At 34.1% G+C, this 72089-nt stretch overlaps 4 protein-coding genes and 1 pseudogene across 7 annotated transcripts; 1 reads left to right on the forward strand and 4 right to left on the reverse strand.

Moving 5' to 3' along the window:
- Nucleotides 1-10571: 10571 nt before the first annotated feature.
- Nucleotides 10572-14295, reverse strand: LOC150038725 (uncharacterized). The gene is made up of 6 exons (XM_090314255.1): nucleotides 14205-14295; nucleotides 13885-14132; nucleotides 13595-13810; nucleotides 13321-13512; nucleotides 13056-13235; nucleotides 10572-10649 (listed from the first exon to the last, which is right to left on the reverse strand). Exons 1-6 carry the CDS (start codon nucleotides 14293-14295, stop codon nucleotides 10572-10574), a joined length of 1005 nt encoding a protein of 334 aa, XP_090170381.1.
- Nucleotides 14296-14415: 120 nt separating this feature from the next.
- On the reverse strand, nucleotides 14416-16270 carry LOC150038726 (uncharacterized; annotated as a pseudogene).
- Nucleotides 16271-28514: 12244 nt separating this feature from the next.
- LOC120083584 (RING-H2 finger protein ATL3-like) lies at nucleotides 28515-29535 on the forward strand. The gene has a single exon (XM_039039408.2). It carries the CDS (start codon nucleotides 28515-28517, stop codon nucleotides 29361-29363), a length of 849 nt encoding a protein of 282 aa, XP_038895336.1. The 3' UTR covers nucleotides 29364-29535.
- A 124-nt stretch (nucleotides 29536-29659) lies between these two features.
- On the reverse strand, nucleotides 29660-30997 carry LOC120083617 (uncharacterized). Its single transcript, XM_039039449.2, has 2 exons — nucleotides 30247-30997; nucleotides 29660-30179 (listed from the first exon to the last, which is right to left on the reverse strand). The coding sequence occupies exons 1-2, from the start codon at nucleotides 30421-30423 to the stop codon at nucleotides 29778-29780; spliced, it is 579 nt and encodes a 192-aa protein (XP_038895377.1). The 5' UTR covers nucleotides 30424-30997; the 3' UTR covers nucleotides 29660-29777.
- An 865-nt stretch (nucleotides 30998-31862) lies between these two features.
- Nucleotides 31863-36507, reverse strand: LOC120083594 (ubiquitin-conjugating enzyme E2 34-like). Of its 4 annotated transcripts, XM_039039423.2 has the most exons (12): nucleotides 36232-36505; nucleotides 35993-36125; nucleotides 35493-35609; nucleotides 35100-35220; nucleotides 34759-34813; nucleotides 33681-33719; nucleotides 33419-33482; nucleotides 33228-33289; nucleotides 33112-33151; nucleotides 32915-32942; nucleotides 32722-32813; nucleotides 31863-32378 (listed from the first exon to the last, which is right to left on the reverse strand). In XM_039039423.2, exons 4-12 carry the CDS (start codon nucleotides 35154-35156, stop codon nucleotides 32102-32104), a joined length of 714 nt encoding a protein of 237 aa, XP_038895351.1. In that variant the 5' UTR covers nucleotides 35157-35220; nucleotides 35493-35609; nucleotides 35993-36125; nucleotides 36232-36505; the 3' UTR covers nucleotides 31863-32101. The 4 variants fall into 4 exon arrangements, with proteins under 4 accessions (XP_038895351.1, XP_038895365.1, XP_038895357.1 ...); XM_039039437.2 differs by lacking the exon at nucleotides 35493-35609 and having other exon boundaries at nucleotides 36232-36507; XM_039039429.2 differs by lacking the exon at nucleotides 35993-36125 and having other exon boundaries at nucleotides 36232-36475.
- Nucleotides 36508-72089: the final 35582 nt, after the last annotated feature.

A 72089-nucleotide genomic window follows, 5' to 3' on the forward strand; every position in this document is an offset into this window, starting at 1 on the left:
CCTCAAACTACAGTCCTCAAGTAAAATAGTTATGTATACGTTTATCCATAATGTATTCCTAAATTATTAGTCTTACATACCGTGAGTTTCTAACTAAATACTTTCTTTGTTGTTTTGTAGCCCAAACTAAAAACACCGCCATTAGTTTGAGGTTCGAGTATTGCGTATGTTTTTCCTAATTTTAAATGTTGTATATTTGGGTTATTAGTTTGTGGTTTTTTCATATTCTTTGTAATTTGTGGTTTTTTCATACACTGCCCATTGGACATGGACATTTGACAGCTGACTCATAAATTATAATTTTTTTTGTGTGTTTGATAATTATGACGTATGAATATTTATAAGTGCTACAACTCATAACAATTTTGTATTAATCATTATGGTTACCATCTTTTGCATTTAAATAGTTATAAATGAAGCATATAATTATGAAAGTGGAAAAATATTTTAGAAAAGTAGAATTGATACACCTTATTCAATTAAGGTACAATTTAATGAATGAAAATATTAGCGGAAAAATGTTTTAGAAAAGTGGAAAAATGGTAAAACTTCTTAATATAGTACAATTGATACACCTTATTCAATTTAGTATTAAAAAGTGGAAAAATGGTTTAGAAAAAAAGTTGGCACGTATTATTCAATTTAGTATTAAAAAGTTGGTAGTTCGTTGACTATTTACGATTAATCTTAAATTTTGACTGAGTTTTTTTTAAACAACAATAATAAAGAATTATTTAAAAGACGTTTTGAAGAAAGGATAATAATCAAAATAATCTTAAGTAATAATTCTAATATAAATTTCAATTTCAATTAAAGCCCAATCCCTGATAAAACTATTTTAGTAAGAATTAATTTGTTGACTATTTACAATTAATCTTTAATTTCAATTAAGGCTCAATCCCTGATAAAAGTATTTTTCCTTTTGTATCCTAGGGTTTTAGGTTTCTATCCCAAAATATAGAAAATGAAGAAGCCTTTACTATCCTTTCAATCATCACCACATTCCAACGATAACTATTCCAAACATTGGCTCTATTACTAAATGACCATCGTAGAATAGAGAACCAACCCTCCTACATTGGACATCGAATTAGACAACTAAACTTCTTTCGACTTATTTATGAGATTGACGTATGTTGTCGCGAGAGCACGCAAATGGATAGACGAACTTTTTTCATCCTCTATAACATGCTTAGGACGACCGGTCATCTGACACCTACTCAATACATTGACGTCCAAAAGATGGTAGCTATTTTTCTCCACATTTTAACGCACGACATTAAGAACCGAGTAGTTGGACGAAAGTTCACACGGTCTGGTGAAATTGTTTCGAGGCATTTTAGGTTTGTTTTTACTACAGTACTAAAACTCATGGGTTACTGCTGAAAAACCCGGAGCCTATCACGAGCGACTGCACTAACAGTAGGTGGAAATGCTTTAAGGTATTACAACAATTTAAATTCCACTCCCAGTTAAATATTAAATTCTAGATTTTTAGGAAACTAGGAAATGTTTATCCCTTTGTCAATGTATGATCCCATACAGAGCTATTTGGGTGCATTGGATGCCACATACATAAAGGTCGCTATCGTACCTGAAAATGTGAGATAGCCACGAATGTGCTTGCCGTCTGTTCACCAACTGGTGAGTTCATATTTGTGTTGTCAGGGTGGGAAGGGTCTGTAGCCGATTCCATTGTCTGGATTCAAGACAAAATAGTTTGCCAACTAATTTTCTGTATACTATGCCTAAGTTATTATTATCTATGTGACGTTGGATATCCCAATGCTGAGGGATTCTTGGCACCATATAGGAGAGAGTGGTGTCATCTTTCAGAATAGCGTGGTGCTAGAAATGCATCGACTAATCCATGAGAATTTTTCAATATGAAACATTCATCCGCTAGAAACTGCATAGAAAGAGCATTTGGCGTACTCAAAGGTCGTTGGGCAATCCTATGTGGGAAGTCCTACTATCCAGTTAAGATCCAATGTAGAAAAATAACGGCATAACAACTCACATAACACTGACATAACAACTCTATACACCCAAACAATGACATATGAACTCAGACATAACAACTCTGCACCCAAACACAAACATTTCCATAACAACTCTGTATACCCAAACATAGACATCAGAACTCCCCACATCCTATAAGCCCCAAACAGCCCCTTATATCCATGGTATATTCGTGTAAAATCAACCCAACCGAAAATTGATTATTTATTTATTTTTATTTTTTTTTTAAAAAAAAGGAATGTTGTGTATTTTCTTATCCTTCTCTAACAGATTTTAAAAAAATATAGCAGAGAGTTTCATTCCCATTTATATGCAAGTATATCTGTATATTTACGATCAAATAGACCCAACTGAAAGTTGATATATATTTTTTTTAGAAAAAGAATGAATATATGTTTTGTGCGTATTTTTTCACCCATCCTCATTTTTCTTGTTTTTTTAATCAAGTTAAGTTTTCGTATGCTCTCGCACTTGCCGTCTTTTACCTTTTATATACATCATATTAAAGGTAAAAGAGGGGGAAAATCGTGGTTCTCATTCTTCTTGAATGAAAAATTACAAATGGTTGATTATTGTTAAATCTTTCTAGTTGTGACTGATTACTCTTAAGATTCTCAAAATGGTTGTACACCAAAAGGTTGAACCATTATATATCTTTATATTCTTTAGTTTCTTGCTTTGATTTATTCTACTTGTCATAGCATTCTATTTAAGGAAATTTAGAGTTCGATTTATTTGCAAGTGAAACAGAGCTCCATTTGATCAAAAGAGAAAAGTGTGTGATTGTATACCTTTTATATATTCTTTATGTCAGGTTACTTTGTGAGATATGTTCGTTGTTGGCACATTTTGAGGTTGCTAAATTTGATGGTAAGGGTGATTTTGGTTCATGGAAGAAAAAGATTAAAGCTCTTTTACTACAACAAAAGTAGCAAAAATCTTATATGGCAAAAAAAGACCTTCCAACTACATCCCCAGAAGTTGAGAAAAAGGATATGGATCAACTTGCCTATTCACAATTATTCTCTATCTTTCAAATGGGGTGCTTAAGGTAGTAGATGAGTTACTACCACTATGGAGTTATGAAAAAAATTAAAGAGTCCGTATTTGATTAAGTCCTTACCAAATAAATTATATATATATATATAGATGAACCATAGTAAAAGTCTGGAAGATAACTTGAATGAATTCCAAAAGATTATTGTTGATCTCAATAACTTCGATGAGAAGATGCCAAATGAAAATCAAGTGGTTATTCTTTTGAATTCGTTGCCAATTACGTTTCGAGAAGTTATGAAAAGTATTCTCTATACATAGATATTGTGTTGGATGCCTTGAAAATCAAGAATCTCAAAATTAAAAAGTAAAGCAAAAATGGAGAGTTATTTATGGTAGGGGTGGAAACGGTTCGGTTTCAAATTCAATTTTGGTATTTTTAAAAAGTCTATATTATATTTTTTAAATTAAAAAATAGTTCAATTCGGTTCGATTTTAAATTCAGTTTTGTTCTTTAAATTAAAACAGGTCGGTTTTAAATTCGGTTTTACTTTTTTTAAAAAAATATATAAATAAATGAATAAATATATATATTAGTTAAAAACGGTTCGGTTCGGTTTTCGAAATTGAAACTGAACATAACTGAATTAATTCGGTTTCAAAATTTCTTCAAATCAGACCGAATCACATTTTTCGATTTCACTGTGTTTTCTATTCGATTCGATTCAATTTTTAGAAACAATTCGATTTTTATGATTTGAACGACCATCTCTAATTTATGTCACTAAATATGCTACTTATCGAACGTTATAGATGGGTATGTTTTTGTGGAGTTCTTCATAGTATCCAAAGAGGGATATTCAATATGCCATGTGGATTCAAACTGGGCTGAATGTCAAAATTTCTAAAGAATATAAAGTCAACAATATAAAATTTACCATCAACCTCGTACTAGTGAACTGCATGATGGAATTTGTACTTTATACTTTTTGTGCATTTATGATTTATGAGTGAGTGGAATAGAAAATATATCCAAAAAAAAATCATCGTTTTTACCATATGAAACGAGATTGAGATATGTGTCAATATTTCAATACATTTTTCAATATATCTATAGTGTGTTTGGAGTAAAAATTATCTTAAAACTATGATAATCACATCTTATTACAGTAAATATTATTTTGTATTTCTCAATTAGCTAGAGTCAGCATTATTTCAAAACTTTCATTTGCTACAATATTTACTATTTAGTATAGTTTTTACTAGGGATGTTCAAATGACCTAACAACCCGAACAATCCGAATTACCAAATCCAAAATGTAAGAGTTGGATTGGGTTGGGTTAAACCTTTTCCATTTTTATTGGGTTGGGTTAGATGTGACTTAGCTAAAAAAATTGGGTTGATCCTATCCGATCTAAATTATATATATGTTAGTAAAAAAAAAAAAAAAAAGTATTTCTCTTTATTTGAAGCTTGATTACTTTGTATTGATTAACTTGTGAAGTTTTAATATTTTTCTTTTAAAATTGTTATGGTATTTATTTTTGTTTAAAGTATATAATAAATATCATAGATATTTGGTATTTAACATTTGAATTTTATGAGATTTTAGTTATTAGGCATGTTGTGGATAAATTTACATATTTTTAATTAAAAATAAAAAAATTGTAACCCGACAACCCAACCCAACCCGAATTTTAAGGATTGAGTTGGGTTGGGTTGGAGACTTTATTTGAGTATTTTGGGTTGCCAACTCAATTAATAATTTTCGAGTTGGTTCAAAAAATACCCTCACCACAACCCAACCCAACCCATGTACATCCCTAGTTTTTACTATTTTACATTCATCATTTTTTTATTCTTTGCTATAATATTTACTTTCCTTCTCAAACTAAAATAGTTTACACCTCAAACACATACTATTATAACCCAAACTAACATAATCTAACACAAAATATTATAACCCAACTACAATAACCTATGATTATAATGACCAACTCCTTCCCAAAATGCCTCCTAAAAATTTTGGCGATGGATATCAATATCTTTTATAAATATCTATAAAACATAAGGAATATCATCTAGAAATTTAGTATATGAAGATATGCATTAATAATAAGATTTATAACTAAGTTTGAGTTTGGAAGTAAAAGTAAAAATAACTTCAATTTTACAAAATAATTTAGTTACAGAAATATCATTCAATATCGTCAATATCTATAAAATTGAAATGTTGACATCAACATCGATATTTTAATCTCGTTTCGAACTTAATTTTCAATTTTATGAAATTGGGGTTTGTGTAGTTATTTGTTGTAAGAAAAATTATGTGCTGGAAATTACAAATTTAGGCCAATGGGGTTTGTGTAGTTATTTGTTGTAGGTTACAAATTTAGGTCTCATAACCGTTTGGTTTTAGTTTTTTGTTTTGAAAAGTAAGCCTATAAACACTATTTTCAGGTCTAAGTTTCTTTCTTTGTTATCTACCTTTTGCTTATATTTTAAAAAACCAAGTCAAAATTTGAAAACTAAAAAAAAAAAGTAGCTTTTAATTTTTTTTTAAAAAAAAAAATTGGTTAAATTTTCGATCATTGTACTTAAAAATATGCAAATAGGACGAAATAGACTTAAATCTTAAAAACCAAAAACCAAAGATAAAATGGTTATTGAATGTGTGTTTATTTGGTCCATAAATTTTAAAATTTCAAATTTAGGTCTTGAGCTTCTAAAATTTATAGATGCTAGTCATGAAAGTTTAGGTTCTATAATACACAAAATTCAAGGTATAACTAATAAGTCAATCAATTTTTTAAGAATTTTAAATTTGTCAATGACCTGTTAAACACAAAAGTGAAAGATCAAAAGTCTATTAAATACAAATGTGAAAGTTTAAGAATCTATTAGACGGTTTTTAAAGTTTAGAGACCAAATCTATACTATCTAAAATGGGCTATGGAAAATAAACATTTGATTTCCTCTTTTACTCCCATTAATAAATGGTCATGAGGATATATGGGGTAATTTCACCTTAAATCTTTTAACTGATCCAATTATTTTTAAGTCAAATGCATAACAATTTTTTTTTTTTTTTTTAAAAAAAAGGAAAAAAAGAAAGAAAGAAAGAAAGAAAATCTCATTTTCTAAAAGAAAAAACCATTCCCGTAAAGTGACATTTAAAAAACTCTCATTTCGTATAAAAATGTATATCTATCTATATCTATTTAAATTCCTTTGAAAAAAATATATATTTAAATTATAATGATCAAACAATTTATTATTTCAAAATAGTATGTATATTTTGTCCATAATCACGTTAAAAATAATTTGATTTCAATTTTGATTTGTTTCCTCAATTTTGATGATGAATAATCACATTTTATTTATAAAATCTCAAATTCATATCCAATAAAAGAAAAATAAAATAAAACCACAAATTATCTATAAAATCTCAAATACACATTAAAATAAAGATTTTTTAAATACATTTTATTTCTAATAATCTATCTATATCTCATGCTATCTCATTAATCTAATTTGATTGAAAATAAAATCAAATTAAGATTTGAAATCTAAATTTTCTTTATAAATAGTTAAATTTAACCTCTCATTATCATCGGTTATCTCTTATCTCTTTTTTTTGTTTGTTTTTTCAGTAAATTTTGTTAACCTACTCTCCTAACATTTTTGCTTTCATTTAGAATTTTTGTTATAGCATCAATAGTAACATCTTTTTCAATGTTTATTATTTTCCTTCTTCTTTTGCAAGATTGTAATTATTCTGCTTAAGGTATCTCTTCTAGGTCTAGAAGAAATATAACTTCTCTCTCTTTAAAGTATGACCTCTCTTTCAATTTTTTCACTTTTTAATTTTGTTAAATTATTAAATCATATAGAATGATTTTATGTCTTCTTTTTTTTTTACATTATTTTGTACTTTTTTATACACGCAGATTCATTTTCAAATATTGAAGTGGGGGAGAAGAAGACTTTACTTTTGAGCTTCAACAAAGTTTAAGCGATTTAGAAGTCGACAAAGTGATAGAGAAAAGAGTGATAGATTAGTTTTATGTTTACGTACTTTTTTTTTTTCTCATTTCATAAAATTTTGAAATAAAGTTTAAAATCAAGAAGAAATCTTTACAAATAAAAAGAGGTTTAAGATTTTAGGTGTTTAAATTAATATTTCAATAATTAAAGTTAGGAAGATGATCAGATAATCTTTTTTCAACTACAATACAAAATTATTACGAAATTTTATACGAAAATATAAAAAAGTAATATAGATAAGATTGAAATTAAAAGGATAATCACATCTCTAAATCAATTTTTAAAAAAAATTAATATAGGATTATCACCAAACAAAAGCAATACTTTAGTTTAGATTGTAATTTAAAATTAAGAAAATAATCAAAATATCTGATCCAAAATAAATAACAGAATAGAAAAATATTTTTATTTAAGTTAAAGTTTAGAATGAAGAGGCTAATCAAATCATTCAATAAAAAAGTTCTTTAAAAATAAAAATAAACTTTTTAAAAAAATACTTGGTTTAAATCAAAGTTTGATTTTCTTTTTTTTTAAAAAAAAAATAAAATCAAAGTTTGAAATTAACTAGATAATCAAATGATGAAAATCAAAATAAAAAAAATAACTAGGAAACAATTATCATGAAATTTAAATAAAATATTTTTATTTAATTCAAAGTTAGAGTGGGAAGGTAATCAAATCATCCAATAAAAGGTTTTTTTTAAATAAAAAAAAAAAAAGAAAAGAAAGAAAACAAATCTTAAACCAAAATTTAAAAGGATTATAAAATCATAAAAATAAAAAATAATAATAATAACTAAGAGATAATTATCACAAAAATAACAAACTTTAAAAATTAAAAGTTATCCATTATTTTGGTTTTCCTTTGGCTCCTTTTAGTTGATGATAATAAAGTTATCTTAGATAATTTGACATTTAAAATTGATTAGGTTTTATTTTAAATTTTTTTGATAAAAGTGATTAGATTTTATTGTAAAATTTTACGAGTTACATTTTATTTTCAACTTATGAAACATGTGCAATGCAGGATTAAACTTGCAACTTAGTTAAAATTATATTATTCAAATCAACTTCTACAACAATATAGGGCCAGTTGCACCAATGCAAAAAAGAAAATAGAAATTACAAGTGTGTCTCCAACCTTTTTCCTTTTGCAATTCTAGCAACATGATACCAACTGAAAAATTAAAAAGCTAGAAGTATACAATACCCTTCTATTATTGATATACCTCACATTAGGTGATCATCTTAATGATATACTATCAATGCACTAATATTATATTTGAAATTTTATTTTTAATGAGTAATTTGAAGAAAAATAATGAAGGTGTGTCTTCTCCAGAATATTCTAGAGTTATTGGTAGTTTAATGTACCTGATATTGCCTATTCAGTAGGAAGGTTAGCAAGATACTTTAGCAATCTTTGGCATGATCATTGGAATGCGTTAATCAGAGTTCTAAGGTACTTGAAGTACACTCTAGACTATGGATTGCATTATACAAGGTATCCACATTATTGGGTTTTATGTGGTTTTATGTCCTAAAACTCGTAGTTTGTAAACTATAGAACTTACTCTGAAAATTCAATAAGGTGTTATTCAATGGATGTTTTGCTTGATAGAAATCCAATAAACCTAAAAGTCCCTTGACTATTGGATGAGTACTTGAACTTTATGTGGAGACATAAAGGTGGATCAGGTTCGAGTAAATAATCAAAATGATTTATAGTATATGAATAAGGTTGGGTACCTTATTCTGGTAACACTATTGGGTGCGGCTTGCTCTGTAGTTGTTACAAAGAGTTGTAAAGTGCTACAAACGAAGTGATCCTAATTCGTTCATATTGAAACAAGTGGAGTATGAGTATCCTTATGCAAAAGGGTTTGTACAAGATCGGACCACGAAATCAGTCACTCTTACTTTATAATGATGTTTATTGTTTAAGGCTGACTATTTCAAAGCGATGACCTAGGTAACTTGACCTTAATCCTGAGCTAATTATGAACTCCTGTTTATTTAGAATTATCCTTAGATTTGCATAGGTGAGGGTTAGCTCAACAGCGGCTCCATTTCAAGGGTAAGACTGGATAGATAGCTGGGGACATAGGGTGCAAGATGAAATTCACTCTTACCCGCTTTTATGGATCTCTTACCCGCTTTTATGGATAGTAGAGAGGTTGTTCCTAAGTGTTGATTTTGGGTCTTGAACAAGGAGCCCTGCCCTCTCACTAGCCCGAGAGGGACTCAATTTTGTTAATTGGATCACAAAAAAATTGTTCATTAAGGGATCAGTGGGGACTTAAGGAACAAGAGGTAATTTCGGGGGTAAAACAGAGATTTGATCCAGCCGTTATTAAGAACAACCTGTGAATGGTTGACTTACTAATCATGGTTATATCGAGTTGACATAATATATCTATAATGGGGAAAATTCAACTATGGCTTTAGTGGAGTGACCCATTAGTTAACGAATGGGGTTAGATCGGTCTAATGAGTTTAGCCAATTAATCTCGGATCGTTGGAACCCATGATTTGTAGGTCCACGAGGTCCCCTTACTAGCACAAAAATGGATTTGCTCTAGAGTAGCGTGATAACTTAATTTGAAACGTTCGAATTAGAATCAAATGAAATTGGAGAGTATATATATATATATTAAATATGATCTAAATATATGAAGATGGATTTGTGTAAAATTAATTTAATATTGGATATTAAATTAATTAGAATTATTTAAATTGTTAAAATAATTATTTATTAATTTTATTAGAAAATTAATTTATGAAATTAATAAATTTTGATTTTAGAAATAAAATATGATTTTAAAATAAAAATTAGATTTTAGAAATAGAAAATACACAAAAGGAAAAATTGGATTTTTTCAACTTCATCTTCAAAGTAACTCACAACAACCTATTATCTTCAAGCTTCAATAACTCTAAGCATGAGCTGCATCCCATGCAACAAATCTCTTTGCATGATAGTCTGCAATATATTAAAGAGATTGGAGTGATTTTGGAGCAAGGCAACCGAAAGAATTTTAGCTGAAAATTCATGTGAAGAAGGTGTTCTTCCTTTGGGTTGCAGTTATGAGCATTCTCCAAGTTTCCTTTGATTCCAACTTATTTTGAGTCTCACAACTCAATCTAGAGCATCAAGAGAATAGTAGGGAAGATCTTGTGGTGGTCTGCACAAAGATTTGGAGAAATTGTAGCTGGAAATCAAATTTCAAAGGTATGACTTGAAACCCATTAAATTCTGCTTGTGCATGTTTTCATTTCTGCCAAAATTAATCAACTAGAGTGCTTATCGATCCTCGTCGCTTCCGCTGCATGCTGCTACCATCCAACACACATGTACTGGAAGGATTTAGTGATGCTAATTAGATTTTTGAAAGCATGGAGACTAAATCAACCAGTGGGTATATTTTTACCTTAGGTGGAGCAGTTGTATCATGGAAATCTTCAAAACAAACGTGTATAGCACGTTCTACTATGGAATCAAAGTTTATAGCTCTTGATAAAGCAGGGGAATAAGCCGAATAGCTCCGAAATTTTCTTGAAGATATTCCACTGTGGCTAAAGCCTATAAATGCAATATGTACTTATTGTAACAATTTAGCGGCTTCTATGAGAGCCAAGAATAATGTCTATAATGGCAAGTCACGATATATTAGACACAAACATAATTCAATAAGGCAATTGCTATATAATGGAATAATTTCCATTGATTATGTGAAGTTGAAAGAAAATATTGCAGATCTTTTAATGAAAGAATTGTCCAGAGAGCAAGTCACATATACATCAAGGGATATGGGGCTAAAGCCTGTGAAATAAGTTATCTGGTGGTAACCTAACCTCATTGACTGGAGATCCCAAGATCTAGGTTCAATAGGCAAACTAGTTAGATAATTCATAATTGACACACTAAGAAACTTATAGTTTCTTCCCATTTTTATGATGTTCTAGAGTGTGTGATATGTTGATGTTAAGGTTATATTGATATCTTGTTTTACAAGAGGGGCAGTGAGAGGATGTTCTTAATCAATATTAACTATATATGAGAGTAGAAATGGGGTTGCTTCTATGAGAACTTTTCAAATGGCTTATGTTCTCTAAAGCTATCGTGGATTCAGGATTTTGTCCATGACCAAAATGGACATAAACGTATATAACTCAAAGTACAACGAGTTGTGTGTGATATTCGTTGTCTCAATTCACTAATGAGAAGGATAATTCTAGAGCTTAGTCTCACTATTTCTTTGGTAGATTCGATGGATATTCACTAAGGAAGGTTCAAGTCCAGAAGACACCTCTCTTTATGATAACTTGTTTGTTTGCTCTTAATGGTTTTATTTGATTTTTCTCACTTTCTTTCATGTGGGGGATTGTTGGATATATATAGCGACAGAAAGTGAAAGTTTGGCCAAGAGTTCTCTCTTGTCTGTCTTTCTTTATTTTGTTCTTGAGTAGTGTTGAGAGCAACTATCTAGGAGGGTATTTCGTTCACCAACATGAGTTGAGTTGAGTTGGTATAATATATCAACTCATTGTTTGGCCCACCAACTTTAAATGTTGGTGGAGTTAAGTTGGTATATTTTACCAACTCACTCTAACTCTCCCTTCTTCCCATGTTTTCAGTGACTCCACCCCTCGGCCACTATCACACTCCAAGAACTAACTCTGGACTCCGAAAACCACCTCTAATAAAAATCCGACGACCAACTCTAAACTCCGACAACCACCTCCGGTGGCAACTTCGACGACCAACTTCAGGCTCCGACAACCACCTCTGATGAAAATTCCAACGACGAAATTCAGACTCCGACAACCACCTCCTGTGACCCAACTCCGATGACCACCTTCGCGCTACCAACTCTGACGACTAATTGGCTTTGACAACAAACTCTAATGACTAATTCTGACAACCATCTTCGTAGGCTCCGACAACCACCTTTGACTACAAACTCCGATGAAAATCACCTTCGATGATCACCTTTGAGCGAGTAACTCTAAAAACCAACTCAAGGCTTCAATAACCACCTTCGATGACAAAATCTGACAACCAACTCTAATACCACCTTCATGTGACTAACTTTGGGCTCCTATAGTCACCTCCGACTACAATCTCCAGCGAAAATCATATTTGATGATCAAATTCAACGACCACTTTCGCCCGCCCAATTTCAGGATTCGAAAACCATCTCCGATGACAAACTTCGACAACCAACTCCAATACACCATCATGTGACCAACTTCATGCTCAAACAACCACCTCCGGCTACAAATTCCATGTTGGGGTTGATGCCCTAAATCTCATAGGGTTCTATAGTTTGTAAACTTTGTATGAACAAACTCTTATGCGATTAATGATATATGATATTTTTATTCACTTTGTCTATAAAATATGTGATATTTTAGTTGCATTAACCACGAACCAATAAACTAATATCCAAGGTTATTGTTGTAATTTAAACATGTATGTGGAGACATACAGGTGGATCATATTTAAGTGATAACCTAAATGGTATGTAGTATATGAATAAGGTTGGGTACCCTATTCTGGTGACACTATGAGTATGGCCCGCTTTGTAGGTGTTACAATTGTTGTAAAGTGCTACAAATGATCTGATCCTGATCATTCATGTATTAGACATGTGAGCGGGGATATTCTATACAAAGAAGTTTGTATAAGACCGGACCATGAAATGTTTAGTCTCATTATATAACGCCGTTCATAATAGAGACTTTCATTTCACCAGGATGACCATAGGTAACATGACCTTAATCCTAAGTGAGTTGTGAACTCCTGCCTATGAGGGCGGTCCTTTGATTTGTATGGGTGAGACACTACAGGAAATCTGACTTCTCCCGACGTCACATTTCGTCGAAAAAGTGTGAAAAATTCGTCGGGAGAGGATCTTCCGACGCATAAACGGTCGTCGAGAGTTTGGTCGGGAGAAACCCGTCGAGAGAGGATCTCCCGACGCACTTTTAAACGACGTCGGGAGTTATGGGGGAACTCCCGATGCATTGACTTAGGCTTAGGGCCCCAACCTAGACCTTTTGAATATCCGGGTCGTCTACCAAAAACCGTCTCACAGATTTCATCCCCGGTTAGTGGTTGAAAACCTTCTAGAGTGGGGCTGGATTTTAATTCCAACATTTGATGCTAGACATAATAATTAAATGGGTAAGAACGAGCGACTAAAGTTAAAAGTGAAAAAAAATCACGACAGTAAAACAAAAAATGTTACATGTGCATTTTCAGCTGCCTCGTTCACAAACTTGCCACCTTTAAAGTGTGTTTCCCTAAATAGGTCAACACCTCCTATTTCTCGACCCTTCTTTGCCTGCAACTCTGCTTGAATTTGCAGGAATGACTTCGATCCACCTACGTGGTCGAATGGTAATTTCTCTCTATTCTTCCTGTTCGTCACAGACATTTCCTACATTTGAAGGAAAAAAAATATGTCAATTGTGTGATATATTAGTAAATGCAGCAAATGATACACACCATAAATATTGTACTTGAAACGCTTCACTCTCGAAGCAGTCACACAAAAAGTACCAATCTTCTTGCCTATTTTTAAGCCAACTAGGCAAACTGGCACGTGCTTGCTGAGGATCTCCACATTTTCTGTAATGTCTATGCAAATCTGCTCTAAATTCTTTGAAGGAGTTTTGCATTTGATGTTCTATAAAACGGTTAAGTCGTTGACTGGATAGATCAAGTTTGAAATGAGCCTACAAAAGAGGGATGGAAGAATTAGCATAGATGATGTTCATAACTGTAAAAGAATAAACGTATAATTACTTACCAATAATTGACTTTTAGCCAATTCTATGAACTTGTTTGGAACCTCAGCAAAAGTACGACAACGTACTGGAAATGCAGATCTCACGGCGACGCTGATCGCATTACTAAATAGTACCGAATATTGAGATATCGATTTTGTCTCCCCCTCATTTATCACAATTGTAATTCTCCCATGTTTTTTGAAGTATCTTTCCAACTCGATGTTCCGTGAATGCTCTCGTTTCTTCCGATTGGATGATGAGCTACTATCTGAAGAATAAAAAATTTAAAACAGTTTATGATGTATTTCAGTTAACAGAATATATTTCAAAATATACTAACCTGAAGTATCACCCACAGAAGATACCGTGTTGCCCAGATATAACTCCTGGAATTCTTCATCAGCCTCCCGTTGCCTATTAGGGGTTGACATCGTATCTATACAAACACAAAAAAGAGAAAACAATATTAAATTAACAATAAATAAGTGTAAGCTAGAGAAAAAGAGAATTGAGTAGATACATCATTACTCATCATCGTAATCTAATTCAAATTATTTATCAGCACTTGAAGTATTATTGGGAGATAATTGTTCTTCATCATCATCGTTTATGAAGTCATGATCGCCATGTACAATAATTGGTATTTCCACAACTGTAGGATCAACGTCAACTCTGCATAAAGTAACCTCCTCAATGGTTTCATCCACTCGGATGCCACTAACAATTTCTAGTAAATCTAGTTGTGCGTTCTCAACATCATCCACTTCTGGTACATCCCATATTCGTTTATTTTGGACTACTTGAATAACTTTCTAATTGCTACCATGTTTGATGTCATCAATGTAAAAGACTTGTTGTGCTTGGATAGCAAAGATGAAAGGCTCGTCGATATACCAAAAGTGTGATGTATTGATCGATTTGTATCCTAAATCCATATGTGTCCTATTACTTTTGTTGTTATCTGTGTCAAACCATCTACATTTCAACAAGAAAACGCGTCTTCTGTTCACATATTGGAAATCTAATACTTCGTCTATAACACCGTAGAAATTATTATCCACACTTGTGTTCTCACTGATCTCCCCAGCCACTAGGACTCCACTGTTTTGTGTAGCTCGATGATTATCACGCTCTACAGTGTGAAACCGTACCCCATTAACAATGCATCCATTGTAAGAGCATACCTCAGACGAAGGTCTCATTGCAAGTGAAAAGAAATCATCGGAGATATCTTCTCTCTCGCGCCATTGTAGAACCTGATAATTACTTATACATTAAAAATAAATATGAAAAATGAATCATCCCTCAACTGTTGCCTACAAAATGACTATGTATACCTGAGATTTGAACCAATCGAAAAATTTGCATTGATGTTTTATATATAAATCAGAGGCGCTTTGAGTTTCACGACGAATTAACCTCAAATGTTGCCTACAAAATTGATCATTTAAATGTTATATCAAAGGAGATACCCTAGAATTTAGAAAAAGAAAAAGTTTGAAACGTACTTGCGATAGTCTGTTATTTCTTTACAATTGTTGAGAATGTACCAATGTGCAATACTCTTTTCCTCCGCTGATAGCGTCCGTAAAGTTGACGCTCCTAATGGTCGTACCCTCTGCCTAAATAATTCAAATTCACCAAATATCTCATGATCGAAAATGTTATCATCATTTCGTTCATCTCTATTGAATCTCGTTTCAATCCCACTTAGATATCGCGAGCAGAAGTTCCATGATTCATTCATTGCATATGCTTCCGCTATAGACCCTTCGGGACGTTCTTTGTTCTGTACAAATTTTTTAATGTTCATAGACTTCTTTCAATAGGATACATCCAACTGTAACTAACTGGACCCACCACTTTGGTTTCATATGGTAGATGAACTGCAAGGTGTACCATTACATCGAAAAAGGCAGGTGGGAATATTCTCTCCAATTTACAAAGTATGACTATGATGTCTGCTTGTAATCTGTTCAAATCACTTACACATATTGTCTTTGCACATAAGTCGCGAAAGAATGTACACAACTCAACAATAGCAATGGATACGTTCTTCGGTAGGTATGCTCGAATACCAATAGGGAGTAGCCTGTGAAGCAACACATGACAGTCGTGTGTTTTCAGCCCAAATATTTTTCCATCTTTGTCATTGACACATCGTGATATGTTAGATACGAATCCATCAGGGAATTTCACTAATTTCAAATACTTACAAAACGAAATCCGTTCACCATTTGTTAATGTGTATGTTGCGTGTGGTTTTACAAATCTGTTATTGACCTGTATCAAGTGTAGGTCCTTTCTTATCTTCAAATCTTGTAAGTCTAATCGAGCGTTCGTTGTATTCTTTGTCTTTCCTTCAATATTTAACAATGTGCCCACCAAATTGTCGCATATATTTTTTTTCAATATGCATTATATCCAATTTATGTCGTAACAATAGTCTGGACCAATATGGAAGTTGGAAAAAAATATTTTTTTTTAGTCCAGTTTAGAATTCGCTTTCTTTTTTTTATCTTGCTTCGATGGATGTTTGCTAAGCACAGAAAAGTTTAGCGTATTTATTTGTTGTAATATCTCTTCTCCATTCATTACGACTGGTGGAGGTCTACGTTCAACTTTTCCATCATATTGTCTACTTCGACACCAACTATGATTCTCTAGAAGATAACGTCGATGTCTCATAAATGATATTTTCCCTCTTATCCCGAAGGACAAGTTATCTTCTTTGCATATTGGACATGCTTGATAACCTTTTGTACTCCACCCAGATAAGTCACCGTATGCAAGGAAGTCATTAATCGTCCATAATAAGGTAGCATATAGTTGAAAAAACTCACCAGCAACAGAATCATAAGTTCGCACACCAATTGTCCACTACTCTTTCAACTCTTCAATCAACGGTTGCAAGTAAACATCAATTTCCTTTCTAGGAGATTTTGGACCAAGTATGAGCAAAGACATGAAGAAGTTTGTTTCCTTTATGCATTTCCAAGGGGGAAAATTATAAGGAATTATCACCACAGGCCACATACTATAAGAAGTGCTCATATTTCCAAACGAATTGAAGCCATATAGAGCTAATCCCAAATGAACATTTCGAGGATCTAAAGCAAAACGAGGGAATTCACAATCAAAATGTTTCCAAATGAATAAGTTTGTTTCCTTCATGCATTTCCAAGGGGGTAAATTATAAGGAATTATCACCACAGGAAACATACTATAAGAAATGCTCATATTTCCAAACGAATTGAAGCCATTTGAAGCTAATTCCAAATGAATATTTCGAGGATCTAAAGCGAAATGAGAGAATTCACGATCAAAATGGTTCCACCCCTCTGCATCAGTTGGATATCGCAATACATCCTCCATTTCAACTCGCTTATCTTTATGCCATCTTATGTCATAAGCACCTTCTTTTGATGCAAACAATCGTTTTAATCTCGGTATCAATGGAAAATGACGCAATACCTTATGTGGTATTTTTTTACCCTTGCCATCATTAACTTTGTATCGAGACTCACCACAAATAGGGCATTGTTGCAAATCTACAAACTCTTTTCAATACAATACACAATCATATTTGCACGCATGAATAGACTCATAACCTAGACCTAAATCACGCAATTTTCACTTGGCTTCATAAAAGGAAGTAGGTATAGAGGTGCCAGCGGAAATGTTGCTTTTAACAATTCTAGCAATATGTCAAACGATTTGTTACTCCAGCCGTTCAGAACTTTGATATGCATCAACTTCACTAAAAAGTTTAAGGACGAAAATTGCGAACACCCAGGGTATAATTCATTACGTGCTTCGGTCATTAAATCCTCGAATAAGTTCGTGGTATCTCTTTCTTGACCATTAAAGGACATTTCATTATTCTCAATCCTTCCTTCATTTGCATTTTCGTTTTCAATTGGAACTTGTAAATCGTTTATAAGATTCAACATCTCATTTTCTTCAACAGCATTACTCTCTATACTATCTACTTCAACATCCTGTATTGAATGGCTTGTATGACTTCTAGATAAGTTTACTGGCTCTCCATGATATACCCATTCACAATATGAGGGAGATATTCCATATGTTAATAGATGTCGTTCCACAATATCTATCTTTTCCTAAATTGAATTCATACAATTCTTGCATGGACATCTTATTCGTTTGGAATCATTAATATAAAACTTGCCATATCTAAGAACTGTGATACTCCTTCTCTATACTCCACTGATAACTTATTCCTTAGTTTAATCCATTCTTTATTCATTCTTAAAAATAAATATTTTCTGACCAACTTGTAATCCAAAACAATAACCAGTACAAAGTATTAGAGGACAAAGTACAAAGTATTATTAAGCATTGAGTTTCATAATTTTCATTTCTTAAGGCAAAATAAACACATAGGTCCCTATACTGCTTAAATTATCTTAACAACTTTCAAATGTTTTATTTAGTACGTCTCCAAGCTTTCAATTTTGTGTCTAATATAGGCCTTTTATCTATTCAACATCTTCTAAAATTTACAAGCCTATTGGACACAAAATTTAAAGTTCAATTTTCTATTAGACACAAAATTTAGTTTTATGTCTAGTAGATTCTTTAAACTTTTTTAAAATATTAAATGTGTTAAGTACCAAATTGGAGGTTTAAAGATTTATTTTATATTTTTTAGATTAATATAGGCCTTTCATTCAACATCTTCGAAATGTTAAATCATGCATGCTTAGGCTCCAAATAATCAACATCATATAATATGTTCGTTATAAAATTACTCTCAACAATTTCAGAGAATTGTAAAATAAATATATTATGCAAAATTGATAGATATTAATGGGCATGATTTTAATGGACATGATTTGTAAAAAAAAAAAATTCAGATAAGATTTTAATGGGCATAATATTGATGGGCATGATTTGTACAACAATTTCAGAAAATTAACGAAAGCGAATACAATATTTAACACATTTTAATGGGCATTTCACATATGATTTAAATAAATATACAAGATAAAATAAAATGAGAAAATTACCGGCGAGGAGACGATGGCGGCAGGCAGTTGATTGCAGCGACGGTGGGGACAGCAAAAATTGATGGAAGAAAAGGGAGAAATGGAAGAAAAATTTTATGGGAAAAATGGAACGTGTAAAAGGATGGAAGAAAAGGGTTAGGGTTTTTTTAGAGGGAGAGGAAAAAAATGGGGGAGTGGGGAAGAAGAAGGGGTCTGGTTTCCCGACGCCGCCCGACGGTCAACACGCGGCGTCGGGAGTTCCCTGGGGAACTCCCGATGGTCCTTTACTTCGTCGGGAGAGGCCGTCTCTCTTGACGACCTAACTCCTGACGCTCTATTTAGGTGTCGGGAGAACTCCTTTTTCTTGTAGTGAGAGTGGCCAGATCGTTGACTCAACAAGCCTACCCTTTTGGGGATTTGTCTGATTGGGGAGTTGGGAACACAGCTACACAAGATGGAATTCATTTCTTCCCCGAAGCACGAGTAAGTAGATAAATTGTTCCCTTAAGGGTTGATTCCAGGTCTTGAACAATGTGGCCCCACACCCTCTCCTGGCCCGAGAGAGGTTTAGTCATAGTAGGACTATGATCTATTGTTCATTAGAGGGATCAATGATACTTAAGGAGTTAGATTTAACTACAGGAGCAAAATGGTAATTTGGCCCAGTTGTACTTACGAGCAATTTTTGAAGGGTCATCATACTGTTGATTGGTTATATCCAATGGACACAGAAATATATTTGTAGTGCGAATAGTGCAATTGTCGTTCTTTAGTTGAGTGCCTGGCAGTTAACGGATGGTGGATAATGTAATTAAAGAGTTTAATTAATTATTCACATATCGTTGGAGCTTCAAGCTACAGGTCCATAAGGTCCCATTGGTAGTTCAAAAGGATTTAGTTGAGAATCAGTTTTTTGGTTAATTTGAATTGTTCAAATTAATAAGAGAAAATTTAATTATATATAATATAATTAAATTGATTCAATTATATATGATATAATTGTTGTAATGTATTTGATACATTATAGTTTAATTGGAGTAAATAAATATTTGAATGGGATTCAAATATATTTTCTATGAATGTGATTCATAGTTGTTAAATTTAATATAAATATGATTTATATTAAATGCCATAAAATAGAGAAAATGAACTATAGTTTATATTGTATATGATACAATATTAAAATTATAGGTTATGTATTATATTTGATATAACATAATTTAATATAAATAAAATATGATAGGTTAGTTATCATATTTATTTACATTATTTTATTTTATTTTTTTAATAATAACTATTTCTATTTTCTCTCAACCACCTTAATGAGTGGTTAATTGGTTTTATAGCACAAAGAAATAAAAGAAAATAAGTTTTCTTGTTCTTCCTACAATACTTTAAAAGATCTACACGATACAAGAGACTAAAGAATTGAAGGTTATTGCTATACGATAAAGAGTTTTCACAGAAACATTATGTGTCTTCTTCAATCTTCTTCCTCCTTCAAACTCAAACAAACCCTCCAAACCAAAATAGTCAGAGTACACCGCTCCTGGGTTCTCACCCTAAGAATACCAAAGGTTCACTATGGTAGTGTCTTCGTTTGGTTCGTGAAGTTCTTGAAGAAATTCTTCAAGGGTTGCTGTGTTCGAGTTCGTGACTGTTCGAGGGATTTACATGAAGAAAAGTTCTTCAAAGGTGATATATCTTGAACCCTTTTTCCTCGTAAAAAGCATGATGTAATTTGTTTATGAATCCATATCTTGTATGTTTACTGTAAATTTAGTTTTCAATAAAAATGGAATTTGGACGATCCACTTCCACTCAAGGATCTCTGTAAAATGAGTTCCTTCATTCCAGCAAAAATCATCTTCGATAATCAACTTCGATAACCACTTCCGATTACTATAAGACTGATGACTATTAAAGTATGTTGTAGGGTTGTTGATTATATAAAAAATATTATTTTGCACTACAAGAAATCTGACTTCTCCCGACGTCACAATTCGTTGGAAAAGTGTGGAAAATGCATCGGGAGAGTCTCTCACAACAAATAAAGGGTCGTCGAGAGTTTGATCGGGAGAAATCCATCAGGAGAGGAACTCCCGACACACTTTAAAACGGCGTCGGGAGTTAGTCGGGGAATTCCCGACACCCTATATATGCGTTGGGAGTTCTCCGACTAACTCCCGACGCCGTTTTAAAGTACGTCGGGAGTTCCCGAACTCCCGACAGTTGTTCTATGCATCTGTAGTTTTAGAACTCCCCACGATTTTATTTCATGCAGAGTTACAAGAACTCCTGACGTAGATGCGTGGGGAGTTCATTCATTAGTTGAAAATTGTCTATCAAATATTTTTAATCTATCGTTTGTAATTTTTTAAAATTTGATATGAATAACCTGTAAAACATAATAAACCAAATAAAGATTCACATAATTAAACAACGAAAATGAAGCCCATATTATAACAAATAAATAAAAAAAATTACAATATCCAAACGAAGTCGATACTAGAAGTTCATAAACATTCATATCATAAATACATAAAAGAAATAAAATGAAAACAACATCTAGAACATGTCTGGAACACAGCATCTTCAACAATTGTCCCAGCTCATCTCCGAACAACATTCTACAATAAAACAAAAATATTCAAATGTCATATCGGTAAGCATCCACAACACGTTCAAACTTCAATACGGGTGTAATGAAACTCTACCCACCCCATGACAAACATGGAACCTCCCGAACATAAAAAACACACAAAACGAGTAAACAAGGACCAACACACATAAAACTCAAACTTTGTCCCCAAAATGGTTTAACCCAATCTCAACCCACCCCCCAACAATACATTAGAACTTTGCAAACATTCATAAACACACAAAAACTCCAAGTTCAAGGACAAGACGGGTGTAATGAAACTCTATCAACCCCCCCACGACAAACATGTAACCTCCCGAACATCAAAAACACACAAAATGAGTACACAATGACCAACACACATAAAACTCAAACTTTGTCCCCAAAATGGTTTAACCCAATCTCAACCCACCCCCCAACAATACATCAGAACTTTGCAAACATTCATAAACACACAAAAATTCCAAGTTCAAGGACAAGACGGGTGTAATGAAACTCTATCAACCCCCCCACGACAAACATGTAACCTCCCGAACATCAAAAACACACAAAACGAGTACACAATGACCAACACACATAAAACTCAAACTTTGTCCCCAAAATGGTTTAACCCAATCTCAACCCTTCTCCCCCACCACAACACATTAAACTTCGTAAACATTCATAAACACACAAGAACTCCGAGTTCAAGAACAAGACGGGTGTAATGAAACTCTACCCACCCCTCACGACAAACATGGAACCTCCCAAACATCAAAAACACACAAAACGAGTAAACAATGACAAACACACATAAAACTCAAACTAATTTATAATACGTGATTTGACTTTTTTTCCCCTAATGTTATTGATGTTTTTTCCCTAAACTAAGTCCAAAATTAAGTAAGTTGAAACATCCACAATCCATGACTTATATAAAAAACAATGCTAATTAAAAACAATAAACAATAACATTCATACTCCAAAAAATTGCATAAATTGAAACATCCACAATCCACAATAACAACTCAATCCATAATAACATGCTATAAATTAATCCACAATCTACAAAAAATTGCATAAATTGAAACATCTACAATCAACAATAACAACTCAATCCATAAATTAATTCACATTCAACAACAATAACAACTCAATCCATAAATTGAAACATCCACGATCCATGGAAATCTTGTTTTGGTTTAATTTTTGGAGCTTTTGAAAATGGTATTTGGAAAGTCAAATTAATTCACATTTAATAAAAAATGGGAATCAATCAATAATGATTAATTAAAACATATACAATGATTAATTGAAATATCTACAATAACACAATAACAATTTGCATAAATTATTTAAATCATGATTTTTCAATTAATCAACCAATAATGAATAAATTAATATACAAGAGAAAATAATGATTTAAATAAATATTTAAGAGAAAATAAAATGAGAAGATTGTCGGCGACGGCGGCGGCTGGTTGAAGGTGGCGGCTGAACGAGACGAGGAGACTACGGTGGCGGCGAGCAGTTGATTGTAGCTGTTGACCGAAGGGAGGAACGACAGTAGTGAAAAAAGAGGGGAAAAATGGGAGAGGGAGGGAGAGGAGTGGGGGGAGGGCGAACGGGGCGGTGGCGACGGGGAAAGAGGGGAAAATGGGAGAGGGAATGAGAGGAGTGGGGCGGCAGCGAAGAGGCGGTGTCGGCGGCGGTAAAAGAGGGGAAAAATGGGAGAGGGAGGGAGAAGAGTGGGGGGAGGGTGAACGTGCAGCGGCGGCGGCGGCGGGGTGGGGGGGGGGGAATGGAGAGAGAGGGAGAGGAAAGGTGCGGGCAGGCTCGGTCGGCGAGGGGGAGGTCGCGATGGTGAAGGTTAAGGTTAAGTGAGAGGGAAGAAATGGAGAAAATGAAGAAGAAGGGATTTGGTTTAAACTAGATCCCATCTCCCGACGCCGCCCGACGGACGTCGGGAGAGCCATCGGGAGTTCTAAGGGAACTCCCAACGGCTAACGTATGGCGTTGGGAGTTCCCGGGAAACTCCCGATGCCCATTTTTACTTGTCGGGAGTTCCCCGGGACTCCCGACGCTCGATTTAAGTGTTGGGAGAACTCATTTTTCTTGTAGTATTGTCTACATTAAGTGCAATATGTATACGTAATGAATTCACATATCAAATGTGTTAAGAATATTTAGACGAAAAATATGTATGTAGTTGAAAAATATGTAACATATAACAAAAAAAAACTATAAAATGAATTTTTTTCCTGGAACATTTTTCAGCAAGAATTAGTGAAAAATAGAGATTTGTTCTCTGATGATCCTCCAAATTTAAAGAAAATAAAAGTGAAACTATTGAAGAAATATGGTGAGATTCAATTGGCCGTTACGATGATGGGGGATATTTAATTAAAAAGATACATGACATCATAAAAGTATAGAGCAAAAATAGGAAGAAAAAGAAAAAGAAGAAGATGATAATATGAAATTCATGGAGAAAAATTGACCATAAAGTTTTGATTTCGCTTTAATTTCTCATTTTATTTAACCATATTTTTACTAGAAATGTAATGGGTTAATTGTTGTTCATTGCCCAAAAAAGAAAGAAAGAAAGAAAAGTTCTAAAAATTAAAAGACAAAAATTACAATTCATATTTTATTCAAAAAACTGCATCAGATACCCAGACATATAAACTCAACTCTGCACCCCAAACACAGACATATGAACTCAGGCTAAATAACTCTGCATCCCAAACACAAACATATAAACTCACAAATATATGAACTCTACAGACAAATGAACTCTAGACATTCTATCTCATCTCAGCACCCCAAATAGCCCCTAAGATTCTGCCAGATCCAAGTAGTTCGAGATGGTAGTTCTATCAGAGTCAGTCGTTGTATCCTACTAAGATGATCATTGTAGTCTGCTTGCAGCCCGTGCAGAGCGAATATTTATCTTCAGGATAACATTTACCGGAAGCGTGTCTTGACTATGTTTTGAGTCTCCAAAGGTTTTGAAGTTCTTTCAAGTCTTTGGTTATTTTTATATCTAAGTCTTATTACACCATCTAGATTTCGTTTGAGTATGAATATCATACATCAAGTGTATTGTTTCTACTAATTGAGGTGTAATTAGTTTGCTAGTGTATTTAGTTCTATATATATCATTTCCCCCAACAATTGATGTACTTGTAAGTTGTTTGATATCTATTATACTTGAAAGTTGTTTGATATGTGATACATTGTTGATATACTATTTATTCGAAACATGATTCATATTTGATATACTCCTGACATACTTGCCTCTTGGAACTTTGGACTAATGATTCATTATTAATCAAAATTAGATGTTATTAATACTCTAATTAAAATCATCACATTAACATAAAAGTGTCTCAATATTAAAATCTAAAAAAAGTATATCAATTAAATAATATACAAAATATCATGCATATAAGGTATATCATAAAAGATATAGTATCCAAAATTTAACAAACAAAACAAAATTAACCTAGAAGACTAAGGCAAACTAAATTAAAAGAAATCTTGAGAAAAAAATTATGTGTAAATAATTTTTGTGGTGGGATGGGGTTAGCAGGCCGAAAAAGGAAGAAGGAAAGGAGATAAAGTTGGTTCTATTATGGACAGAAATTTAAAATAAATTTTTAATAAAATGACATAAGTACAAAATATAATAAGTAAGTAACATGTTTACAATTTTACATTTCTAAGTTGCACGGGCTATTTTACAGTTTTTACATTGTACTCTTTAAAGGAGTTTTTTTTTTCTCCCTTTTTTAATAATTCTTTTGTATAAGGTAATTTTCTGAAAAAGTTTTTCTGATTAAAAAAAATAATAATAACCAAAGATCGAAAGTGTTTGTGGGCTAGAATTGAAATTTAGCAACTAAAGAGGGATACGTGTGTCAAAGTAAATTGAAATATTGAGACAAAAATAGTTGGTGATCCGCAGCTTTCTCCTAAATAGAGCTTTGGGTGAGATTTAAAATTAAAGTAATTAAAGTAAAACATTCAATTTATTAAGTGAAAATTAACATACTTACCTTGTTTGAAGTCGAAATTTCAAATGTTGATATCCTATTTAATTTCACATGGCGCAATCTTTATTGTTTAACCGCTAATATTTAGTTGAAAATATCGTGTTGTAACCAGTTTACAAATATTTGTACTATCTTTTTAGTATACTTTTTACATTTTTTTTAATTAAAGACTTGAATTTTTAATCAAAATTTTAAATAAATAATAAGTTTTCTTAAACTGTTTTTAAATATAGAAAAATGAATCAAAATATTTGTAAAATATAGTAAAATTTTAGAATATCAATGATAGATGTTGATAGACACGGATAGAAATCTATCATTGTCTATTTTCAGTTTTACTATTTGAAATAATTTTTTAAAGTTTTTTCTTAAATAATAATAATAATAATAATAATAATAATAATAACCTACTAACTTTAGCCTTTAATTATATATTTTAATTTGATATCTTTGTTGGTTGAAATTTGAATTGAGTTCAACAATTTTGTCTTGTATTTCCGGAGTTTATGGGGCAAAATTTTGGCCGAAAGTTCATAGCTATTAATGATTCTCTCTCTCCCGGCCCCCTCTTCTCCACCCACCCCCTCCACTTATGCTTTATCAAATTCACTATTTTATAACAATAGGTTAAATTACGATTATATTCTAAATATTTTAGTCTTAAGATTTGTTTGTCTATCAAGGACATATGGGTCAAAATTATCATAAGATTATAATAACCACCCCAAATACTATTTTAAAATCTCAAATTAGTTGAGTAAACACTATTTCAAAATCCCATTTGCTATAATATTTACTATTTGCTATCGTTTTTACTATTTTACATTCATCATTTTTTTTTTAATTTTTTGTTATAATGTTTACTATTTTTTTCTCAAACTAAAATAGTTTACATCTCAAACATATACTATTATAACTTAAACTAAAATAATCTACACCTGAACGCAAACTATTAAAACCCAACTATAATAACTAAGGAGTATAATGATTAACTCATTGTCCCAAACGCCCCTTTAGCATGTAACCTTCCAACTTTATATTTACTCTAAATTTTCAATTTTATATATCACCTTGATATATTCATTTTATTAAAAAAAAAATAATTGATATTGATTTATTATATATATATATATATATATTTTTGTAGTGTAATATTCATGTGGTTTTTCTTTTAAAAAATACATTAAATATGTCAAGAGCTTATAATATATATATAGTAAAAAAGATAGGATCTATTGACACAATTGAAACTTTAAGAATCTATTAGACACTTTTTAAGATTCATGAACTTAATAGACATAAAATTTAAAATTTTATTATACACTTTTTAAATGTTTTAGAGACTATTTGATATAAAATTGAAACTTCAAGAATTTATTGAACACTCTTAAAGCTAATGGTTAAATAGACGTAAATATAAAATTTAAAAAGACTAACCATGATCATTAATTATTTATTTCAAAATTTCCTCTCTACATCTAACTATGATCTAAACTCATTTTGAACTTTTTTTGGGGACAATATATAGGTGAAAGATCTAACTATTTGAAGTTGATAGTACAAATTCTATGTAATGTGCTACACAAGAATTATCACAAGGGGCATTTGGATTCGAGGGAATTGGAATGAGAATAAGAGTGAGAATGGGTAAGGATACACATTCCTTGTTTGGTACGAGTTTTGAAGCTTTAGATATGACAGTAAACTATTCTCATGCATTCCTCATACTCATGAATGATACCTATCCAAAAGTGTGGATTTTCTTGATACTCACTCTCTCTCCTTTTAATACATGAATTTATTCTTTTAGTTTATATTATTAAAATTAATTAATATATAAATATTAAATTTATAATTTAAAAATTATATTAAATTTTAAATTATAATATTTGAATTTATGTATATAATAAACCATACAGAACCGATGCATTAATACTATTAATTCATTAATAAATTATATATATAGTTAATTAATTATCATTATGATTAATATTTTATGATATTATTTTTTTAATAATTATAATTAATTTATCATTGATTAATTATAATTCATTATTTTTTAATCACAAAATGTTATATCGATCTTTTTAGACTGATTTTGATTGTTTTATTAATTAACACATCATATTTATATAAATTCATCAAATTACATAATCAAGTAACTTTAATTATAAATTACTCATTTTACAAGTATTTGTAATAAATATTATTATTTGATAGTTAAAAAATTAATTTTGCTCAGAACTTTGAATTGAATTTATTGTTTATCAATTAATCTATCAAAATTTTATAGACGTGTCAACAATTAAATCAAATACAAAGCTAATTTGTTACCATAGATTTTTTTATAACATTCCCATTTATAACTAAACATCTTTGATTCCCAACAATTTTATTTCAAAGCTTCTTATTCCCAAACATAAGACATTCTTAAAACCTTAAATCAAACTGTCCCAAATTTATTTTTGAAAAATTTTTACAAATAAAAAATGTTAAACTATTTACAAAAATAAAAAAAAAAGGCTTCTATCAACATTTATCAATTGTAGACTTCTATCAATTTCTATAAATGATAGATATTGAAATACTTCTATCAACCTCTATAAAAAAAAATCAAAATTTCGTTAGTTTGTATAAATAATTTTACTCATTTTTTCTATTTTTGAGAATCCCCGTTATTTTTCGAAAAAAAGAAATCCCTACCTTTTACGTGTGAAAAAACCCGGCATGATTGCTGCAGCACAAACTTTAGACCTCATAAGTCATGAGTAGAACTTACCAAAAAAAAAAAAAAAAAAAGACAGAGGAAAAAAAAGTTGGTTTTGAAGTTGTTGTTTTGTTACTCGACTGAATCCATTCGCTTCACTATGTAATCAATTCCAAATTTTGAACTCAACCCATATTCCCATTCTTCTTCTTCTTCCTCTGCCCTCAATTTCAATTCTCTGTACTCGGCAGCCATGGGAGACGAGTACAGGATGACTCAACATTCCGGTGACTCGGTCAACATCGAGCTACCTGGAATGGTCATTGTCACAGCCATTTTAGTCTTCTTCTTGGTCCTTGTTTTTGTTCTTCTTCTCCAACTCTACGCCAGATGGTTATGGTCTCGCATTGAGGATCCCACCCCTCTTCCACTTGAAACTCGCCGTCGCCGCCGCCGTCGATTCGAGTTCTCCGCCGTACAAGACCCCAATTCCGGAAGAGGGTTAGACCCCACTGTCCTCCGCTCACTTCCTGTTCTTATATTCCATCCCGATAACTTCAAAGATGGGCTTGAATGTGCCGTTTGCCTCTCCGAGCTTGTTGAAGGTGAAAAGGCAAAGCTGCTTCATGATTGCTTCCATGGCTTCCATAGCGATTGTATCGATATGTGGTTTCAGTCACATTCCACTTGCCCTCTCTGCCGCAACCCCGTCACAGCCGCCGCCGCAGACACCGGCGAGTTGCAGGGTGAAGATTCTACTTCTGGGTTGTCTTCAGAATCTCCTACTTTCCCAACTAATGTATTGATTTGGGGAAATCAGGCGCAGGTCACCTCTGCCGGAGCTTGTCTAGAAGTGGAAGAGGGTTCTTCTCAAAACCCTTTTCCGGCAGCTTCTTCATCGGCATCAGCCAGTTACTCAGATGCAGAATTAGTAATTGATGTTCAGAGTGATCTTCAATTTCTGCCGATAGCAACTAATGAAGATGGAAAGTTACCTGTAGTCACCAGATTGAGATCTTTGAAAAGGCTTTTGAGTAGGCAAAGAAGAGTGAATCCTTGTAATCCAAATTCAGCTAATGCTGAAATAGAACAAGTGCCCTAAGAGGCTGAGAACAGAGTTTTAAAACTGTGGTCTGATTCATAAATGCCACAAACAACTTAAGTTTACAAAACTTGTACAAATTTCTTTGTTTTCTAGTAATGAGAGGGATAGTGTTGTTGAGATCATCTCTGAAATGAATGTTCTCCAACCAACTCTTCCATTTTGTTAGAAACATGGTTGTTTTCAGAAGCTTTCAATCCTTTGAATCATTTTAATCTGTTTTAGTATGTGATGGAATGGGATTGACTTGTTAAACTGCTGATGGAATTGTAAGTTTGTGGAAAAAGAAGCAAACATGGCAACATAATAACTATAACATTTAACAGGCCATTCAAAACCTTCACACATACAAAACAAAACACACAAGATTTCAAGCAAGCTTCCTCAGCATCGATGAAATGAGACAATGTAGTTCTATGTAACAAGATAAATTGGACCATAAATGTGATTAGAATTGGGGGTATTGAGCTGGTGGAGATACATATATGGGATCTCCATATCTGTTCTCATACTAGGATTGAAGAGACTAGCGATCGGTCCAGACATCGGATGGCGTCGGGGTCTGCTGTCGGTGGTTGTAGCTCCGGTGTAAATTGGACCAGAAACATGAACACGTCTTTTATTAGGTGTGTGAGGATTTTTCTCTGGTTTAGGCATTGGCTTAGTCTTTTTTTCACTTTTCAACCATGAGAAGAGGGTGTTTTTCCATGATTTCTTGCTCTTCTTCTCTTGTGCCAACCATTTCCTTCCTGTTTCTTCTTCTGTAGAGGCCTTGAAATCTTGTTCTATTGCATGACGTTTTGCTTCTTTCAAGAACTGAAATTTACAAACACATTTCACTAAGACATGAAGAATATCAGATGAAACTACATTACTGACTCACCTTGGAAAAGTTGAGGCTAAGATCAATGTCATCAAAACCAGGATCGTCCATCTCATAATCAGGAGAAACAGATTTCATCATGAACAAAAGACAGCCAACCAAACTACTAAATAAGTCCAGAAAAAATATCAGACAGAAGAGGTAGGAGACAAGAAACAACAAAGAATTGGGACACATGAAATTTGGGGATCAACTTTTGTCAGCTTTCAGGATGTTTTTGTATTTCTTGTGGTTCATGTTTTTCTGCTAATGCTCCCCAAATAGGAAAAAGAAAAGCAAAATATGGAAGCTTGGTTCAGAAGAAATGGCAGGTAGAGTTCTGGAATGAAGCCAAAAAAGCATAAAAAAGAAGAAATTCTAGCTTCAAAAGAGGCAAATAGAAGAAGAAGAAGCTCTTAACTTATGAATCTAAATCAAAAGGAGCAAACTTCAACTACTACCAATTGAAGAACTCCATTTGGGATTCAATTACACCTTGTTATCTTTCCAAAAGTGGCAGACAGTAGACAGCTACTAAGAAATTAAGGAATAAAGTTTCAGGGAAATGGGAAAGTAATAAATTTGTTAGCAACCAATTCTACCAAACATAATCATCAAAGCAAAAGTAAAATATTTGATCGCAGTACACATGAGCATTGCAATATGATTATTTATCCTATGGATTCGATGACTGTTATGTTTTCATTACAATAAAGAGAGCTTGTCGCTCCTTTGTGTGGTAAAACACATAATCTGAACCTGTCTACTACATATTTAACTCATATATACATCGGTAACCCTTTTTATATTCTGCTCTTAATTATTCCAATTTCGCTACTTGTAGACGAATTATTTACTATTTTAAAGCTAAATCCATCCTTTAAATCAATACTTGATTTACAATTTCAAGATAGGTTTATATAAAGTGGAATGATTTAACTCAAAGCACTGTTTTCCTTTTTCTATATAGCGTAATAATTGAGAGGAGGCGTATTGTTAATGCCTTCACTTATAAGCTATGATTAAATTAGCCACATTAATGTGCTCTCTTAGAAAAAGCATTTTATAACTTGTATCCGTAAATGCCAAAATGTAACAAGATAATCACATAGCTGAAAGAAACGGATAAACATCAAACACGAAAAATGACAAATACCTATGAACCTCATCACGATATGAATCTCATCGATTGGATATATTAAAACATATTTGAAAGTGATTTAAAAAATATTGAAATCACTTTTGTCATACTCAAATTGATTTCAAAACATGCTTTTAATAATTAGTCCTAATATTAAGTTAATTAGAATGATTAAAAGCAAGTTTGAATGCGCTTTTAACCCTTTCAAACTGTAGATATTTGCCGCCACAAGCAAGGTTCCTCAGCACAGTGAATGGATGAAATTCCACAGTTTGACATTATTGTAAACTCCATGAAATGTTTGGTCACAATTAAAAATAGGCGCATGTTTCAGAGAAAAGTAATATAGAAAAATGGATCATGGCCCATGGGGGTTGGAAAAAGCAGTGGAGCGTAAAACACGGCTAAACTTTGGGATGGCTCTGAGGAGCTCTCTCCAATCTAAAAAGTGAAAAAAGAAACAACTCTGCAGTGGAGCCTGGAGCCCTATCCAGAGTTCTGCCTCAACTTATAATACTTAATAGTATTTAAAACCATATATAGACAAACAAAGAGGTTTAGTTTTCAAGCAACTATTCCAAACATAACAGACTCTCAGCAAAATAAAAGCCACATCACAGACACCAGACCATCTATACAGACACTATGTTAAGTACATGCAAAAATATGAGCATCCTTGACTTGGCATAAACTAGTCTGTCTATCATTACCTATGCGACCTTCCATTTTGGAGTTTCATGGTTGAAGGAGAGGCAATGCCATTAAAACGCCGAAGATCGAGAAGAGTAGCAACATCATCCATGTAGGGAACGACTGCTTCCGATTTCTTTTCATGTCCTCTCTATCTGCTTTGTTAATGTTCTCTTCTGCGGACTTGACCTTTTCCATTATGTGCCTGCCTTCACCTTCCTCTGGTGATTTCGGTGAAGCCTGTTCTGCAACCAGCTGTTCTGATTTCTGCTGCTGATTGTATTTCTCCACGTATTCGGGAAACAGTTTTCTAAAGGTTGGGCTGTTATACAAAAGTATAGGTTGTTTGCGATAGATTAGAAGTTGTACAATTAGAAAACCGATGATGGGGTGGGTGGGTTGGAAAAGAAAAAAGAAAAAAGAATAAAAGTGATTTTGCAAAGGACATGGCAATAAAGTAAGTGTGAATTCGAAATTCAAGAAAGATAACTTGCAATTTACACACTCAAGGACGCCCAAGTTTACGGCCTAAAGTAGAGTAATCATTGTTGCACGTCTCTAGAATCCATGAAAACCAATCAAAATAAGGGAATGTCGATGGCAGATGGAACCTTAGCTGAAGAGGAACTACGTTCAAGGACACAAAATCCTGTATATGAACTTACTTTTTACAATTGAATGCAAGAGATGCCTTTGCCAAGCGTTCCTTCTCAGCAGCAGTAGTATTCACGCTGCCAGTAGTAGGACTGTTGTCCATCTACATAAGAAAGTAGATCATCTCTCATTATTAATAGATAATAAGAACAGATAAAACCACAAAAGCAGCCACAAATGAGCCAATAGATCAAATGTACTCACCATGAAGGAAAGAAGCCCGGTAAGTATGCTGCAATTGTTAGAAAACAAAGGATGAAAAGCACCATGAGAAAAGTTGGTCACACCAAGCAACAATTTATTAAGTTAAAGAAAAATTTCTCAGAAGAAGAAAACACGAGTACGAGTACTACAAAGTAATAGCAACACCTCAGGGAGACAAATGAAGCAGATTGTCTTACCTGGACACAGACCACATAGGATTCCAACTTTCTGGGTGAACTGCAGACAGATCAAGCCAATTAGAATAATTTCTACAGACAAGCAGCCATGATCATCTTTAAAATCCATAACTTACAGTCACTCATAGATAAGCAAATTTTCTTCTGTGTCATGAACCGACCATTTGGGGTGATCATGCTACGAAGTACGAAGGAATCGTAGTATCAGAAATCACAGTAAATATGAGTAGATAAGAAAGCTAAGGCTATGTTTTATAAAAATCTCTTCCCAAATAAAGATCGCTACACACATCCAAGATGCTTATACCTGATTCCCGGAGGTTTGAATGGGTACTCTGGAGGAAATTTAATTTTTCCATGGTAGAACCCTCCTAACAAAGATTTTCAATGATTTCCTTTAAAATAATAATAATAATAAAAAAAATAAAAATAAAAAGAGGTTGAAACCCCAGTGGAAACTAAGGAGCAAAATTAAAGAGATCTTCAACTAAAAATCTACCCAAGGAAACAGAGAATTGAACTGAGAAGAGAAGGGTCCATAATACAAGGGATAAAGTAAATAAACTCACCCGCAAAAGGAGTTCCCTCACTTCCCTCCAGAACATAATCTGAAATGGAACAACATTTAATATGCAAACTATAATGTCTATATGATAAGCAAAAAACACATATTTCATGACAAGAAAAGAGAGAAAATCAAATCAGAAGTTGGAATTTGAGAGAGAGAGAGAGAGAATGTTGATGCAAGAAAAATAAGAATTTAATTATGCCGTAGAACAGGAAATCAATGCTTCACAAACTCCCAGTGCCAACATATTACTTACGTCACATGCAGTACTCAGTGACAAATACATTGTAAACCTCAACTTTTCCAGTCAGCCAAGAATTCTCACAATTTAACCAGTATTCATTATCACAATGATCTAGCAGTTCCTCTCAATCTTCCCACACACAACATAATAATACTTGTCCTTGTAAAAACTAGACGAAGTCTCTTTTATAAATAAATAGAAGTGAAAATATCAATTCATAACCTCTGTATCAATTTAAACCTGAACTAATAATCGTATCAATTTAAACCCTAAACTTTTGTAAGTGTATCACATTATGTTCTGTTTGGAAAAACTTACAATTGGATCGATTAAACCTCTAAATTTTCATAAATGAATCAATTTAGACTCTTAGTCAAAATTTCCTTTTAGAATTATCCATACATTACTCCCATTGTCCATTTTGTAAAACCGGCATTTGAAGAAGTCTACAAACGTTTGAGAATTAATGTGTAGATGATTTTCAAAGGAATTGGTAATGAAGGATCTAAATTGATTGGCCTATAAAAATGTAGAAGTTTAGTTGACTCAAATTATAAGTTTCACACGATATTGGTTTAACGAAATATGGAGGGTGTAGATTAATACACTTACAAAAATTCAGGGTTTAAAATGATACAATTATTAGTTCAGGGTCTTAATTGATATCACCCTCAAAGTTTAGGGGTATAAATTCATATTTGCCTTAAATAAAATAATAACAAAGGACTGAAGTCAACTTCCAAAATCCATTGTCGTATCCTAATTCCTACATGCACACAAAAATGGAGGAGCTCCGTGACTAACACCAAAACAATAGCAATAAGAACAAACTTACGCCACTCAAGAATGTCGCTGGGAGCAGGACGAGCAACAATGTGTGAAACAGGCTCCTAAAAATTCACAAATAGCAAAGTCAGCACCAATTGTGAGACAAATACAAAAATGTCTCAGCATTTCAGCAAGAAAAATGCAAAGGAAGAGTTGGAATATTCAGTTTCTCATTAAAGAAAAATGATAATAAAATAAAAATTTACTTATAAAATCGGTCATAAGATAAACACCAATGTAACAATACTTTGTCAACGTTAGCCAATAATTTTACTTATCCGATAAATCCATGCATTGTAACACTAGCATTTCAAAAAGAAGAAAGAAAACAGAAACATGGGCACATACTTTACAAAGAGCTCTATATTCCTTTTGAAGCCTCTTGATACATGCTTTATCTGCCATTCCACAAACTATCGACAAAGAAAATCAACTGCTATTGTTCTTTCTCCAACCTCAGTTACAATGCCTGGTAAGGTGACAAACAGAGGGGAAAAGAAAATAATTATGGCAAAAAACTGATGAACACCGTAAATCATTATTTTCCCAAATACAGTACCAGTCATGGTTTTGAATACTCCAAAGAGAAAATGTCTATTTCTTAAATAGAAAGCATGCATTGTGAAAACTTTTTAGTTCAGGAAAGTGAAAAGTGCAGCAAATTTCTATAACAGAAAACATACAGACAATACAAATCTTTTATACTTATAAATGAGAAATAATACTTTCAATGAGACATACAAAGAAAACTGTAGGAACAAGCAATGCCGAGTCAGCACTAGATTCGATTGCTTGTAATTATTTGTTATTCAAGCCACCCTTCACTGTGCCAGTTGACAAGGCCCTCTGCTGTTAATCCTTCAAATTTAATACAGCATTTGTTTTTCCCATTTAAAATTTTTCATACAAGACAGAAGCGCAATAATTGAATCAATAAGTGATTTCATTTATGATTAGTACTGTCTACAAAATAATAATAAAACAAATAATAAACGAATCCAAGATAAGCAAAAACCTGTTAAAAAGTTCAAATAGAACAAGCGCAGCAGAATTCCCCTTTAAGTACTTAAAATTTTTAACAAGAAATCATCGGAATGAAATGGTATCATAATCATCCATCCCCAAAGGTTAAATGTTAATCACAATAATAATAAAACGAATAATGCAATTAAAATAAAGTACGGCAATTTTGTCGAAAATTGAGAAACCTCAAACCCCATGAACAAAACAAAAAATCTCACAAAATTCTATGGTGGGTTCTTCAGAATTGAATCCGTGATCAATCTGTAATCCACCGCAGGTTCAGATCAGGATGACCCAAGAACAATAATTGGACGGGGGACGGAAAAAGAAGACAATAGAGAAAGGCGCCGGCTGCATCGGGGGAAAAATCGAAGAGAAATCGGAAACCCCCACACGTAGAGAGAAACAAAAAGCAGAAAGTAAATAGAAAAGTTGGTATGAAGTGGGAAATAAATACCTGATATGAAATGGTGAAAGTTAAGGAATTGACTAGGGTTTTCACCGGATTGAGATTGGTTAATTGGTCGGGTGGCAGTGATGATCAGGTGAGAAAATTGTAATGATGAAGAGAGGGTGGCGCTGGGTTTCGGTGAAACAACAGAGTGGGAGAATCGATTAAATTACAAGAATATGAATTGGGAGGAAACACAGAGCCGCACCCCGAGTTTGTTGACTCGCTCGACAACCCACATCTGCCCTCCTTCAAATTCGTTATCTTCCTGGACATTTTCGTAAAACCACCCTCTGGTTTTCTCTTTAATAATTGATTTATCAAATTATACATTATATTAAATTAAATTTGTGGTAAATTATCTACCTCTAAACTTTAATAATTGATATATTCATATAGGATGTTCAGACCATCTAAAAATCCGATCAACCCAATTTAATTGTATTATTTGAGCTAGATTCATAAATGAAAATTTTATAAGATGAATTAGTTCATTGCTTTGCCTAAAATAACTAAAACCAACTCAAACTTAATGTTGGTTTTAAAAACTATGTTTTTTTTAATACAATTATATATACATATATTTATTTTAATTTTTTTTTATATTTAATTTCATGATTTTTTTAGATATTTATTCTTCAAAAACTCCTAAAAATAATTTTGAACACATTTGAAGAAAAAATAAAAATCATAATATATATTGCAATTGAGTTTTTAATCTTAATTCAACATTTGAAAATAATAAAATAAAATTTTTACATATTAATAATTTACTCATTTTTAGAATAAAAATTTAAATAAATGACCAAATAACTTGAACCAAATGTTTCATGGTTGGATTAAATTAGGTTTATTATTTACTAAGAATTAATTGAATAGAAGAAACTTACAACCCAAGAGTCGGATGGATCTAAAAATGCTTCAACCTAACCCAACTCAACCTACAAATCTTATATTCATTATACTTATAAAATAAAACTAAAAAAATGTTAAAATATCATTTTGATTTCTTATACTTTGCTATCGTTTTATTTTTAATCTTTCTAATATCACATGAACAAATAGTTTTTGCACTTTTGAATAACAAAGTTCTAATATGTTAGTTTGAAGTTAATTTTTATCAAGTTTAGTAAAATAATAATAGTAATTTTCATTCAACAAAAAGATACAATGTAAATATATTTCAAAAATTTATAGATACAAGACTAATAGAGAATACAAGGAAAAAGTTAAAACTAATAGTATTATAAGATTTATTCAAACTACGAAAATTAAATTTGGACATTAGGAAGTAGAGATGTCCATATACAGTTTCGCGGGGATCCATTCCGAATGAGACGTAGAATCTCCGTCTAAAAGGAGGGAGTGGGGAGACTTTTTTTCCCGTTGATTAAATGGGGACGAAGATAGGAAATACATCTACAGGCCCTTGCTCTACCCCGACTTTCTGCCCCACCCCGCATAAAAAATTGATTATATATATATTTTGATATTGTGAGACTCAAAGTATAGTGAGTTTATAACTCACATTCACCTTTTTTTTTTTTTTTTTTTTTGAAATAATGTCAATACCACACGTTCATTTTAATATATAAAGTTTTCTTATTGGTAAGACATGTATGTTATAATGTTTAAGTTTGAAGGTTACATAACAATGTTGTAATATTTAAATTTTAGAAATTATGAGATGAAATAATTTAATTATAATATTATTGTTTTTATATGAAAAAATTGTTAAACAATAAGAAAATTAAGAAAAAAAATTTGATGTGAATTAATCTGATACTCATAAATTTTCGCGGAAAATTTCCATCCTAATCTTTGCGGAGAATTTTGCGAGGATAGAGAATGAAACAGGGATGGAGACGGAAAAGGCTTTTTCATTCCCATCTCTATTTAGAAGTTTAATGACTAAAGTAAAATACATTTTAAATTATAGTGGCCAAAACGAAATAATAATCAAGAAAATAATACTCCCTAGAATATAAATATACCAACCTATATAAATATCCTTTGTCGTTCCAGATCTAGAATGTGCCTCTATATATTTTTTAATATGGGAGAACACAAGGGAATAGAAAGGAAGGAGGAGAGAAGAAGAAAAGGATGAGAAAAAATGGAGAAAAAAATAATTTAGTTGCTAGCGGCCTCTGTAGCCAGACAACCATTGATATAAGGAAGAAGGAGGGAAGGAGGAGATGAAGGGAAATGAAAAGAAAAAGTGATAAAAAAAATATTTTTTATACAAAATTAAGGAATGTATATTTTTAATAATAAATAGGTGTTGCATCAACTTTCTTTTATGGATTAACTATAAATTTAATAGAGTGACCAAAAGTGCTACTAAACTCAAAGCTCGGAGTTAAAGTGTTACATTTGAAAATTAAAATCCCGTTTGATAACGTGCTTGTTTTCTGTTTTATGTTCCCTGTTTCCTATTTACTGTTCTTTGTTTCCCATTTCTTCTTTTTTGAGAATAAAAAATAGGAAAATGTTTGATATCTATTATTGTTTCATGTTTCTTAAAAAAAAAAAAAGAAACAAAAACAGAAACTTATTTGATAATTATTTTTTGTTTCTTGTTTTTTTCTCTTATGTGTTTAACAATATAATATAAAAAGAGAAGATATGTCATACATTAAACATCGAAAAAGATATTATAAAAAATTTATGCAAATGAAAACTAAATATAATAACAAATTGTATCCTATTCTTCATATGTTGCCCAAATTTCATGGTGTCAAATTTAATCAGCATTATTATCTTTAACTCGAGTCATTTGTTTTAAATGATGTTAAGTCAAATCTAACTTACTTATATTATTATGTAAATGTTGTGGTTGTAAAATATTAAAGTTAAGCTAAATGAATGTCTTAGTCGGTAAAATTTATATATATGATAAAAGTCTACTCGATTTCAGATAAACTAAAATATTAATATTAAGATAATATATAAATATGCATATTGCAAAATTTAATAATCAAAATTTGAAATATATATAAAAAAAAAAATTAGTATACATATTGAAAATTAAAGTAATATATAAATCTAAATATTGGAGAATTTTAAAATTCAAAATTAAATAAAATATTAATATAGCAAGATTATTTTTGTAAATAAAAAATAAATAAAATATAAAAGATGAAAATAAATATAAAAACAAATAATAAATAAAAGTGTCTTTGAGAGTTGAAATTTGAAATATAAAAAAAATAACATACATATTGAAAATTAAAATAATATATAAATCTAAATCTTGGAGAATTTTAAAATTCAAAATTAAATAAAATATAAATATAGTAGTTTTTTTTTTGCAAATATAAAATTAAGAAAAAAATAAATAAATATGAAAGATGGAAATAAATATAAAACAAAACAAAGTAAAAGTCTCTACTTAGGACTTTAACACACAATCAAGAGGTAAAAGGAAACCATGGACATGCAAAACTACCAACAAGTCAAGGATGCATTTTATTAAATAAAAGAAATAGTTTAATATAAGACAGAAACAAAATAAGGAGAAATTACTTAAAATTGGTCCATTTTTTAGGAACATTATTCAAATTTTAGAAACAAAAAATGGGAACGATTATCAAACAAGTATATTTCTTGAAAAATAAGAAACAAAAATAGGAAACAGAAAATGAGAACATTATAAAACGGGCTCTAAGAGACCCAAGTGGAACCAAACCTAAAACTATATATATATATATATATATTCTTTACTTTTTTTGTGGACTTTGTATGTTTTTGTTCAAACATTAAGGTTTTCAGATATCTCTACTTATTTGAATTGACTTGAGGAAAAAATATTGTTTTAAAAAAATTCATTTTCGTTTAAAACACTTTTCATTAAAAAGAATTGTTTAAACAAAAAAAAATACTCGTATGTTTGACAACTCTTTTTCAAAAGTATTTTTATATATAGGTTTGTTTGGATTGTTATATTTTAAAAATATTTTTATTAACGTCAAATTACTATAAAGAATAACTAATAAAATACTATGAACTAATATTTTAAAATAGTGGTCAATGGAATCAATCGTTTGGGGTGGACGCTGCCAAAGTTGGTAGTGATGGTCGTCAGAGTTAGCCCACGACAATGGTGGCTAGAAGTGGCCAACGGGCGATGGTAGCCAAGACAACATAGTGAAAGTGGGGTAGATGACTTTTGACGATGTTTTGGTAATTTTAAGAATTATATAAATTAGGAAGAGATTAAATAACTATTTTGAGTTGTTGCCAAACACTACAACTTTTTCCAAAATGACTTATTTCTAAAATTAAACACGTAAAAAGTTAAATCAAATGTACACGAATACTAAAAATTATCGAAATGAATAATTTTTAATATATTATTAAAAAATATTTTTTAAAATCCCATTTTGTGTTGAATGAAAGAGTTAAATAACATGCAGCGGAAGTATCAAGGATCCATAAATATTCAAATTCACTAATTTTGGCAGAAACTTAAACATACTTTTCTAAAAAGTGAGTTTTAAGATCATACCTTTGAAGAACTCTCCAAGAAAACGAGTGTACAGCAGCAGTCTTCACTTGATATCACCGTGAACCACCTCAAAGCCTTCCCTACTATCCTCTTCAAGTTTTAGGCAGAGTTGTGGGACTCAAGAACAACTTGAAAAGATGAAAAACTAAGAAGAACTCACAGCAGCCGATAAGAACTGTTTCTTCTCACAGTAACTTTTCTCTAAAAAGTTCTTCATTAATTCTTCTCAAATGACTCCGATCTTCTTTATATATAGTAGATGAGTATGCAAACAAGTGGAGTGCTTGGCTTGCAGCTCATGCTTGGAGAATCAATGTAGAGAGGATAATGACCTTTGTGTGAGCATGAAGATGAAGGTAATGGAGAAAATTCAATCTCCATTTTGTGCAACCATGCAAAACGATTTTCCATTTTTTTTTCCTTTAAAACATAAAATGACTTCTAAACAACTTTAAATAAAAAATTATTTTCTTAAATTAATTTTATAAATTAATTTAATATCAAATATTAAATTAATTTTTGCACAATTATCATATTCATATATTTAAATCATATTTAAATATATATTCTCTTGTTCCCTTTAATTTGAACGTTTCAGATTAATTTCTCAAGCTACCCTAAAGCTTATCTATTTATGAACTAGTAGGGGAACCTCACGGACCTACAGATCATGATTCAAGAATAATCAGCTAAATTCATTAGTCTGATCTAACCCTCATTCGTTAACTAATGGGACACTCCACTATAGTCCATAGTTGAACTCCCCTCACTGTAGATATATTATGTCCACTTAATAACCATAATCAGTAAGTCAATCCTTCACAAATTGTTCGTAATCACAGCTAGGTCAAAAATACCGTTTTACCCCTATGAATACATCTTGTTCCTTAAGTTCCTACTGATCCTCTAATGAACAACTCTGATTCATAATCTCTTTGAATCAAATCCTTTCTCTATCATGAGAAGGCGGGCCCTGATTTTTCAAGATCTGGAGTCAGTACTTAAGAGAACAACCTATCTGCTAACCCTAAATAGGGTAGGAGTGAATTCCATCTTACAAGGCTATGTCCCCAGTTATTCATCCGGTCTTATCCCCATAAGCTTATTGAGCAGTGTTGTTGGACTACTCTCACCGTTTGCAGATCAAAGGTTAATCCCGAATAAACAGGAGTTCATAGCTAGCTTAGGATTAAGATCGAGTTAACCTAGGTTATATAACAAATGAAATAGTCAGTTTTAATAGTAAACGGTCAAAGAAAAGTGACTATTTTTGTGGTCTAGTCTATATGCAAACTCATTGCATAGGACGCCCACACTCTCATGTCTCAATATGAACGATTTGTGGATCACATCGTTTGTAGCACCTTACAACTTCCTGTAACAACTACAGGGTGGGCCGCATCCAATAGTGTCGCCAGGAGTGAGATACCTAATTTCATCCATATGCTTATTAAACCATTTAGGCTATGTATTGTCAAATTGATCCTGTTTATGTCACCACATAAAGTTACAACATTCAGACTATAGCCAAAGATGCGTTTAATAAATTTTCATAATAAGATGCAAAAACAACAAGTCATTGTTATTGATAAAATCGAATGTTTAACACGAATTGCGAGTTCTCGGACATTCCCAACATTGAAATGTTGCATTATTGTTTTGAAAATTGTAAAAATCACTTTTGGTCCCTAAACTTTCATGAAGTAACAATTTAATCCTTGAACTTTGGTTTATAACAATTTAGTCTCTATACTTTCAATGTTGTATCAATTTAGTCTTTGAATTTTAATATGTAACAATGTGGCATTTGTACTTTCAAATTTGTAACAATTTAGTCCCAAGCGTAGAAAAATCATCAAAACTACATGTCAAATTTTATTATTTTATGATGTAGACTTTGTATTATATAAAAATACTGAGGGGCATTTGGTAAAATTGGGAGAGTTAGGAGGGCAAAAAAAGAAAACCCACTTAGTGTTTGACCCACTAATAAAACAAAAATGGTGAGTTATTAAACTCACCATTTTACTCCCAATTTAACTCCCCTAATTTGGTGCATTTGAAAGTACTCTCCCCTTAACTCTCCTATTGTTTCTCTCTCTCACTCATCTGTCTGTTTACATTACTCCCATTCTTATCTTTTTCATCTTCTTTCTTCTTCATCCGTCTGGTTCGTCCTCTTCGTTTCCTTCGTTTCTCTTCTTGCTCGATCGTATGGGTATTTTCTTGTTGAATCACTCTTTGCTCTTCTCTGTATATTTTTCTAGGGCTGTTTTGATGATTTCTTTCGAAGATCTACTACGTATGTGGTTATTTGTTGTAGATCCGACTAAGTTCTTCTTCCTCTTTCATTTTTTTTTGTTCAAATCTACTTTTTTTTTTGGAGTTTTTGTTATGGGTTTTTTATTTGTCATCTCCCCACGTTTTATTATTCCTTACATATTTGATTTTCCCACGATCTTTTGAGGTGGGTTTATCTGCACAACGTTTGGCCCCCAATCAGATTTATCTGCATGTTAAATTTGTAGGATTTTATATTCAATGGATTTTTGGTGGATGTCCCAAGTAGGTTTTTCTTTAGATTTTTGGGTTTCGATTTTTTAAGAATATGTTAGATTTATAGGTTTTTTATTTAATGAGATTTTTTGTTTCGATTTCTTTATTAAGGTTCCTCATTACTTTTATGTTTTTTTTTCCCCTTTTTTACTATGTCCTTTGTTGGTTCTGTTCAACCCTTGTTTTCCTTCCTTTTTTAAAGGTATTCTCTCGTCGTTTCAATAACAAATTCATCCCTTGTCGTTTTTTTGCTCTTCTTCAAATTTGATGTACAATTAAATTCTTGGTAGGGGCTACTTTCTATGTATTGGAGCTTGGTAGGGGGAGTTCAATTATCCCTACAACAGATTTGTCTTCTATTATTTTTTCTAGAGGCCGATGATGATTATTTTTATTTTTTCAATATGTCACTCGTGTTCCAAAATTCGTATTAAAATATCTGAGTTTGGATTAAAATTCATGTTTTCCCATTTTCACTTCAGTTAATTCATTCTCTGTTCTTGTTTCTATTTTGTGCGTTGATCTATATTATTAAAAGAAATATACATATAAATCATCTTTTTTTTTTGGTCTAAATTCAATGATGATTTGTTTTTGTTTTGATTTAGATTGTCTTCAGCTAACTAATCTTTTTTTTTTTTTTTTTTTTTTATAAATCGTATAATGTGATGTTGAATTTGTTTATTGGAGTTGCAATTTCCTATTTTTGTTCTAATTTATTTTTTTTAGTTTTGAAATTGAAATTAGTTTTTGATTTTTTTGCTTTCAATAATATTGATTTTGTTTATTAGCGTTGAATTTCTTCAAATGAAAGAGTAAAATCATATCCTTGATGCCTCTGTCTTTTTTTTTTTTTTTTTTTTTTTTGACAATTTCATGTGATATATTATATTTTAGTTAATACAATATTCATTGAATGATAATTAATAATATGCTAAATCACCCATTTAATATTGACTTGACCCTACCTGCTTTGGTTAATACTGATTTTACCCTCTTTGTTTTCGACTTAATGAACTTACTATTCACAATTAATAAAGTTAGGTGCACTACACCCAACTCCCCTGACCAATCACCCCTCAGTATCCCTTCTATTTATATATGTCTTCCTCCTCCATGTTATCTTAAGAAATCTCCACTATCTCCTCTAATACACTTTGTTGGTGAGTCCTTCTTCTCATTTTCCTTTCTGTTTTTTCTCTCACTTCTGACTTCAATCATTTGGATGCTTTGCCTTTTGTAATATTTTAGTTTCCCCGTCTCCCCTCATACTTTCTCAATGTTTTTACATTCATACAAGGGTGGTTAAAAATCAAACGATTGTACTAAAAGATGTACACTTTTAATCAATTCTTTATAATAAATAAGATATTTCATTAACTATTGGGTTTTATGCCCTAAAACTCATAATAATAAATGTAGTTAATTGACTGTCGTCAATAAAAAATTATCGATGTTATTTCAATAAATGTTATTGATTGTGTTGTATTAAATTTTGTCTTAATAATCCTAAATCTAATAAACTAACATCCTAGGTTGTCTTATGAGTCTTGAACTATATGTGGAGACACAAAGGGTTCAATGTTCAAGATACCGCCTACTGAACTGCGATTAAGAATATTGTTCGTCCAAAAATGTATGTCGTTAATAAGCCCCAAACTCGATCAAAAGAATGCTTATAAATCACCGAACTACTACTTATACTACAAAGTAGCACAAGTAGCAAGCACGAGGTCGAACCACAAAGAGACCAAGATTAAATCACTCCTAAGCTAAAATTGACAGTGGAAAGTAGTAAAAACGGGGTTTTGGTTTTGGATAAAATGAAAACATACAATAAATTAAAATGTGATGGATAAATGTAAATAAGGATTGGTTTATCTAGTTCTCAAATCAAGATAGACATTCAATGCAATTTCTATCATCGTCTTCTACAAATTAATAATGCAATTAAATTATGCATGCACAACTACTCGCTTGATTTGACCGAACTAGCCTCCACAGTGGCAGACAACTAGCAATGACTTCACCGCTAGCCTTCATAGTGGCGGACAACTAGCAAGGACTTAACTGAGAAAGTGTCCTAATTATTAATTAAGGTCAGAAAGGTCATACCCTAACTAATCTACATGCTTCTAAATTCTATTGGGTTCAATAGCGGCCATATAGAACTAAAAACACATGCATTATGATTTAGGATTCAATTATGTTGATTAATTGTCAAGAAAACTATATTCAATTAACCAATTTTATCTTTGAACCTAGCAATTCATGCATCCTAAGAATAGTCATCAAATGCACAATTAACTAATGCTACTTGATTGATTTTAGCTAGACATTCAAGTAAGAACATGACGTAACTAAAAATGGATTAGCCATACATGATTATGCGTGAAAAGTTAACTCCGCAACCTTGCGTATAGAAATTAAAGATGATTCAAAGAAAAGATAATTTCAGAATGCAAAACACCAATAGAACCAGAAAACCCAAGAAATAAGCAAAGAATTCTTAATCTAATAACTAGATGGAAATGACCTGAAAAATTCATAGACAAATTCAAGAGATGATCCAATCAAAGCTTACAATCCAAAATAAAATGAATAAAACCTACTTAATGATGCTTAAAAGATAGGGAGGAAGAAGAAAACCAACCTTCTCCTCGGCCTCCATGAAATCCAACATTATTTTGACCTAAAGTGAAAAGAGCTATATATAGGAAGCAATCGTAGCATTGCAATGCTAGGGACAGTGTTGCAACGCTATTATGCAACTGGCCCTTGAGCGTTGGATGGGCGTGCGATGCTGGCTTGACGTTGGCTTGCGCAAGAGGCACATGCGCGAAAGGTTGGAATCATGTCAAAAGTTCATAGCATTGCAACACTCTTGGCATCGTTGCAATATTGTTCTATATATTCAGCTACTGTCTTTCAACGTTGGGATAACATCGGGCTTTGGCATGATGAGCGTTGCGATGCTTATGTCAAGGGCAGTTTGGTCATTTTTACTCATTTGAAGCCCAAATGCTCAAATTACTCCAAATTGCTTCAAATTAACTCCATTTTACTCCAAACGCTCGGCTCTACCTCTTGGTTCTTCGATGTCTACAAAATAGGATAATTAACCTAAAAAATCTACTAACGAGCTTACGTTAAACTAAGAATTATAGTTCTTTTTTAGAGCTATCAAACACCTCGAACTTAATTCTTGCTCGTTTGGAGTAAGGTAGAAACACACATTAAAACAAAAATTTATTAAAAAAGATCATGCTTGCTCTAAAATTACACTTAGTTGTTACTCTAGTCTCAACAGTAAAAAAGGATGAAATTTGCAATCAACAATGAAATTAAATTACAATCAATCAATGCAGTGCATTTTTAAGAATGATTCTAAACTTATTCATGTATGAGTTAGCCTAGAGTTTTGCTAGTTAAGCTTGCACGAACTGGAAAGGTTTTATAAGGTCTTCAATCCATTTTCCTCCTGCTCTAACTCAATTATTGACCTTGACCATACCAAACTTGTAAACAAAAGGCAACACTAAGACAAGGGTGCCTAAACTTACGCACACAAATTTTAAAAGGTATTTCTCTTACCTAGAGAGTTAGCTTTCACACTCAACAACTGAAAACCTAACTACTATTTTCTTGTAGGGCCCTAACTAGACACGGTGGAGGTAACTCTTTTCACCTCTATCCATGCACACACACATGATAACGGGCAGAAATGCATGTTATCATAGTGCTAAGTTATTAAACAATGTTGGATTGCGTTGATAAAATATGTTAAATTGTGTCCATTAAGCATAAATTCTATAATATTACGGTCGCATGCATTCAACGCATGAGAACTATTGATTTTTGTAATTTTGTGCAGAATATAACGCAATGCAAGATTGCGATTATAGGAAATTATCGGTTGAGCGCAACTTCACCGCAAGACTTTGCGTTGATCATGCTCGCAAACATTCGTCCGAGAAGGATCGCCGCAACTTAGTCAGCGCAACATGGTGGGCGCATCTGGGTGAAAGGTCAATTAAGAGCGATGAGACAGAAAGCTGATAACAGTCGAATCCAAATTAAGTTGACAGCCGATAACGGTCACAAAGTACATTCAGCTTTATTGGTAACAATCATTCATTGCGTCAATCAAGAATTAAAGCTATCCCATTTTACAACTAGGAGAGAGAAGCCGCCTTTCACCATTGATGCCCTATAAATTCCAAGTGCATTCTTCAGAAAAAGGGTTAACAAGTTCACGATATATAACCAATTCACCGTCTTCTGTTCATAGTTTTCTTCCAATTTTAAGGTGGAGCAAGAGAAGAGTGGTGGCGCCGGAGATCGCTCAGGGCAACTCGAGAGAGAACCTTGGGCGTAAGGGCGAGAGCGAGAATATCTTTAGAGCACGAGTAGAAACAATGTAAACGCCTAGCAGCAAGAAATTGTTACCATGCTCTTTATTATACTTGCATTGTTATTTGTACTTCATCTTCCTTTCTATTCAATGGAAGTTCTATTTCTACATCCGCTCACTCTCTTAATATGCATGAGTAGCTAAACTAGTTGAATGGATTGAGAAGAATTAAGCTAACATGACCTAGGAAGTTCATTGCTTGCGATTGTCTTGTTTTATACTGTACAAAATACCCTTTAGAGTTACTCGAGAGAAAGTCTAAAGAAAGAACCTAATGTCTCGAGAGAGCTAGGTTAGAATCTGGACTCGAAAGAGCAAGATTAGGCTTGCATAAACAAGAGATAAGGACTTAGAGATAAGCTATTTTTGTCAACTTGCATCGCATGCATCCTAGGAATAGGAATGATATTATGTGGTCGCATATTTGTGTGGATGTCATTTTGTAAATAGGAATAGAGGTTTATGTGTAAACCCTATAGACTTATCACATATATATCGCATGCATTCTAGTCTTAGAAGCCGTAGTATTCACACCGAGAGGCGGTTTACTGTTGTATGCATGTTGCATGATCGCAAGCATGAACTCATAATAGGGAGTGTTAGCCGAAACTTTTGTCAACCCGTTCATCGCATATTCATCGCATTTCCCATTTACCAACTCTTTTCAAACTCCGCCGCATTTGTTATTTATCTTTAATCAACGCAATCAACAAACCAAACACTTTATTTATTTTCCTCGTTACCGCAAAGTTTTCATCAAAAACTATCAACGCAATCTATTTTCACAAGTCCCTATGTTCGACCCTGGACTTACTAGGAAACTCGAAGGAATTTACACTTGAATTATACTGGGGAAACTTGAGTGCACAACGCAATTCCATCAATGCATATCATCCATATTTCCACTTAATAAAATAACGCGCCAACACACACACAATTTTTTTTTTTATTTTTTTTTTTTTTGCAGGCAAGTCGATGATTACCTCACTTTGCTTTAAAAATTTTTTTCCAAGCAACTAATTTTCTTTTCTTATATATACTTTTTTATTCACACACTAGGCCTTTTTTTTTTTTTTTTTTTTTTTTTTTTTTTATCAATTTTGTCTAATTTTGCTTTAAAACAAGTAAGGTTACTCCTAAGTCAAAGGTGAACCTTTCGGGGCGATAACAGAAATATAAACCTAATAATACAATTCTAAGCATCTAAGACTTTAGTTTTGCAAGAACAATGACTTAGAGATGCAGAGGGATAAGATTTTTTTTTGAAAATGGGGTTAAATTCATGATAATGCTCGGATAACATTCTTTCGTACAAATTTTATCACAACAAGAGTGTCTCATTCACTATTCATCATAACAAACTAACCAACAGAGCAAACATAAACAATCAAGCACATAACAATGTCCGAGTACAATGCTTAAAGACTTCACATCATATCAAGATTAAACTACCCAACGAGTACCTCACCCCCAACTTAAAATGATATATTATCCCAATGTATCCATAAATAAAGCTACAAAGTAAAAAGTACAAAGGAATAGAAAACCTCCCTTGATAATGTTCTCGTGCACGGGGTGATGGTTGGATTACTGCTCTTTTCAATTTGGTTTTATTTCTTTTTAGGCTTTGAAAAGACCTACAAAAAAGAAAACAAAGGAAAAACAAAAAAACAAAAGAAACCTATATACAAAAAGAAGTTAGTTTAAATTCTACTTCTAGAAAGCAACTAAAATTTGTCACCTGGCTGCCTCCAAGAAGCACAAACTTTTAACATTGGTTACTTGACATGACATGTCCCCTATCAAGGCACAAAAAGATTCTCGTATTTCTCTGGTGCCTTCTTGGATGAGTCAATATAGCCCGATAAGGTTATAAGGGTTCCCATCTGTTGAAAAGAACCAGATAGGTCGAATTTGGTTTTTTCAATTTGTGGCAAAAAAGTGAAAAAGAAAGAATCAAAAGACTCAAGCGAGAGTTGAAATAAAGAAAAGACTCAACAACTGACTCTAACTCATAAGGAAAATATGAGCAAAAATCGAAAATATACGAGATACCAGGAGAAAGAACATATCGAGGCTTGGAAGCCTCTAACTCTTTTACCTGAGACTCCTCGAGATGAAGCACGAGCTCACACTTTACCTTGTTGACCTGTTCCTGGCATGGCATGGGATAGACACCGTAATCACTGTTGAAAGGGTAAAATTATTCCACGAACTCAGCCTCAGTGGTATGAATGATGGGAAGCTCTGAATAATTCTCTAGTGTAAGCATGGAATTTGCAGGCTGAGGAACATGACCAACCTTAACAAGCATGGGGGCTTGAGTTTCCAAGTGATACTTAATAGAATCCTACACATACTAAGAAGAACTATCAACAAGTTCACGCAAAATGTAATTTGGAGGATTTTGGGCAGATAGTAAATGTTTAGATCGTTTGCCATGAGAAAACAAGCAGACACAAGAAAAAGAAAAATACTTTTGGGATTTTTAAAGTTTACAAGTCAAATTCTGTAGGGATAAAAACCCTAAGGCACAACGGAAGCTATAACATACAGAACTTAAAACGTATTTCAAAATGTCATTTAAAATCAAAACAATTTTTAAAAAATAAAAACTACGAATCAAAATAGATTAAACATGCAATTTTAGAAACAAAACCTACAAAGAGAAGAAACCCTACTTTGCAAACCTTTTGGGAATTCTGTGGAATTCTTCTGTACGAATTGGGAATGGGCACCATCACTTGGAGTCCTCTCTATTCTTGCAGGAAAATTGAGGATTTGAGAATTGTGAGATTCTCTTTAGAAATTTGGAGGATTTTGGGCAGAGAGTTTTTGCTTCTACGAAAAAAAAAAAAAGAAAGAAAGATAAAAAAATTCTCTTCTTCATACATTTTTTTTAATACAGAAAGAATGAGAGAGAAGTGAGGATCCCACATCTATAACTCCCCTATGTGAGAACTTACATTTTTATTTAATTAAAATTAAATAAAACTATTTATTTAATTTAATTAAATAAATAAAATCCAATAACCATTTAAATCATATTTAAATGGATCCTTCTCACGTAACCTATAGTTTTAATACATATCAAATGTGCATTAATTTTAGCCTATAGTTTTGATTTAATCAGTTTAACTAAATTCAAAATTAATTAATTAATTAATTAATCAATCATCTAATTAAATATCACATATTTAATTTAATTTTCCATTTGAATCATATTAAAAAACACTTCTCTCACTAACCTATAGTTTTAATGCGCATCCAATGTACATTATTTTTAACCTATAGTTTTCAATATGAATCTTATTCATATTAAATTGATATTTGAACTCCTTTCAAATATTTTTTTCTCTCATTTATTAATTTTGAATCATATCCAAAATTAATAATAAAGTCTAAAATTAAGCTTTATATTAAAATATATGAATATACATTAAAAAAATCCCAATTCTGAATTTGAACAATTCAAATTCAATTTAATCACAAATTACCTCAATACCCTTTACAAGCTAGGAAGGGGACCTAATGCACCTGCAGATCAGAAGCTCCAACGATGTGAGATTAATTGACTAAACTCATTAATCAAATTAATCAATTTGTTAACTATGGGTACACTCCACTAAGACCCATAACTACACTCTTCTCACTACAATATGTTTCTGTGTCCATGAATATAGATCAATAACAACAAGTTAGTCCTTCACGAGTGTTCGTAACACCAGTAGGGTCAAATTACTGTTTTACCTCTATATACTTGCAGGTGCCTTCCCTTTTCCCTTACCACCCTTCTTCTTTTTCCTCTTTGTAGAGTTAGAAGCAGAAGGTGCAGACTTCGTTCCTGAAGTCGAACCTCTATGGAACGTCCTAGAGGATGAAGCAACATTTGCCTCACCCTTCTGCCTCTTCTTACTTTGCAATAAAGATTGATAGGTCTGCAACTCGTTGAGGAGAGTTGTAAGGTTATATTTTACTTTGTTAACAATCACATTGCTAACAAAGTGCAAGAAGCTCTCCGACAAAAAATGCAGGATTATGCTAACCTAGATGCCTTCATCGATGGTAGATCCATTCAACTCTGCCACATTAAAGTGTACCATCATATTTAGCACATGTTCACGAACAGAGGTGCCTTCTTTCATTTTGGAGTTGAATATGTTTTTAAGAGCCTTATGCATAAGTTGTTCAGACGGTTGTCCAAACATCCCCCGTAGGGACTCCATGATCTCACGCACTGAGACCATGAGCTCATGTTTCTTGGTCAAGACATCAGAAAGACTTACCAAGATGTAGGCTCAGGCCTTCTCTTCGCCCTTGTCCATCGCTCGTATGCCTCCCGAACACTTCGAGCGACATTAGGAGCTGGAATAGGAGGACAATCCTCCATGATTAGAATCATCATGATCATATGTTTCCATGTTGCAAAATTATCGCCAGTAAGTTTTTCGGTGCTGAGTAATGGCAACATGGTTGTTGCCATTTTAAAAAAGTTGCTGAAAATACAAACAAAACTTTATTAGATTTATCTAAACCACTTTTAAACCAATCAGTTTTGTAAAACAGTTTCAAGTACCCTAAGTTATAGATTTCTATTTTGCAATGATGCCCCAGTGAGGCCGGACAAACGCCACCGGTGGAGTGATCAGTTGCCCCTTCGCTGGGATGAGACATTCTCAACCATTAGGCAGAACCAATTCTTGGAACTGAACCTAACAGCCACCATTTTTCGGTCCAGAATCATTAACCTTTAACTATTCCGTGTAAGTGTAACCCCTCGCTTTCGATGCCAGAGTCCTGCCCTAATGAGCCCACCATAGGGAAGAAGCAAATTAGGATAAGAGACTAAGTTACCTTATCCTCATACAGAAGATCAAATAAAGAAACACACAAAACTGCCATCCTTTAGGGGGACACTCCCAGGGTGCCTTGAGGCGATGCACAGTAACTTTATTCAACCTAACAAGGGAGACTGCGCGATATGCTGTCGCACTTCCCGCTCCCACTTACTATGAACACTCTCTCCATCCACCTTGATATTGACCTACCCAAACACCAACTATTGGGGGGACACGACAAAGGTGCCGCGAGGCCGAGGATAGATCTCACGGTGTGGACTATTTAGGAGAAACATGAAAGGTTTAAGTGAAACATTTCATGCCCTAAGTACCTCCCACTGAATGTTCTACCCAAGGGTTCATTAACCTAGACAATCCGACTACTGATTTTAGTCTAAGTCGTCTTTTTAAACTCTGCTAATAAACAATATTTGTCTATGAAATATGAACAAGTTCAAGTAGTCACATTTAAACACTTTAATAGACTGTCCTTAACTTGCATGCATGTATCAAATCTATCTAATTCACCTTTTCAAGTAAGATCCCAGGTAGGGGTGTTACGTTTCCGTCAACTTAAATACCCCAGCCTAGACAGAACCCGCCTTAGACAAAAGGTCCCTTATATATAGATTTGCTACACTTTAACCTTTTATTAGCCAATTTAATCTTACTAAACTAATTAAAAGATTAAAGCCTTAGGGTTGCTAATAGCATTAGAACCGTGATCTTAGGTCTAGGTGATCCAAGTTTTAAACACTTTAAAACCATGAATTAAACCTAAGTGAGCATGCATGTCTTTCTTATTCCTTTTAGTTTTAATTTCTTTTTAACTTTTAAAAAGAAACAACTAAAACCATTGCGCACAACGAGGTGTTTATAACATTTATAAAATAACCTATGTGTCATGCTTCATGCAATGTCCGGTCATTACTATATATAACTTTTATATAACACATAACAACCAAGAAACATGCTATCATTCACCCTTATACTATAACATTTATAATATAAAGATGATTCATGTCAATGCTTTTTATGCATGCATAAGTATAACTCTTATATTATATGATGCCTGAGCATGCACTTACATAATTAAAATCATGCTTCTCTAAATTATAATAATTACAATAAAGAGATGATGCATGACCGCTGCATAACCTAAGGTGGGATTTACTATATGTGCATACTATATGACATATAAAAAACATACATCGCATGCAATAAATAAAGGATTAATGGACTGGGATGAGCCTTGACAAAAAACAGAATGAAGGGTCTGTTACATTTTTCATCGAACAAATCGGTTTTGAACCATTAGGAGGACTCCATCGTGTAGCAAATGCCGCAGGTAGACGATCATTCAGCGTGCACTAGACGATAGGAGCATTAGTAAACGATCGCCTAGACGATGACGAGGCTGCAAAGCCTGATCGTCTATGCGATCGTGTAGCGCAACGACAGGTAAACGATTTACCTTGCATTACTAAGCGATCGTTTAGTCAGTTACTAAGCGATGAAGCTTGCTGACCTAAACGATCGTCTAGCGCACATGCTTTAAACGATACACGAGCATCTCATCGTCTACACGATGCATGCAACCAGGTAAATGATTTACCTTGAGATACTAAGCGATCGTTTAGTCAGTTTCTAAGTGATGAAGCTTACTGATGACGTAAAATTAGGAACACAATATGTGATGCATGTCTTAGGTTATGCATTAGTTCTCATGCATCGATGGTCATGCGTTGGAATGGAATGTATGCGTTGATCTCATATGCAATGACCATGCGTTTTTGCCACAAGTTCTCTTGCATTCTCGCCAAGTATAACAAGAACGCAAGTTTCTCGGGTGATGCGAGGTCGAACTCAGGGACTTGTAGCTAAATGGTATGCGGTGATGTGTTTGCGGCGGATAAATAAAAGAATGATTGGGGTGATACCCTAAGCACTACTCCTACTCCTAGCTAACAGACAAAGCAGTGGAAGTATGAATGAGAGGTAGAGACACGACAACTATTAATGCATAGTAAATGAATGGAAAAATAGATGAAAAGGTAAGGATGTCTTCATTGCAACACTGAGCTTGACTGCAAGGGCAACCCCAGCCAGCGCAAGCTATGCAATTATGCTACACACACTTGTGCGTAATTCTAGGACACATGCGATGTATATGTGATAGTGTCGAGAAACCTATTTATAAGCCTCCATAACCCACTCACGTGCTCTCACACATAAGCGTGATGACCACATACCACCGTATTCTACTTCTGGACGCATGCAATATCCTATCCGTAGGGTGCGTACGCTGTGTAATAGCAAACGAAGCTTATCTCTAAGTTCCCCATTCTTGCTTATGCAATCCAATCCGCTCTTATGAGACTTAGATTTGGTTTTTAGACTACTCTCCCAAGTATGACTAAATGATGAATGATGCGCTCATAAGACATCGCATAAACCTGACTGACATAAGATTATTCCTATTCCTGTTGAACACTTGCTTACATTGCTTAATGCGACCAACCACTTACCCTCCCGGGCAGTTAGTTGCTGCTGACTTTACTCATAGACAAGCATTGCGTCCGCTTATAGACAAGCGTTGCTATAGCTTCACATTAAGCAGATAAGGTTTTCTCACAACACTCACGTAACGCACACCTCTTGGTGGTTTGCTACAAGCTTCATATTCCTATGCCACATGATTAAGTATGCGATATGCTAACAGTCTCACTAAGTGATGCAATGAAAGTTAAGGATGCTAAGTAAATGAAGATGGAGATGGAATCGAAGGAAATATAGAAATGCATTGATAAAAAAAATGTATTAATTCCTTAAGCCAAAATGTAATACAAAACAATACAAGGAAAGAAGAGAAACGGAGGGCCAGCTGGAAGCAATGTCTTGCTTCCAACAGATGTGTGTCAAGTTTACTGGTGGTGCCAGGGAAGGGCGGTAGAGTAGACTCTCTTGAGCTCTAACTCCGACGAAGGCTCCGGTCGTCACTTGGAATGATTGAAGGGGATGAAAAACTCTCAAGATATCTTCTCACGCGTTCGTCTGGATCACAAGGATCTACCCGAAGGTAGAAACTTAGATCATCTGAAATTATGCTCAACGGCCTCTATTTATAGAGCCTGATCACCGACAACATTAATGGACCTGCTCTGATTCTGACATTCACGGCACGATGGTCCTTTTTTGACTCTTTGTTACTAATGGTATGGTAGGTGAAATGTCAACATCATCTTTTGATACTCCCGAGGTATGCGTTCATGATGCATTCCACCAACCTTGTGGTCACTCTTCTATTATGGTCATCATTATGTAGTTGCAATCTCTTTGTGATGACCGCATTCGCTCGACGGCAGCAACTTCTATGCGATGACCACATTCACTTGATGGCCAGAACTTCTATGCGATGGACGTATGCGGTTGATGGCCGCAACATCCGTGTGTCGAATGTATGTGTTCGCCTTTGCGATGGAGAGATTCCTTGCATGCGGTCGTCTCTATGATAGCCCGACTTTCGCATATGCGTCTGCTTCTTGCGTTAGCTACAAAGATAGACAATTGAACGCATAATAATGCATAATAGTGGGTTAGCCGAGATTCTTAATGCCGATCGACGCAAACTCGTTTTCTCATGAATTCTTAACATATTCGCCGCATATTTACTTAACAACCCTCATAATTCTAAATAAAAGACCTATAATGACGTGCATTTCTACCCGTCATCACTTGCTGACCTAAATGATCATCTAGCGCGTGCGCATTAAACGATACTCAACGATCGCGTACCCAATCGTCAACATGATATGATCAACTCTTGATCGCATACCTCGTTGTTTAAACGATGCGTTCAAAAGCGATTGCGTACTCCTTCATCTTTGCAATGCGATCAACAGTGATCGCGTAGCACATATTCTGCACGATGCGATCAACCCTAGGATGCCTCCTTCTTTGAAGAACCGCAACACTTGCCCAGATCGCGTACCACTTTTATGCAATGCCTACACAGATCTGCTTCTTCGACAAACGACTCAAAACTTCAAACAAACTTTGAATACAAACTCGAGAATGATTATTAATGCCCAAAAACGCAGGGGCCTTCACAAACAATCACAATTGTAAAAGGATTTAAATCAAACCGAGGCTAATCATCCCGAAAACATCCATTAATCCACACATCCATAGAAAAATTTAACCATTAAACAACGTAGAAATGCACCCACCATGAATATAAATCTCATTTCGTTGCAACAGATGAAATCAGAGTATCAGAACCTGGCTCTGATGCCAATTGAAGGATCTCATATCTAAGAGTTCCATGAGCGCGTTCGGATCGCTCCGATCTCACCGTGACCGAAATACATATTATACATTCAACACATACAATTATGCAAACTAACTCTAATTATCGGCATGCTAAGAACAAGAAATGATAAAGGGAAAGAGTTCCATACCAGTTGAAGACAGTTTTCGACAATTTGGAACTCCAACCCAGCGAAAACCTCCCCGCAATCTACCAATGTCCAGCAGCAGCATCAACAAAAGTAGCACGAACAACCGCAAACTCACAATCGCAACGGGGACGAAACCACCACTAAAGAGCCCCAAGTATTCTCGGAGTGAAAACCCAAAGGGTGGTCTTTAGTGAATTTGGTAGAGGAAGGAGGAAATATGAATCGTGTAGGTGATAAGCAAGTGGGAGGGAAGAAAACGTTATCGCATAGCAGAAATGCTTATCGTTTAGGAAGAGCTACACGATCGTGTAGGATTTACTGAACAATCATTTAGGAAAAGGTACACGATTGTTTAGTAAAATCGGCACACTATACGATCGTTTAGAGAAGATATCCAATCGTGTAGGAAACAGTATGCGATCGTTTAGGCGTGAGGTAGACGATCGTTTAGGCAGAGAGGTAACTATCGTATAGGCTCTCGTTTTTCTTAAGTGATCATTCTCTATTCTCCAGTGCACGCTCTTACGAATTCTTTGGACGACCGATCAAAATGAAAATGTAACATCCTAAATTTCAGGAAAATTTAAGTTAATTATCTAAAATTATTGAGTTCAAATTTCCCTTTCATTTCGAAAATTGGGGTTAAATTGAAATAATTAAAAAAATTTTATTGATTAAATTGAATTTAATTCATTAGATATTCGAACTTATTATTTTGAAAATATTGAATTTTACTTCCCTTTGATTTTGGATTTTAGGGCCAACTTAAAAAAAAATTAAAGAGATAATTAATTTCATGTAGTTTAATTGATTTAAATATTTGAAAGGATTTAATTTGTATCAAATTGATGGATTTTATGTCCTTTAATTTTGGTTTTTGAAGCCTAAATTAAGATAATTTGAAAAGTTAATTGATTTATAAATTTAATAAAATCTTTGGAGATTTTGGAGATATTGTGATAAAATATTTTATTTATCTTTTCAAAATTGGAAAAAAAAAATAAAAGAATTGAGATTTTTTTTTTCGAAATCAAATAAGAGTGAAAAGAGATAAAAAATTGGGGAGAAAACAATTTGGTTTTTCAGCAACAACTTCCATAAAATTGTCGATTTCTAGAGTTTGAACCGTTGGATCGTGCTCAAATTTGGTCAGACTATTTGAGACATATGGAGTTTCATTTTGAAAGGTTGGATCATTGTTTGAAGCTATGGTTTGTTCGCAATTGCTACTGAATAAAATCTGTAAAACTAGAAATTCTCCTTCTCTCACACTCTTGCAAACCCTCCTGACCCTCGCTACTAACCGCTAGTCTAAACAATTTATGTCGTTTGACAGCAACACCCGCTGCCTAGCTAGCCGACGCGCCACCTACCGCCACTGTCCGATCTTTTTCGGAATCTTGGAAAAAACCTTGGGTAAGACTTATCTTTCTTATAATTTGGGAGGTGAAATTCACCTATTTGATTTTTGGTTAAATTAGTAACCTCTCTTTGGTGTGAAACTTAGATTCAAGATTTGAAAGTTTTGAGGCATTGACCATCAAACTAGAGACCATTTTGTTTTTCAGAAAATTGGTAAAGATCGGTAAGTTTTGGATAAGTTGGTTGTTGGTTATTCTTTTGGATTGAGAGTAATAGTGGAAAAATTAAGTTATTGATTGTGGATTTAATTCTTGATCAAATTGGCTAATTAAATAGAGTATTGAAATTTGTCTTGGACCAAGCCACAACTCTAGGTTGATTCAAGTGTGCTAAAGAAGTTCTAAGGAGATTTTGTTTTGCGTTTTTTTTACCAAGTTGAGGTAAGTGATACTATTACCAGTGCCTTCGTGCCAGGCGACCTAGATTAGACCTATCAAGTTACATGGTGGACTCTAGAGCATGATTTTGTTTGACATTATGTTTTGCTAGTTGCATGGTAGTTACAAGTATTATGAGCATGTTAAAATTTCAAATCAATACTGATATTATGTATGTGATGCATGAATAGACCAGTACAGCGGTTTATTGTCTCGCCTTGAAGCATGTTATTATTATATTTGACAGTGTGCCTACGGGCCACATTATTCGACAGGTTAATGTTCATGTTATTATCATGTTTGATGGTGTGCTTATGGACCGCTAGACATGCGTGAGCCAACAGGTTTATGTTCATGTTACTTTTATTTTCATGTTTCATGTTTCGACGGTGTGCCTAAGGGCCGCTAGACATATGTGAACCGACAGGTTAACGTTCATGTTATTATCATGTTTGACGGTGTGCCTAGGGCTGCTAGACATACGTCAGTCTATTGGTTCACATTTTTGTTATTATTATGTTTGACGGTGTGTCTACGGGCCGCTAGACATGCACGTTGTAGCTGTTTTTATTATCATGTTTGACGGGTTCACGTTCATGTTATTATCATGTTTGACGGTGTGCCTACGAGCCACTAGACATGTGTTTCAAGGCAAGATAGTACGTCTTTTCGTTTTCCTTTCTTCATCAAAAAGCCGATGTAGCTGTATGAGCCACAGACTATCTTTCTTTGCTCGTGGATACATAGCCTGATCCCGGTAATGAGATCACTTACTGAGTATTTTATACTCAACCTTTCTTAATTTATGTTTTTCAGGTAATGATAGGAACGGACCGGCGAGTGACGAGAGAGACTTGTGATCATGCCATATGGGACATATAAATCGCTTCTGCTCAGTTTACGTTTTCAAGTTATTTAAAAGTTTTGATTTGAAACTCAATGTTGGTCAAAATTTTATTTGTTTAAGTTATTTTTTTTCTTCATTATTTTAGGTGCCCTGAAAAAAGGTTTTACTTATTTGTTATTTATTTTGGACAACTGTCTTTATTATTTTAATGAAATTTATTTTCCTCAATGGTCAAAATGTTTTGAATGTAAATGTGTAATTATAAGTAACGACCCTTATCAGAGTACTCAAAAGGTTGGGTCGTTACAGAAAACCATTTTCATTTTAACTCATCGGTTACAATAACCGACGTTGCCCCACTTACCCACGTCCGAACGTAAATTTTGGATTAATAATCATATAATTAACCAACTAATTAATTAATAAATATAATCATATTATATTTTTATCCTATAGTTTGATATCACATATCTACTATAGTATTTTCTCCTCTACTTGATATAAATCATATTTATATCTAATTTCCTACAAAATAATGTATCTCATACATTTAGCCAATTATATCATATATAATTAACCAGTCCAATTATATCATATATAATCGAACTTCCTCTTGTCAATTTGAACATTTCAAATTAACCCAAATACTGGTTCTCGACTTTATCCAAGCTACCCAGGGGACCTAATGGACCTGTGGCTCGAAGTTCCAATGGTCCGTGAATAGCTGACTAAACTCTTTAGCCAATCATGAGTACGATGACCCTTCACAGATGCTCGTAAGTACAGTTGGGCCAAATTACCATTTTGCCCCTATAGTTACATCTCACTTCTTAAGTACCAATGATTCCTCTAATGAACAATACAACATAGTCCAACTATGTGTGAACAGCTCTCGGGCCAAGAGAAGGTATGTGGTGCCACATCGTTCAAGCCCCGGAATCAACCCTTAAGGGATTTATCTATCTACTTACCATTGCCTCGGGGAAGAAATGAATTCCATCTTGTGTAGCTGAGTTCCCAGCTCCCAAATCAGACGAATCCCTAAAATGGTAGGTTTGAATCAGTGACCTGGCCACTCGCACCCATGCAGATCAATCCCTTAAGGATTTCCCAACTCATTCAGGATTGAGGTCATGTTACCTATGGTCATCCTAGTGAAGTGAAGTATCTGTCATGAACCGTGTTATATAACGAGACGTTAACACTTCGTGGTTAGGTCTTATACAAACTCTTTGTATAGGACGCCCCCACTCGCATGTCCCTTAAACGAATGATTAGGATCAGACCATCTGTGACAAGTCACAACACTTGTGACCATTCCACAAAGCGGGCTGCATCTATAGCGTTACCCGGATAAGGTTTCTCTCCTATATCCATATACTACAGACCATTTTGGTTATCACTCAAGACATGATCCACTTGTATGTCACCACATACATGCTTGAGTCACATACAGATAACCAAGGATTTTATGTTTATTGGTTTGTGGTAAAGCAAACAAAACAAGTAACTGAGTAAAAATACAAGATGTGAAGTAAATATCATAAATTAACAAAACAACGGTTCGTACAAACTGTTTACAAACTACAGGACACGAGAATTTAGGGCATCAACCCCAACAATCTCCCACTTGTCCTAAAGCGAAGTGGGGTGTACAAAAAACTAGTATAAACTAGTAATTGGCTAAATGTATGAAATACATTATTTTGGAAGAAATTAGATATAAATATGATTTATATCAAGTAGAGGAGAAAATACTATAGTAGATATGTGATATCAAACTATAGAATAAAAATATAATATGATTATATTTACTGATTAATTAGTTGGTTAATTATATGATAATTAATCCAAAATTCACGTTCGGACGTGGGTTAGTGGGGCAACGTCGGTTATTGTAACCGATGAGTTAAAATGAAAATGGTTTTCATTTTAATTTGGTCATCCAAAGAATTCGTAAGAGCGTACGCTGGAGAATAGAGAACGATCGCTTCAGAAAAATGAGAGCCTATACGATAGTCGCCTCTCCGTCTAAACGATCGTCTACCTCGCGCCTAAACGATCGCACATTGTTTCCTACATGATCGGATAGCTTCCCTAAATGATTATATAGTGTGCCGATTTTACTAAAAGATCGTGTACCTTTTCCTAAACCCACCGCCTGTCGCCCCAAGTAGGCATCCATAAGTTGCTAAGGGAAAGTGTTTCCACTACAACCAAGATGGACACTAGAAGAGGAACTGTCCTTGGTATCTGAAAGAGAAGAAAGCAGCCAAGGCTAAGGCCACGACCGATAAAGGTAAATGTGATTTACTTATGCTTGAAACTTTTTTAGTGGAGAATGATGATTCTGCTTTGATAATTGATTCAGGCGTCACTAACCATGTTTGTTCTTCTTTTCAGGGGATTAGATCTTGGCGACAGCTGAAGGCTGGTGAGATGACGATGTAAGTAGGCACCGGACACGTCGTCTCAGCTGTGGCAGTGGGAGGACTCCAGTTAGATTTACAGAATAGATTTCTTGTTTTAAATGATGTATATATTGTTCCTGAACTAAAGAGGAACCTCATTTCTGTAAAGTGTTTATTGCAATGTAAATATACTATCTCTTTTAATGTGAATAAAGCGTTTATTCATAAAGATGGTGTTTTTATGTGCACAACAAATTTGGAATCGAATTTATATGTGCTAAGGCCGTTAGTCATTAATTCCCTCCATAATACTGAAATTTTCAGAGATGTCGTAACTCAATCAAAACGTCGACGAATTTCTCCAAAGGAAAATGCCCAACTTTGGCATCTATGTTTAGGACACATCAATCTCAATAGGATTGAGAGATTGATGAAGAATGGACTTCTAAGTGAGTTAGAAAAAAATTCTTTACCAGTGTGCGAATCGTGCCTTGAGGGTAAGATGACTAAACAACCTTTTACTGGAAAAGGTTATAGAGCCAAGGAGCCTCTTGAGTTAGTACATTCTGACCTTTGTGGTCCTATTAATGTGTGAGCTCGAGGTGGCTATGAGTATTTTATCAGTGTCACTGATGATTACTCTAGGTACGAGTATGTTTATCTTATGCAATGGAAGTCTGAATCCTTTGAAAAGTTCAAAGAGTTCAAGGTTGAAGTTGAAAATGCATTGGATAGACAAATTAAAACACTTCGATCGGATCGAGGTTGAGAGTTTTTGGACTCGACATTCCAGAACTATTTGATAGAACATGGAATCTTTTCCCAACTCTCAGTGCCGGGTACACCTCAGCAGAATAGTGTAGCGGAGAGGAGAAATAGGACCTTGTTAGACATGGTTCGCTCGATAATGAGTTACGCTTCCTTAGACTCATTTTGGAGTTTCGCAGTGGAGACTGCGGGATATATTCTCAACTGTGTTCCCTTCAAGAGTGTTGCAAGAACACCTCTGGAGTTATGGAACGGGCGTAAAGCTAGTTTATGTCACTTCCGCATTTGAGGTTGCCCTGCGCATGTGCTTGAGGCTAATCCCAAGAAGTTGGAACCGCGGTCGAGGTTATGCCTCTTTGTAAGCTACCCCAAAGGTACACGAGGGGGTTATTTTTATGATCTGAGGGAAAATAGGGTGTTTGTTTCCACAAACGCTACTTTCCTGGAGGAGGATCATATAAGGGAGCACAGTCCACAAAGCAAAGTCGTGTTGCGTGAGCTTTCCAATGAAACTACTGAAACTTCAATAAAAGTTGTTGAAGAGCCTGCTACATCAACAAGGGTTGTTGATGGGAGTTTTCCAGTAGATTGGTTCCACCTCAAGAGTTGAGGGTACCTCAACGTAGTGGAGGGTTGCGAACCCACCCGTTTGCTATCTGGGTTTCACAGAAATCCTTGCTATGGTAGTAGATGGTGACGTTGAGAATTCTTGTCTTCTAAGAAGGCAATGGAGGATGTTGACCGGGATGAATGGGTCAAGGCCATGGATCTCGAGATGGATTCGATGTACTTCAACTCAGTATGGGATCTTGTAGATCAGCCTGATGGGGTTCGCCCTATAGGTTGTAAATGGATCTATAAGCGCAAACGGGATGCTGATGGGAAGGTACAGACCTTCAAGGATTGACTTATGGCAAAGGATTATACCCAGGTAGAAGGAGTCAACTATGAGAAGACTTTCTCGCCTGTTGCCATGTTAAAGTTGATCCGCATCCTCTTATCCATTGCAGCTTATTATAATTATGAGATCTAGCAAATGGACGTCAAGACGACCTTTCTGAATGGAAATCTTGAGGAGACCATTTATATGGTGCAGCCCGAGGGATTCATAGCCCAAGGTCAAGAGCAAATGGTTTGTAAACTGAATCGATCCATTTATGGATTGAAATAACTGTCTCGATCTTGGAACATATGGTTTGATACTATGATCAAGTCATATGGCTTTGACCAAAACGTTGATGAACCTTGTGTCTACAAGAAGATCATCAACGCTTCAGTAGTTTTCTTAGTGTTGTATGTAGACGATATTCTACTCATTGAGAATGATGTAGGTCTTCTGACTGCAGTTAAGAACTGGCTAGCGACCCAATTCCAAATGAAAGATTTAGGAGAGGCTAAGTTTGTTCTAGATATACAAATCTTTCAGGATCGTAAGAACAAAGTGCTAGCACTATCTCAGGCATCGTACATTGACAAGATGTTGCTCAAGTACTCGATGCAGGACTCCAAGAGGGGCCTACTGCCGTTCAGGCATGGAGTCACTTTATCTAAGAACATGTGTCCTAAGATGCCTCAAGAGGTTGAAGAGATGAGACGGGTCCCGTATACGTCTGCCGTTGGCAGTTTGATGTACGCAATGCTCTATGCTCGTCTAGACATCTGCTACGCTGTGGGCATAGTCAGTAGGTATCAATCTAACCTAGGCCAAGGTCACTAAACCGCAATGAAGAACATCCTCAAGTATCTTCAGAGAATAAGGGACTACATGCTCGTGTATGATTCTAGGGATTTGATCCTTACAAGATACACAGATTCTGACTTTTAGACTGATAAGGACTCTCGTAAGTCCACATCAGGGTCAGTCTTTACTCTTAACAGAGGAGCTATAGTGTGGCGAAGCACTAAGCAGGGGTGCATCGCTGCTCCACTATGGAGGCAGAGTACGTAGCGGCTTGCGAAGTTGCTAAGGAGGCCGTCTGGCTCAAGAAGTTCTTGACAGACTTGGAAGTTATTTCTGATATGTCTAGGCCCATTACCCTCTATTGTGATAATAGTGGGGCAGTGGCGAACTCCAAGGAGCCGAGAAGTCACATGCGTGGCAAACACATAGAGCGGAAGTATCATATGATCCGCGAGATAGTGCATCGAGGAGATGGGATCATCACACAGATCGCTTTGAAGCACAATGTTGCTGACCCGTTTACGAAGGCTCGCACGGCTCCAGTGTTTGAGGGTCACTTACGAAGCATGGGTCTACAGGATCGCCCGTGGTTGGAATAGGGCAAGTGGGAGATTTTCTTGTACTAGGATTTTATGCCCTAGTTTATTGTTTTGTACTAGTTTCTTGTACATCCCACTTCGCTTTAGGACAAGTGGGAGATTTTTGGGTTGATGCTCTAAAGTTTCGTGTCTTGTAGTTTGTAAATAGTTTGTACGAACGCTTGTGTTGTTAATATATGATGTTTACTTCACATCTTGTATTTTTACTCAATTACTTGTTTATTTTCTTTACCACAAACCAATAAACATAAAATCCCTGGTTATCTGTATGTGACTCAAGCATGTATATGGTGACATACAAGTGGATCATGTCTTGAGTGATATCCAAAATGGTCTGTAGTATATGGATATATAAGGAAAACCTTATCCCGGTAACACTACGGATACGGCCCGATTTGTGGAATGGTCACAAGTGTTGTGACTTGTCACAGATGGTCTGATCTTGATCATTCGTGTAGGGGACATGCGAGCGGGGGCGTCCTATACAAAGAGTTTGTATAAGACCTGACCACGAAGTGTTAACGTCTCGTTATATAACACCATCATAATTGAGACTTCACTTTACTAGGATGACCATAGGTAATATGACCTCAATCCTGAGTGAGTTGGGAACTCCTGCCATTGAGGTGGTCATTTGATTTGCATGGGTGTGAGTGGCCAGAACGCCGATTCAAACCTACCATTTTAGGGATTCGTCTGATTTGGAAGTTGGGAACTCAGCTTCACAAGATGGAATTCAGCAGGAGTAAGTAGATAGATAACTCCCTTAAGGGCTGATTCCTTCTAATGGCCTGAGAGGTGTTCAGTTGGACTATGTTGTATTGTTCATTAGAGAAATCAGTGGTACTTAAGAAGTGAGATGTATCTACATGGAAAAATAGTAATTTGGCCCAGCTGTACTTACGAGCATCTGTAAAGGGTCATCGTACTCATGATTGGTTATATCTGATGGACACAGAAATATATCTGTGGTAAGAAGAGTTCAGCTATTGGTCTTTAGTGAAATGCCTGACAGTTAACGGATGGTGGATCTCATGGCTAAAGAGTTTAGTCAGCTTTTCTCGTGGGTAAATCCTACACGATCGTGTAGCTCCTCCTAAACGATAAGCATTTCTGCTATGCGATAACGTTTTCCTCCCTCCTACTTACTTATCGCCTACATGATTCGTATTTCCTCATTCCTCTACCAAATTCACCGAAGACCACCCTTTGGGTTTTCACTCCGAGATACCTGGGGATCTTTAGTGGTGGTGTCATCCCCATTGTGGTCGTGAGTTCGCGGTTGTTTGTGTTGCTTTTGTTGACGTTGCTTCTTGGCGTTGGTAGATCGCATGGAGGTTTCTGCTACGTTGGAGTTCCGAAGTTTTGAAGACTGTCTTCAACTGGTATGGAACTCTTTCCCTTGTTAATTTCTTGTTCTTAGCATGCCGATAATTAAAGTTTGTTTGCATAACTGTGTGTGTTGAATGTATAATATGTATTTCGGTCACGGTGAGATCGGAACGATCCAAACGCGCTCATGGAACTTTTAGATATGAGATCCTTCAATATTTAAGTACCAATGCTCCTCTAATGAACAACCTTTTTATGGTCCAACCATTAAACAGAAACCCCTTTCGGGCTAGTGAGAAGGTAGGACCCTTTGTTCAAGTCTCAGAGACACCACTTAAAGGAACAATCATCTACTTACCCTGAAGTTGGGAATGAGTGAAATCCATCTTGTATGATTATGTTCCCAGCTACCCACTTGATCGTATCTTGAACATTGATCCCTATATGTCTCTACATATAGTTCAAGACTCATAAGACAACCTAGGATGTTAGTTTATTGGATCTTAGAGTTAATAAGATCAAATTAAATAAAACACCAAGAACACTTATTGAGAAAAACATTAATAACTATTTATTAATGATAGTCATTTAATTACATTCACTATCTATGAGTTTTAGGGCATAAAACCCAACAAACTCCCACTTGAACTAAAACTCTAGTTAGTGGGATGTACATTACACGGAACAACGGGGATGTTACAAATACAAAGAAAAATACAATAAACTAGTCAATCTCATACCCACTACACATCTCCCACTTGCCCTATATTACACAATATACATATCTCGTAGACCTAGATTCTCTAGATGACTTTCAAACACTTTAGCCGAGAGAGATTTCGTAAATGGATCAGCACTGTTGTGCTCCGAAGCGATCTTTATGAAGATCACATCTCTTCATTGTACAATATCTTGTATTAGGTGATACTTCCTCTCAATGTGCTTTCCTCTTTTGTGGCTATGAGGTTCTTTCAAGTTGGCCACAACCCCACTGTTGTCACAGTGTAAGGTGATCAGCAATTTCATGTTTAGAACAACTTTCAAATCACTTAGGAACTTCCTTAGCCAAACTACTTCCTTTGTTACTTCACAAGCAGCTACATACTCAGCCTCTATGGTTGAGTCTGCAATGCATCCTTGGTTGATACTACGTCATACTATAGCTCCCCCGTTCAGGGTGAACATTGATCTAGACATGAACTTCCTAGAATCCTTGTCAGTTTGGAAATTAGAGTCGTGTATCCCATAAGGATCAAATCCTTAGCTCCATACACTAGCATATAGTCCCTCATTCTCCTAAGATACTTGAGAATATTCTTAACTGCAGTATAGTGGTCTAACTCTTGATTGGACTGGTACCTACTGACTATTCCCACTGCATAACAAATGTCAGGCCTAGTGCAGAGCATAACATACATTAAGCTGCCCAAACTGAGGCATAGGGAATACGTCTCATGTTCTCAACTTCTAAAGGTGTCTTAGGACATAGTTCTTTTGACAAATGAACTCCATGCCTGAAAGGCAATAAACCCTTCTTAGAGTTCTACATTGAATATCGAATCAACATCTTGTCGATATAAGTTGCTTGATACATAGCTAGCATTCTGTTCTTACGATCCCTAATTATTTGGATCCAAAGAACATACTCTGCCTCTACCGAATCTTTCATTTGGAATTGAGCTGTTAGCCACTTTTTAACATCAATAAGGTATCTTACATCATACCCAATGAGTAGAATATCATCCACACAAAGTACGAAGAAAACTACTTTATCGTTGATGATCTTCGTGTAAACACAAGGCTCATCAACACTTTGGTCAAAGCCAAAAGATTTGATCGTAGTACCAAACATAATATTCCAAGATCTGGATGCCTGTTTCAACCCATAAATGGATCGATTCAGTTTACAAAATTTTTGCTCCTGACCTTGGGCTATGAACCCCTTGTATTGAGACATAAAGATATTCTCTTCAAGATTGCTATTTAGAAAGGCTGCCTTGATATCTATTTTCCATATTTTTTAGCCATAATATATGGCTATGGACAAGAGAATTCATACAAATTTAAGCATAGTAATAGGGAAAAAAGTTTCCTCATAGTCAGCCCCTTCCCTTTGGGTATAACCCTTTTCTACGAGTCTCGCTTTGAAGGTCTGTACCTTCCCAACTACATCTCTCTTTCTCTTGTAGATCCATTTACACCCTATGGGTTTAACCCCTTTAGGTGGATCTACAAGATCCCATACTGAATTGAAGTACATTGACTTCATTTCGAGGTCCATGACTTTGACCCATTAGTTCTTGTCTACGTCATTCATTTCTTTCCTATAAGACAATAACTTCTAAATCATCTGGTATAATGATCTGAGTTTCAGTTAAACCCAAGTAATGGTCAGTTTGTGCTACAACCCTCCCACTGCGTCGAGGCACTCCCAAAGATTGAGAAGGATGAGACTGATTTGAAGTGCTAGTCCTTTCATTAACTCTTGATGAAGGACCAACATCATCATCAACAACTCTTGTTGATTCTTCAGTAGCTTCATTTAATACTAATTTGCTTTGTGGTTTATGATCTCTCATGTTTTCTTCTTCCAAGAATGTAGCATTGGTCGATATAAACACTTTGTTTTCTTTTGAATCGAGGAATAAGCCACCTCTCGTTTTCTTAAGGTAACCAAGAAATTAGCATAATCTTAAACGATGTTCCAATTTCTTAGGATTTGTCACTAGCACATATGCTGGACAACCCCAGATTCTAAAGTAGCACAAACTAGGTTTATGCCCCCTTCATAACTCGAAAGGTGTTTCAGAAAAACTCTTCGAGGGAACGTTGTTCAAGAGATGAAATGCAGTCTCTATTGCATACCCCAAAAACGAGCTAGGCAATTGAGCATAGCTTATGATAGAACGAACCATGTCTAACAAGGTTCTATTTCTCCTTTCTAATACACCGTTTTGCTGAGGTGTACCAGAGGCTGAGAGTTGAGATTCTATCATATAGTCTTTGAATCTTAAATCCATGTACTCTCCACCTTGATTAGATTGAAGTGTTTTATTAGTCTTCGCTAACAGAGTTTCAACTTCTGCCTTATACTCCTTGAACTTTTCAAGGGCTTCAAACTTATGTTCCATTAGGTATAAGTAACCATGAAGGAACTTTGAATCGAGATCCAATGAGCGAAAGCGGATCGTTCCAAATCCCATTGAGAAAGAACACTAATAATTACAGTTTAAACGGAAACATTTATGCATAAACAATAAATTATAGTATGCTTCTTGAAAAGACTGAACAAGGGATAGAGTATGCAAACCTTTGAAGAACCTTTCTTTAAATATCCCTCGATCATTCAGCAAATCATTCAATCAACACGAACTCGAACACAACGATTAGAACTCGATCTCAATGAACGATTGGATGCACCTCGATCACAATCGAGTTCAGCTCTATCCTTAAACGGAACTAGAACACCCCCACAATGGTTACCTTGGTATTCTCGTTGTGAGAATCCAGAAGTTGTGGACTCTGTATGATTTTGGATTGAGGAAAGCAGGAGGTAGACGATCAAGTAAGTGGGAGATGAAGCCTATCGTATAGACTAGATACTCGATCGTTTAGAAAGACGAAGCCTATCATATAGACTTTACTACCCGATCGTGTAGCAACGAGTAACTATCCTATAGTAAACTCATAACTCGATCGTGTATGCTCTCTATGCTATCGTCTAGTAAAACACTTTTACTTGATAGCCTCTTTGTGAGATTATTTCGAATCAATCATCAACTGAATTTTGGAAAAACATTTTCATTTACCATAAAACTTCCAATAACCTTCTACTCAATTTGGTTATTAGAGAAAAAGAATAATTGATTATCATATAATTAATATGTTATAAATAAATATAATAACCAACTTATCAGATTATATTTATAACCTATAGTTTTAATATTTTATCATATAAAACATATAAACCATACTTCTTTTTCTATTTTTGGTATTTAATATAAATCATATTTATATTAATTCTTCTAATTAATGTATCTAATACATCATATCAATTATATCACATATAATTGAATTTTCTCTCGTTAATTTGAACACTTCAAATTAACCCAAAATTTGATTCTCAGTTTGAATAACTTAAACTCTTTAATCACGAGATCCACCATCTGTTTCTCACTCCACTAAAGACCGACAGTTGCACTCTTCACACTACAAATATATTTCTGTGTCCATATGACCAATCAACAGTGCAATAACCCTTCACAAATCACTCGTGAGTACAATTGGACCAATTCACCATTTTGCCCCATGTAGTTACATCTAACTTCTGAAGTACCATTGATTCCTCTAATGAGTAATAAGTCATAGTCATACTATGACTAAGTCCTATCTTCCCAAGAGAGGGTGTGACCACTATGTTCAAGACCTGGAATCAACCTTAAGGGAGAAATTTATCTACTTACCCCTACTTCAGGGAAGGAGTGAATTTCGTCTTGTATAGCTGAGTTTCCAGCTCCCCAATCAGACGAATTCTCAAAATGGTAGGTTTGTTGAGTTGACAATCTGGCCACTCTCACCCATACAAATCCAAGGACCACCCTCATAAGCAAGAGTTCCCAACTCATTCAGGATTAAGGTCATGTCTTCTATGGTTATTCTAGTGAAATGTAAGTCTATTTATCAACGGAATTATATAAAGAGACTAATCATTTCGTGGTTCGGTCTTATACAAACTCTTTATATAGGATACCTTCGCTTGCATGTCCCCATATGAATGGTCAGGATCAGACCATTTGTAGCACTTTCCAACACTTGAACATCTACAAAGCGGGTCGTATCTGTAGTGTCATCAGGATAAGATATCGCTCCTTTATCTATCTACTACAAACATTTAGGTTATTACTTAAGACATGATCCACTTGTATGTCTCCATATAGATGCTTAAGGTACATGAAATAACCATCGATCTTAGTTTATTGGATTTGAGTAAATGCTTATAAAATAACATTTATTCTATTAATAACAATATGTTTACAAAGTGTTTACAAACTACGAGACTACCAGGAGAATTAAGACACCAATCCTAACAATCTCCCACTTGTCCTAATGCCTTGGGAGACTAATGTACAATACAAAAATAGTACAATATATAATAAACTAGGGCATACTCTATACCCCAGTATCATCTCCCACTTGCCTTAGAAAAGGTGCTGCATGTCCCGTAGACTCAGCCTCTCCAGATGACCCTCGAACACTTTAGCCATGAGTGCCTTTGTAAACGAATTAGCAACGTTGTGTTCCGATGTGATCTTCATGACTATCACATCACCGCGATGCACAATCTCCCTAATCAAATGATAGTTTCATTATATGTGCCTGCCTCTTCGGTGACTCCGAGGTTCCTTAGAATTTTCCATAGCCCTACTGTTATCACAATAGAGTGTGATCAGTAAAGACATATTTGGAACAACTTCCAAATCGGTTAGGAACTTCCTAAGCCAAACAGTCTCTTTAGCAGCTTCACAAGTGGCTATGTATTCGGCTTCTATAGTGGAGTCCGCGAAGCATCCTTGTTCGATGCTTTGCCAAACTATGGCTCCTCCATTCAGAGTGAACACTAACCTTGATGTTAATTTTCCGAGAATCTCT

The sequence above is a fragment of the Benincasa hispida genome, chromosome 1, assembly GCF_027475165.1.
Source record: "Benincasa hispida cultivar pf3 chromosome 1, pf3_genome.v1.1, whole genome shotgun sequence".
Taxonomy (NCBI): Eukaryota; Viridiplantae; Streptophyta; class Magnoliopsida; order Cucurbitales; family Cucurbitaceae; genus Benincasa; species Benincasa hispida.

Bases quoted from the DNA above. Each gene is read 5' to 3' on its own strand.
- LOC120083594 (XM_039039418.2), bottom strand. From the start codon at position 35,156: ATGGCAGATAAAGCATGTATCAAGAGGCTTCAAAAGGAATATAGAGCT. The intron at 33,720-34,758 runs GTAAGTTTGTTC...GTTCCATTTCAG, and splicing joins CAGCGACATTCTTGAGTGGC to ATTATGTTCTGGAGGGAAGT. The intron at 33,483-33,680 runs GTGAGTTTATTT...AATCTTTGTTAG, and splicing joins TGAGGGAACTCCTTTTGCGG to GAGGGTTCTACCATGGAAAA.
- LOC150038725 (XM_090314255.1), bottom strand. From the start codon at position 14,295: ATGTCAACCCCTAATAGGCAACGGGAGGCTGATGAAGAATTCCAGGAG. The intron at 13,811-13,884 runs GTAAGTAATTAT...CCTCTTTTGTAG, and splicing joins TGGCTAAAAGTCAATTATTG to GCTCATTTCAAACTTGATCT. The intron at 13,236-13,320 runs GTAACATTTTTT...TATTATGTCTAG, and splicing joins AGGCAGCTGAAAATGCACAT to CATCAAATGTTGGAATTAAA.
- LOC120083617 (XM_039039449.2), bottom strand. From the start codon at position 30,423: ATGTGTCCCAATTCTTTGTTGTTTCTTGTCTCCTACCTCTTCTGTCTG. The intron at 30,180-30,246 runs GTGAGTCAGTAA...TGTAAATTTCAG, and splicing joins TTAGCCTCAACTTTTCCAAG to TTCTTGAAAGAAGCAAAACG.
- LOC120083584 (XM_039039408.2), top strand. From the start codon at position 28,515: ATGGGAGACGAGTACAGGATGACTCAACATTCCGGTGACTCGGTCAAC.